This window comes from Epinephelus lanceolatus, chromosome 15 (assembly GCF_041903045.1).
Source record: "Epinephelus lanceolatus isolate andai-2023 chromosome 15, ASM4190304v1, whole genome shotgun sequence".
Lineage (NCBI taxonomy): Eukaryota > Metazoa > Chordata > Actinopteri > Perciformes > Serranidae > Epinephelus > Epinephelus lanceolatus.
This window is the reverse complement of record NC_135748.1, coordinates 3,148,274-3,220,362: the sequence shown is the minus strand read 5'-3', so window position 1 is coordinate 3,220,362 and position 72,089 is coordinate 3,148,274. Positions and strand designations below refer to the sequence as shown.

General features: G+C 40.9%; 1 long non-coding RNA gene across 1 annotated transcript; it reads left to right on the top strand.

Annotated features, from left to right (window-relative positions):
• The first annotated feature begins 38,585 nt into the window (after positions 1 to 38,585).
• On the top strand, positions 38,586 to 39,937 carry LOC144467059 (uncharacterized). Its single transcript, XR_013493433.1, has 2 exons — positions 38,586 to 38,828; positions 39,182 to 39,937. It is a non-coding gene; the product is annotated as an uncharacterized LOC144467059 (long non-coding RNA).
• The last annotated feature ends 32,152 nt before the right edge of the window (positions 39,938 to 72,089 follow it).

Sequence of the window (72,089 nt, the reverse complement as noted above, 5' to 3'; positions counted from 1 at the left end):
TTTTTTTTTTTTTCATTTTAGAGGCCAAACACATGGGGAATAACATTGCTTATAACAAATTCTCAGGTTAACTGAAATGTGGAAGAGAAAACAGAGGTAAACAGTAAAATGAAAAAGTTCTTTGTCATCATCTATCACAGACAGACCAGACTTCAGATTTGACCTACAGTGCTTATCACAATTGTGCTCCCAATGATTACTGATTTAGTGATTACTAAACTTTTGGGTACACTGAGGTTGTGTGTTTTATGTAATCTGGCTAAACTGTTGCTTTTTTTCCCAACTATAATTCATCAGCCACATCTTTTTTAAATTGCTTAGATGTATCTGAGGAAACTCAAACCTCATTCTCAAAACTCTAAGTTGCAATGACATGGTCAACATACACAAATGTGTGTGGGGTGTTATTTGCAGGAGCATAGCACTAAATTCTGGGCCCTATGCATAAGCAGTCTCTGTGGGCCCCCACCCTTCCTCCCTTGATCCATGTCTCTCTCACACATGGATGGATTACTGAACGGGCCTACCGGGCACAGGCCCATGGACCCAAAGTGTCTTGGGGCCCTCTGGCCTTCACTAGCAAAATGTCAAATGTCAAATTAATGTGTAGAGAAAAAGAAGAGACTCAAAATGACCACAAAGAGACACAAACTCACATAAAGATGCATAACGACTACAAAGAGATGCCAAACCACCACAAAGTCTGCGTGTCTTGCTTCTATGCATATCTGTGCCCAGGGGCCCAGTGTCTCATAATTCACCCATGTTCTCGTGTACCGTGTACCTTTGAAATTTTCTTTTACAAAGTCAGTTTGCTTTCTTTCCCTTGCTTTGCCTTTTTTTCCTTGTTTGGAATCCTAATTTCTAGTTCTTGGAAAAGGCATGACAGTGTCCCTCAGCTCTAGCAGCTTTTAGACACAAAGCCTGGTGCAGGGGCAGAATAAACCCTTTTGCACCTTTAAGGGGTGAGAGGGTCCTCAGAGAGCTTCTAACCAAATTATTCAGACAATTTTTTATTTAGTTATGGCACTAATTACTTAGAAATAAAAAAACATCAAACAAGTAATCAGTCCCAATTTTCCCCCACTATGGTGCCCCTGGTCATTTGCATCCAGCTCCATCATCCTCTGCAAAATACAGTTATACAGTGTAGGACACCATGACAAACAAAATGTACTATAAGAGCAGACCTATCAGACCTATACCCCACATTTCGTTACATGATCTGAAAGTGTTCTCATACACATTGAGAAGACAAACATTACTGTCTGGCGTTACCTGTACAGAGGCCTTACCTCTCACTATTCATTATAATTGGAACCCCTTACAACTGCATGCTTCCCCAGCATCTTGTCCACTGTTAGGAGACTCACAGGGGTGATCCTTTGCAAGAAGCCATTGTTTGCTCCCACCTGGTTTACCATTGCCATCTTCTATTTTGTGTGAAAACTCAGCCTCTGCCATCAGATTGGTAAAATTCAGGTAAAGGTGGAAAAGTATGAACTGATGGGATAGTCAATGAATTATGCAGTAAAATCTGAGATGTTACACCACACAGTGAGCAAGTTTCAGAGAAACAGTGCTGTAGTGTGTAAGTTATCTGGTGTATACTGTAGTACTTACACATAAGGTTTACCTGCTATCATTCCATATAAACACCATAGCAGACCTGCTGAAGCTGCACTCACTGACCTGTTTCAGCCCCACTTACAGTAAGTCTTGGTTCACTACATGGTCAACAATCGTGGCCTGCATCTCAATTCACATGTTTTCCCTTCACTAAGGCTGATTTATACTCCAGTTATGTATAAAGATAGATACGGATCATTCCTATTATTCAATGCAATTTAAACATGGTTTACTTCTACCAAAAGATGTAAAATTTACATTATTTAATTATTCCATCTCAATGAGGGCTTGTTGAAGTATAAGAAAATGTATTTGTCCACCTCAGGATATTAAGATCTAACAATTTTATTCAAATTCTTTGCATGTGACAGACACCAAATGTCCACCCAGGTACAGGATATTCTCATCTCTATCAATATATGCTTTGAATGCTCAGTTATTATAACATTTATATTTCCGAAGAGTTAAAATGTCCCTTACTTTATCCTTGAAATATTTTTTTAACAAGTATTCCAAAACAACCATTAATTTGAAAAAAAGTCTTGCTCAATTTTAAGGCACAATCTAATTTCAACACATTTCCTTTTGAATTAAAAGGAATTTCCATGGATTTAGGCCCAATTCTTTAGTAATTTCTTTTTGCCAATTCATAGCAATCAAGTCACCACTAAGACATGCTTCATATTTGACTATTATATTTAATTGTCATCAAAACAAAACAAAAAAAAAACAAAAAACAAGGGTGGACGTTACACCAGTGAACAACAACACATTTCATTAAAGACAAGAAAGATTCACATTAACATTTGACATATGACAATGGACATGATCAATTCTAAACATTACTTCACAACATTAATAACAGCTATTAATTATTAACATTATCATTTAAAGCCACCACACACATACACACAAACTTAACCATCAAATGTCTTCTAACCGTAGCTCTTTTTACATTGCCTGTTCCACGTAGGAATATCATGCTGTTATTCTGTGCTGTATGTAAGGTACAATCGTGTCATGGAGGGACAGAGTTGTCTTGCCTTTGATGATAGTAAGAGGGTAGTAACGGCGCAGAAACGGTTTCTGTATGGGACAGTGTCAGGACGAGATCATGGGCAGAATCTGTGTGACATTTTGATGGTGCATTATGCGTGTGACCCACCGTTGGAGATTAAATCAGTAGCCGTTACCAATTAGTGGCTAACTCAAAGAAGAAGAACAGCGGCTGAAAATGTCCACAAATACTGAAAACAATTAGGTCCAGAAGCTCCTCCCTCTGAGCAGATGATGAGATCAGCTGCCATATAACAGAGATGGTAAATGACTGCTATTGCCAGTTTCATACAATGCTGCAGACATGTATGTTATATGTCACACTAGAGGCCGACGCCTCGGTGTGTGTTACATGTCAGGCCTCTTTATCTTCTGCAATGCCTGCACACACTGGAGTGAGATGAGGGCGCTGTTGTTTGCCTCTGAGTAAAAACCCAAAGATGGCATGAGGAAGGGATGTAGTAGTGGCTCTATAGTACCATCTCTGTGTTAAAAGGGCTCCTGAGGGCCATGGCTGTAGAGTCTGGACTGGGAGGACGAATGGTCCAGGCTCTGGCACTACCCTTAAGCTTTTCATTCTCTGTGCTCTCTTCTCTCTTTCACTGAGGTTTGACACTTTCTTTTTTCTTTCCTTCTTCGGTGTCTTTTCTCCATCTATCCTCATTGTAAAGATATTGCTGCCTTCTTTCCGGGTCTGCATCCTGACATGCGCTATAGCACCGCTGTTTTTCTGCAGCAGACAGGGGTGCCATTCCCTGACAAATACAAGCACACCATTATAACAAATCTTTTACAAGTATACAAGTTAGTAATTCATAATAAATTAATAATAAATACCAGCACATGCTGGAAACACTTATTCAAGGGGGGCATTTTATTCTAAAATTAGCCATTACTACTCATATTGTGAATAAAAAAACATTTGGTGACAGCTGAGGAAGATTTTTAACATATTTAGATAGATAGATAGATAGATAGATAGATAGACAGTTGAATTTCCCTTCAGGGATGAATAAAGTTCTTTCTATTACCTCAAAAAACAACAAGCACTGTCTACACAACAGACATAAAATAAAATAAGTTAAAATAAGTGCATAAATAGAAAATTGAATTAATATTAAATTAAAATTGCCCATTCCACACTCTAGTCCAGCTGTGGCTAAGGTGATGTGTGTGAGTGTGTGTGTGTGTGTGTGTGTGTGTGTGTGTGTGTGGTTGTGACTGGATTCAGGAGTTGCTAAACAGTCTAATTGCCATGTGGATGAAGAATCTCCTGACACGCTCTGTTCTGCAATGCAGTGAGATGAGCCGACTGCTGCTGTTGCTCCTCTGTTGCTCCAGGAGGCTGTAGAGAGGGTGTCTGCTATTGTGTATTAAAGCTTTCAGTTTATTCAATGTGGCCACAGTTCTTAGTGGGTCCAGTCTCCTGCCGAGCACTGAGCCAGCTTTTTAACCAGGTTCAAACGCTTAGTGTTTTGTCTGTTAAGCTGCTTCCCCAGCACACTGCAGTGTAGAAGAGTGCACTGGCCACCACCATGTGATAGAACATGGTCAGCATCTCCACACACACATCAAAGGACCTCATTGTCGGCAGGAAGAACAGGTGGCTCTGCCTCCTCCTGTAGAGGGCGTTAGTGTTAGCGGATCAGTCCAGCATATCTTTCAAAAGGACGTAGGTGTTTATTTACCATATTTTCAAAATTTCATTGGTAATTACAATTGGTTTCCACTATGAATAAGCATAACAGGGTGGCATTTTATGCTTTTCCACATTAGACAAGCATTCTAAAACCGGCTGATTAAAGAGAGAAGCTTACTTTGCTTTTTGTAGAGGGTTTTCCCGCGAACAAAGTATGCTACTCCCTGTGTGTGTCATGTGATAGAAGAGTAGTAGTCAGGGAGCATGTTCATGTAGACTTGCATCAGAGTAACAGGGTGGGCAGTTGACTTAGGGACACAACATGTATATATATATATATATATATATATATATTAATTTCAAGCATTAAAAATGTATAAACAAAAAAAAATTGGTGAGGAATGTTATAATAAGGCTATACAAATATCATGAAAGATGTCTCATTTGTTTGATTTCAGTTATTTATAATTGTAATTGACTTTGAGCAAACATTTTTTATTTATTTATTTTATTTTGCACAAACATATCATTTAAAATGATAAAAACAATTATTATGATTGGGATATGCGAAGTAGAGGTATGAAACCTGCGAGGGCTTATATGAAAACCTCACCCATGAAGACATAAATCAAAGACTGCATTTGTTACAAAGGCAAAAAATAAGAAACAATTAAATGATAACAAGAATGAGTAGGAAAAGGAAGCAATCAACTGAGTGATTATACAGTGAATATAAGAAGGAAAAAGAAAAATATATACATGAATGAATAATGTAAGATAATAAAGATATATGCATAAATGAAAGAACAAAGTAGGCTAAGACAACAAATAAACAACATAACTATAGATGACTTATTAAGTTTGATGGTACATAGTTTGGCTGACGAGGTACCTTTTGAGAGCCTTTTGAAATGATGTTAAGTAAATATATTTTTTCAGATAGCCAGGTAGCTGATTCCAGAGACGGGGACCTTGATAACATATTGCAAATTGCCCAAGAGCGGTTCTAAAGAAAGCAGTGTGGAGATTGGAAGTGTTTCGTGTGAGTAGCTGTGGACTAGGTTGTTAGACACAAATATATTACAGAAACTTGGAGGTAAAAGATTCATTCTTTGCTGGAACACAAGTAAGCAGATCTGATACACATTTATATCATAAACATTCAAAATTGCAAAGTTTTGCAACAGAGGGCCTGAGCTCGCACATGGTTCAGAGTTTGTAATCATTCTAACAAATCGTTTCTGTAAAGTAACAAGGTGTTTGAGGTTTGTTCTGTAAGTGCTTGCCCATACAAGATTGCAATATGAAAGAAAAGGATATATTAAAGTATAATAGAGTGATATAAATCTTTCTGGGTAAGACATGTCTTATCCTGCTGATGACACCAATGTTCTTAGCAACTTTGTTACAGATAAATGATATATGTTTTTTCCAATTTAATTTTTCATCAATGTAGACACCTAAAAACTTGGCATATTGCACTCTACCAAGAAAATGATTGGATATATAGACATCTTAATCAAGGGGTATGTTTTTCTTATTCTTTGGTATGACTAACATGTATGAAGTTTTTTTAATATTGAGAGATAATTTATTTTTTTGGAACCAGAGATTAACTTTTTTGAGTTCAGCATTTGTTTGAATAATTAGGTCTTCATAATTTCGATTTAACATAAGCATGTTCGTATCATCAGCAAAAATGATAAAGAACATGTTTTTTTAAACTAGGTATAAATCATTTCCATAAATAATAAAATGCAAAGGTCCAAGAATAGAGCCTTGTGGTACACCACGTTAACTCCCTATAGCTAGATTCAGAACCATTCCAAGGAAACAAATTGTTTGTGGTTATTGAGATAGTCAAGGAACCATTGGAGCTCAATTCCCCTGATACCATACAGCTGCAATTTGTTAACCAGAAGACTATGATCAACGGTATCCAAAGCTTTGGACAGGTCTATAAAAACCCCTATAGCAAATTCATTATTATCCAATGCCCTTGAAAATCGATCAATTAGCTGAACCAGAGCTATCGCAGTAGAGTGTTTTTCTCTAAATCCATATTGATGAGAGTAGAGAAGGTAGTGTTCATTTAAATACTCAGTCTGTTGTACACAATTCTTTCAAGTACTTTGGCCAGACAGGGCAGAATAGATATTGGTCTATAATTTGAGAATTTAGAGATTTCATCAGATTTATATACTGGGATGACTCTGGTCCATTTGAATTGGTCAGGACAATGACCTATAGCAAGTGAGCAATTCAATATGTGAAGAAGAGGTTTCACTATAGCAGGCAAGCATTTCTTGAGAAGACTAGGCTTCAGTCCATCATGACCAGCTCCCTTAAGTTTGAGTTTGGACACAATGTCCTCAAGCTCAGCTGCCTCAATCACCCTAAAACTGAATTGTTTGGGAGGAGTCTGTATTTCAGGAAATGTCATAGAGCTGTAAGGTATACTGGCAGCAAGTGAGGGTCCAATGTTAACAAAAAGTCATTAAATCCATCAGCAATTTGTACAGGGTCAGTTACTAACTTACTTTCCAGACCCCCTTGAAATTTATTACATAATATTTTACATGATTAAGACTTGAATTAGATGATTATGATGATGAAACATGATTGGGGACCAGGGACGGACTGGGACACAAATTCAGCCTGGGACATTCAGGGGCAACGACCCACACATTGGCCCCCGCACCAGCCCACGCACCAGCCCACACACTACACAAATGCTGTCCTCAGAATCAACTGCATAAGAAAATCAGCAGTTATTGTTTAATTCCAGGCTATAAAATTAATGCAATAATGGATTGGCCACAAATGGCTATGTGCTTAATATTTAACTTAAAATAAGAGCATATGAATTTATCCTAATGCATCTAATTTTATGTACAGTATAATTGTCTGCCCTGCCCTGCTCAGCCCTGCTCTTGTATTACATAAGCCCAATTTATATCTTCATGGCTCACAGTCATGAACTAAGGAGGTATAAATTGGACAATAGGTCCTATAGTCAACTTTTAGTCAACTTATTACTACAAAAAACAACAACAAGAAAAAAAAACCCCACATAATACTACTAAAAAGGTTTTCCTCTGGCTAAAATGTAATGCATAGTAGGCTATTCCTTCACATTGCACCTGTCATATTTCTGGTCTCTCCTCCTCATCATGACTGGGGGTTAGTCTGTCCCTCAGCTTCACTGTCCTTGGGACTGGGAGCACCACCTAACGTTAATTGCATGCATCCACAGGAAAAAAGCAAGCACATATTTTCTTTCAGTACAGGTTTAAATTATAATGACTTAATGCAATACCTAGTAGCCTAGTTGGCCTCTTGAACCGGACACCTAGAGGAAATACGCAATTTGCCAAAGCCAACCTTGCACATAACACACACAAATGTTAGCTAACGTTAATGCACCTGTTATGGCAATGTCGGCTCCAATTCCATCTCCATCGTTAGCAACACCAGCAGCCTCTGCCTGTCGACCAATGCAGCAGCCAAAAAGGTTGGTTACCTTGGAGCACTTTGCTGCCTCTTCTTGTAAAGATTTAAGTTTTTTTATTCGAGTTTTTTCTGCGCCACCCTTTCTTTTTTTTTTTTACCGGCTTTATCCATGTTTTCTGTCTGATGGTCAAACTAGCTTGGTCTGCAATGAGTAATGACTGATGACTGCGGCTGAGCCAATCAGATTTCAAGAAAAACGAGGGCCTCTTTCGTATTGGAAGAGACCGCTCTTATCTCCTCCTTCAAGAATCAAAACATAAGATTGACACCTACGTTCCCTCTGAACATCTCACAGCAAACAAACAACATGGGAGAGACGCACATTGCAGTACTGACAGCTAGCAACTAGCTTGACATTCACTAGTCTTTTTTTTTTTTTTTTTTTTTCTTTGACCACCAGGCCGGCCCCACCAGCCCAAACACCGGCCCACTTGGTGACCGGCCCACTTGGTGACCAGCCCATTGGGATTTGTCCGGATTACTTGTGCTAATGATTATTTTAGATTTAATTAATCCTGCGTACATGGCATTCTGCTCTATGGTAGAAGTGGGCTAACAAAGTAAGACAAACTTTTAAAAGAAGTATTAGCCCAATTTTACACAAAATATACCATATTAAGGGTTAACAATTGTTGGTGTCTACCATACGTCTCGCCTCTAACCTCGTATTGCTCATCGATTGGCTCTACCGTTACTTTGGCAACGTGTGATTGGTCCTCCCCAGCGCCGCTCTCTCCACTGACTTTGTGGTTGCGCGTCACCGTACAGTTCACAGCATGCGCGTCGCCATTAGCGCTCCACACTGGAGCGCAGAGTGTGAACACGCGCCAGTGATCTGCGACTGTCTATGGTCCTGATATGTTGCGCGCACAGTGTACATTTCAAATTCGCATTCTACAAACAAACGTGCAGATTTCACAGCTGAAAAATGAAATGCCAGCAGGCCCAGCACCAACAACAGTCGTTGATGAATTGGATGAAAAGGAAGAAAATAGATGTGAGTCGGTTGGTTCAGTAAATAAGCTAAAAAAAAAAAACACCTGTTGATGTTAGGCTAACTGAATGGCGTTCCTTAGCAACTCTTTGCTAGACAAGCTAATACTAGCTGAGCGAAGTTTGGCAACTATTAGATCAATATTATATGCCAGAGAACATGAAATTCCACTTCACATGCTCCATCAGCAATCATAGATGTCATGTAGTCTTAAAAAGAATTTAACAAAGCAAAGAAAGTTCGCTCCTTGGTATAACTCTCAAACCCGTAAGTTAAAACAAATATCGCAAAAATTTGAAAGGAATTGGCGATTAACCAAACTGGAAGACTCTCGTTTAATCTGGGCAGACAGTTTGCTCTGGCATTGCGGAGGCCCCTCTTATACGTTTTGAGACTATTACTCAGCATTAACCCTCCCGGCGGGAGCGCCCGCGATCCCATTTGTATATTGATTTTTAATAGAAGAAAACAAGAATAACCCCAGGTTTCTTTTCAGCACTGTAGCCAGGCTGACTGAGAGTCAAAGCTCTATTAAGCCTTGTATTCCTTTAGCCCTTAGCAGTAATGATTTTATGAGCTTTTTTAATGACAAAATTCTAACTATTAGAGGCAAAATTTATGACCTCCTATCCTCAGATAGTACCTATCTAACCTCAAACACAGCTGTAAGACCTAATATATATTTAGACTGCTTCTCTTAGACCCCATCCCAACTAGGCTACTTAAGGAGATCTTACCTTTAGTTAACACTCATATATTAGATATGATCAATATATCCTTATTAACAGGCTATGTACCACAGTCTTTTAAGGTAGCTGTAATTAAACCTCTCCTAAAAAAGCCCACCCTGGATCCAGAGGTGTAAGCCAACTATAGACCAATATCTAATCTTCCCTTTCTTTCAAAGATCCTTGAGAAAGTAGTCGCAGACCAGCTGTGTGATTTTCTCCATGATAATAATTTATTTGAGGAATTTCAGTCAGGATTTAGAGTGCATCATAGCACTGAGACAGCACTAGTTAAAATTACAAATGACCTACTGATTGCTCCAGACAAAGGACTCGTCTCTGTACTTGTTTTATTAGATCTTAGTGCGGCTTTTGACACAATTGACCATCAAATTCTGCTACAGAGACTGGAACACTTAATTGGCCTAAAAGGTTCTGCACTAAGCTGGTTTAAATCTTATTTATCTGATCGTTTTCAGTTTTTTCACATTCATAATGAGTCATCCTTACGTACTAAAGCTAAAAGCCTGATTAAAAAGATGAGTCTTGAGCCTCTTTTTAAAAACATCAACAGTCTCTGCAGCTCTGAGGTTCTCCGGCAGGCTTTTCCACAATCGGGGGCCATAATAACTAAATGCCACCTCCCCGTGTGTTTTAGTCCTAACTTGTGGTATGGTTAAAAGGCCGGTGCCGGAGGACCTCAGGGTCCATGAGGGTTGATATAGTAAAAGCAGGTTAGATAAATAAGAAGGCCCAAGACCGTTAAGACATTTAAAAACTAATAAAAGAACCTTAAAATCGATCCTGAAGCGCACGGGGAGCCAGTGCAGCAATTTTAAAACTGGTGTAATGTGCTCCCGCCCTCTGATCCTCGTCAGCACTCGTGCAGCTGAATTCTATAATAATTGTAGATTTGAGATACTCTTTTTGGGAAGACCAGAGAGCAGGGCATTACAATAATCTAACCTACAGGAGATAAAAGCATGCATCAGCACCTCTATGCTGGCCTGAGAGAGAAACGGGCTGGATTACTGTAACTCTCTATCATCAGGTAGCTCTAGTAAGTCCTTAAAAACTCTCCAGCTAATTCAGAATGCAGCAGCACGTGTACTAACAGGAAATAAGAAACGTGATCATATTTCTCCTGTTTTAGTTTCTCTGCACTGGCTCCCTGTAAAATCCAGAATTGAATTTAAAATCCTACTGTTAACTTATAAAGCTTTAAATGGTCAAGCTCCGTCATATCTTAGAGAGCTCATAGTGCCATATTATCCCACCAGAACTCTGCACTCAGAGAATGCAGGGTTACTCGTGGTCCCTAACGTCTCCAAAAGTAGATCAGGAGCCAGAGCCTTCAGCTATCAGGCTCCTCTCCTGTGGAATCATCTTCCTGTTGCGGTCCGGGAGGCAGACACCGTTTCCACATTTAAGACTAGACTTAAGACTTTCCTCTTTGATAAAGCTCATAGTTAGGGCTGGCTCAGGCTTGCCTTGTACCAGCCCCTAGTTAGGCTGACTTAGGCCTAGTCTGCCGGAGGACCCCCTATAATACACCGGGCACCTTCTCTCCTTCTCTCTCTCTCTCTCGTGTCCTATTACTGCATCTTGCTAACTCGGCCATTCTGAATGTCACTAACTCGGCTTCTTCTCCGGAGCCTTTGTGCTCCACTGTCTCTCAGGTTAATTCGTATTGCAGTGGTGCCTGGATAGTGTGATGTGTGTGGTTGTGCTGCTGCCGTGGTCCTGCCAGATGCCTCCTGCTGCTGCTGTTATCATTAGTCATACTTCTACTGTTATTATACACATGATTATTGGTACATATGTATACTATCAGATATTAATATATTATTATTAATTATAATATTATTACTTTCATTAATGTTGTTGTAAGCTACTGTCATTACCGTCTGTCCTGCATCTCTGTCTCTGTCTCTCTCTGTCTCTCTCTCTTTCTGTCTCATTGTGTCATACGGATTACCGTTAATTTATTATGTTGATCTGTTCTGTACGACATCTATTGCACGTCTGTCCGTCCTGGAAGAGGGATCCCTCCTCAGTTGCTCTTCCTGAGGTTTCTACCCTTTTTTTCCCGTTAAAGGGGTTATTTGGGGGAGTTTTTCCTTATCCGCTGTGAGGGTCCAAAGGACAGAGGGATGTCGTATGCTGTAAAGCCTTGTGAGGCAAATTGTGATTTGTGATATTGGGCTTTATAAATAAAATTGATTGATGTAGTGATGACACAGTTCAAATTAATGTTTGTAGAAAGATGACACTGGTCACTGCACTGATCCACTGCTCCCAGTAAAAACACCAAAACTGATTTTTTTTTTTTTTTTATGTTTAACATGATGAAGCTGACTAACTTGTGTTGAAATTATGGCTGTTCTTTAGCCTATATACATTCAGATGTTTAATGAATTACACAATTGTAAAACATACAGTATGTTTTCTTCAGGCTACAACAATCAAAATCTATGACTGTTGCATCTCAAATTGTCCCACTGTTCACATGTCTTGCATCAATATATATATCAGAAGGAAATGGAAGAGAATCAGGAGATAGAGGAGAGACAGGAGCCTCACAGGTGAGATTGAATCGTGAAAGATATATGTTGATAGGGAGATTCAGCATTGTGACTAGGGGTAAGTAAAAAATATTGATTCATGCATAATATATGTTTTTACTCGATATCAATATCAATTCGGATCACTATTACCAACCTAACTGCAGACCACAGGCTGGTACTGAAGTTACGCCCCTTCGGAGTATACTGTAAAGGGCCATCCACACCAAGAACTATAACTATAAAAATAACTATAAATATACAGTTTTAAAAATCGTTCTAAACTCAAGTGGAAGGCAGCATCCACACTACAACTATAACGACAACGATAGCGGTGGACGATATCGTTCGGATCACTTTCAGAGCGATTTGATGAACGATAGAAACACTGACAGCCAATCAAAATCCATCCGAAATGACAGGTCGAGATGTTCATCACGTCACTATGTCACTCACAGACTCATTCAACATGGCGGACGACGGTGGAGAGAGGCTAATCACTGAAGTACAAAAAAATCCACCTCTCTATGATAAGAGTGATCGACTTTATAAAGATGCGACCAAGAAGAGGGACATCTGGGACGCAATTGGGCGCACCCTTGGCATAATTGGTGAGTGTTTTTGTTCACGGAGATAAGACATTTATGAATAGCCAACGCTAGCTGTTATGCTAACTAGCATTACCTCACGTAGCTAAACATGAATGACAACAACTGTCTCGCCTCCTTATGATTATTATCACCACCGTTCACGGACCAAAATTAGCACCATTTAACGTTACCAGCTGAATGCTGGTGAAATATGCAAGTGGCTGGTAGATTTGCTGCACTCAGCCCAAAAAACAGTGGCAATGTTAATCTATTGAGTGGCTGGTAAAGTTTTAATATTAACAAGCTTTTTTTGGCTGGTGGACAAAAATGTTAATTTTGCACCCTGTCTTCGTCTGATTATTATGGAAATAAGTAGCTATGTATGTAAGCGATTTGAATGTGTAAAAGTGTACATGTGTCCCCTGTACATGTTTTGTAATTATAATTTTTTACTTTTCAAGGTGACAGCGCCCGAAAGAAATGGACTCACATCAGAGACGCTTATCACCTTAGCTGAAAGAAAAGAGGCAAGAGTGGGGACGCAGCTAAATTTATAAAGCCGTACAAATACGCAGGCATGCTGGAATTCATGATCCCACACCTCCAGTACAGGGATTGAGTATATGATCAATAATCACGTTTGATGTTGTACAAATTATCAAGGAGTAAATTTATTCAGTAAGGACCTCACAGAACATAAAACAAGATGTATTTCTCACATTCAATTGTGCAATATAGCAAACCATGTGACTAAAATTAAGTTATCTTTATAGAACATCAGGTAACCTGCAAAATGAGGATGAGGAGGCAGATGAGGAACGATGTGAGGGACAGTCAGAGCAGATGCCGCAGCGGCTGAAAAGAGCAGATCCAGGGACATCTACACCCAACTCATCTTCAAAAACGAGTGCTGCAAGCGCTCAATCTAGTCTGGACACTGCTATATTAGAGTACTTTGAGGGTAGGAAACAGCAGCAGGAGGATGAGCTCGACACATTTTTTAAATCCATGGCTACCTCCATGCACAAGATGCCGGAGAACACCAGAGCCGTGCTGAAATGGAGACCATGTATCAGATGCACTCTTCTCAGGCATCTGTCTGGGACAGTAGCATGGACAGTTTTCACTAGGGTCCCAAAGAATGTGTGAAATAAAAAGGTTTGTACTTAGAAGATTTCATAAATGTTCTTATTGTTTCTATAACTGACTAAATGAAGAGCCAAAAAATTATTGTAAACAAGCCATTAAGACATTTTTATAATGTTAGTAAACATGAGTGATTAGAAACCTATTAATGTAGTAAAACAAAAAGTTTTAAATTTTTCTTTACGACAAAAGTAAATATGATGATGAGCTCCAAATCTTATTACGTTTCTCAATAACATGAACAATAACTACAATTCATTATATACAAGTATTCAGTGAATTTACTGAGCCACTCCAAAGCAGGCATTCTGCTGCCATGGCGCTGCTCCAGAGGTGGACATGAAATAGGCTTTGCAGGCCTCCCTAATCAAAAATGCCTCCTGGGATGGGTGATTCCCACACAGTGGTAGGTTCTCAACTGCTCCACTTGCTGTAGGAACTGCCACACTCTCTGCCTGGTGTTGACTAGTTGGGTTGGAGGTTTTAATGACATAGTTATGTAGAATGCAAGTGGCCTTGATCACCTTATCCACGTTCTGAGGCTGCAACCTGATCCTTCTTTGATATACTTCCCACTTGGCGGCAAGTATTCCAAACAAGTTCTCTACCACCCTCCTTGCTCTTGATAGCCTGTAGTAGTAGTGTTTCCAGGGAAGGGGCGCATTACGTTGCGTGGGAGAGGAAAGGCTTCATCCGCTACAATGACATGAGGGGCTGGCTGTGAGGAGCCAGGAAGTGGTTTTGGCTGAGGGATGGCCAGGGTGTTATTTTTTATGGCTTTGTCTAAGGCATTTTGTGCAAATATGCCGCCATCACTGCTGGAACCATGACCACCAACATCTATGATGGTGAAGCAGTACCTGTGGTCAACCAGGGCCATCAAAACAATGGAGAAACCACCTTTATAGTTAAAAAAGATGGATCCAGAGTTTGATGGTGCCTGGATGACCACGTGCTTCCCATCCAAGGCACCGATGCAGTTGGGGAACTGCCATCTTTGCTGGAATCCAGCTGCAGCTTCCAGCCAATCATTCTCTGTTGGAGCTGGCATGTAGAGAGGCTGCAACTTTGCCCACAAGGCATCACACACCTCGGGGATGATTTCTGCCACTGTGGACTTTCCAATGCAATAGTTAAGATATATTGTTTTAAATGAATCCCCTGTGGCTAGGTACCTAAAAATAATTTAAAAATAATGCCAATTAATATTAAACAAAATCTAACTTAATTGCATAAGTTAAAATCTTATGAAATGACAGTGGGGGTGCCATCAAGTAGCTTAATTTCAGGGACATTTTTATCCAGAATAATGCTGGAGGAGTGCTTATAATATTTTTTTCTAACCATAGCCGTTTTTTTTATTGATGTTTTTTTTTTTTGTTTCTTTTTTCAGGTTCTTCATAGGAACATCAGAGTCCACCTGCTCTTTCCAGATCCATGAAGAGAGGGGAAAAACTACATACACAGGGTTCCCAATCCTAGAGGAAGTTTTAGCAGTGTTAAAAGTGATATTTAAAATGAAATATAAATAAATTAAAATTACAAGATATTTTAACTGTTTCCTGTTTGTTTGTTTTCTCTCTTTATGGTTACTGAGTTGTACATTCAGGTCTGCAGTGACCACTGTGACTGATACATGCGCTCAAAAGGCCAAGACTGAACTGCCAAACGTATTACTGTAATTTGTTGAATACAGTGTGAAATTAACTTTTTTTTGTCCAACGAAATGTCTGTGTTCAAATGCTGGCAGCCACTCAATAGAGTACCATTGTTTTTTGTTGTTGTTGTTTTGGTGGGGGGGCTGGTGAGTGAAGCAAATTGACCAGCCACGTGCATATTTAACCAGCATTTAGCTGGTAAATGCTGCTAATTTTGGTTCCTGGATTGCAGTGGAGAAAAAAAGACCCAGTTTTCTGCACTCAGACACATGATGACAAGAGTTGCTGCCCACTTATGCCACAAGAGGGAGTATACCTTTAATTAAGCATATCTGTCAGTAGCTGAGTCAAGTCACATTAAATAGCACATAATGGAAAGGCTGGTCAAAAACGTTACAATGTATAGCAATGTTTGTGTATTTAGCAGAATACCAAGTAGAAGAAAATAACTCGATCTACTTTTTTCACGTTTGCAACACTGTGCCGTTTTTCCTTTCCAGAGGATCCACTCATTTGGATTAAAAACAGGTCAGCATCGCATGACGGTTTGTACAGTGTATGATTTTTGATGTTAAATAAAACTAAATTTTAAGCTGATTGATGGCATTTAGGAAACACTTTTTAGATGGTCTAACGTCACTCTAGTCGCTCGGTCTGACTATTGTGCTTTACAACATTAAACGCTCATAATATTAGATTGTAAATTACATGTAAAAACACATAGCCTATTTTATACCTGAGACACACTGCCAAACAGTCTTTGGCGCTGATGGGGTCTCTGAAGTTTGTTTTTTCCTTAGTGATGTCCTCTTTGATGATCGCCAGGATAGCATCAAATTGTTGTTGACTCATCCAAAAGTATGAATAAAATTTGTCTTCAAAAGACGCCAGCTCTCTCAACAGAGTGTGGGATTCTCCAAACTGATCTCTCTTTTGAATGATTTCGTGAACCCACACCCTTCTGGTTTTCTTTTTCTTTCTCGCAACATACAGCAATAACAGGTCATCAATATCCATTTTATCTATCACTCTGCTTCCCCGCCGACCGCACCGAGCAGTGTGTGTTTGGCGTAACCTAGCAACACAACGATATCGTTCATTTGTGTGGATGCTGCCACTGTTATCGTTATAGTTAACGTTACAGTTATCTTTCTTGGTGTGGACGGCCCTTTATTATTATTAGAATTAAGAATTAGAATTACTTATTATTACTGGAATTTCTCAACTGTGGGATCAATAAAGGTGTATCTTATCTTATCTTATTTTATTATTATAGTTTACCCTGGGCGCACTCTGTCAGTCATTTTTAAGGAGACACCAATAAAGACAGGAGTCCCAGATTTCCACTTGTGCTCTGCTGACCGTAAATCGCGCTCTGCCTAAGGTAAGATGATATTCAAAGTCAGAAATACAATGCATAAAAAGTGTTTCATGACTATCAGATTAATTATGTTCTATTATTCAACATAAGACTATATAATAGTGTGTCATGACTCATGCATGTGATTACTGTAAGAACTCTGTGAGTTTGTCAGTACGAGAAACCCCTTTCACTTCACATTCCTTTCTCAGCAGCACTGAGCAGCAGCACCTTTTTTTTTTGCTCACTTTTGCCAAATTCTTCATATGTATTTATTGTGGTTTATGTGGAGTGGTGTTGGATAACTTGTGGCAGTGGATTGACAACTCGAAAGGTGATGTATGGTGGATTTGGACCAGGCCTGTCTTCCTTGATAGCAGCCGAGCCAACAGCCTTAGCTGTAGCCACCACCTGGCTTGGGCTGTAGACACCCCCAGGACTCACCAGACCTCACCAGTAGCCTCCACCAGGCAGCGGCAGCAGCAGCAATCAACACCAGGCCTCCAACATCCACCAGGTCAGGCCTAGGCCCTGCTGCAGCCCATCCACCAGGCCAGGTCCAGGCCCTGCTGCAGCCCACCAGCAGACTGCCAGCCACCATCAAGCCACCTTCAGGCCAGGTCCAGGCTCCAGCCAGGCTCCATCTCCAGGCCAGGCCCAGGCTCAAGCAGCAGTCAGACCCAGGCTCACCAGCAGCAGACTGCTAGCCACCATCAAGCCACCTCCAGGCCAGGCCCAGGCTCCAGCCAGGCTCCATCTCCAGGCTAGGCCCAGGCCTAAAACCCTGCAGCAGCTCATCTAAAGCTACTGTAAGTTGAAACTTTGGCTTGAATCAATCTGACCCAAAATGCCTCCAAAAAAGAGTATGAATTCTAAAGACTCTACAGCCAACGATGAATCCATCACTGTCAGCATGGCAACAGAAATGTTAGAACAGTAAAAAACTGTTTTCAAAGACATGATGGAACTCCTGGAGAAGAACTTTAAAACATTTCTGCAGTTATTTATGGAGACGATTAACAAGCGAGTTGATGAGCTTGTGAAAGATGTCACAGAAAACAAATGAAGCCTGGAGTATACACAAACTCAGGTGGAGGATCAAAAAAAGGCCAGTGATGAGTTGGAAGCAATGCTCAGAGAAACACGCAAAGACTTAAACACTGTGTGTGAATCAGCACTATCACTGGAAAATTGACTATATTGAAGGGCAGTCAAAAAGAAACAACATTATTATTGATGGAGTACCTGAGTCTGAACTTGAGAGCTGGGATGACACTGAAAACAAGGTTCGCAAGATTCTGGTTGAAAATCTTTAAATGAATGAGGAACAGATTGAGCTGGAGCGAGCCCACTGTACAGGAGATCCTAAAGTTGGCAACTGACACATGCCGATTGTTGTCAAGTTTCTCAGATGAAAAGACAAGGAGGCTGTCATGGCAAGAGGAAACAAACTGAAAAATACCAACATCTACCTAAATGAGGACTACTCTGAAGCAATAGGGTCCATGTCATTGGTTCGACATCCCATTGGTTCGACATCCCATTAGTCCGACTGTCCGCGGTGCTGAACGGCTCATGGCGGGCGTATGGTGCGCTGCGACCGGCTTGAGGCGGAGCAAGGCAAGGCAAGTTTATTTGTAGAGCACAATTCGTACACAAAGTAATTCGAAGTGCTTTACAGAACAAGAAAATGCATTAAAATCACAATACAAAATAAAAACATAAATAATCATTATAAAATGAACTTTAAAAGAGAAGAGTGCAGATAAGATCCTTTCAGTCATATGCACAGTGAAATAGAGCTGTTTTGAGCCTAGATTTGAACATTGTCAGAGTAGAGGCCTGTCTCACATCTTCAGAAAGACTGTTCCAGATTTTAGCTGCATAAAACTGGAATCCTGATTCCCCATGTTTAGTCCTGACTCTGGGCACCAGCAGGAGGCTGGTCCCTGAGGTCCTCAGAGTCCGAGATGGTTCATATGGCACTAACATGTCAGAGATGTACTTTGGTGCTAGGCCGTGGAGAGACTTATACACAAGCAGAGCTGCTTTAAAGTCTATTCTCTGAGCCACAGGAAGCCAGTGTAGAGACCTGAGCACAGGACTAATGTGCTCGTACTTCCTGATTCTGGTCAGGACCCGAGCAGCAGCATTCTGGATGTACTGCAGCTGTCTTATGGCCCGTTTGGAGAGGCCAGTGAGCAGTACAGTAGTTACAGTAGTCTAACCTACTAGAGACAAATGCATGGATAAGTCTCTCCAAGTCAGGTTTAGACACTTATACCTTTGATTTTGGCAATGTTTTTTAGATGGTAAAAAGCTGCTGATGTTATTGACTTGATGTGGCTGTTAAAGTTCAAGTCTGAGTCCATTATTACCCCGAGATTTCTAACCTGATTTGAAGGTTTTAGAGAGAGAGACTGGAGGTGACTGCTGACACTTTCTCTTTGTTTCTGTGGACCAAATACGATGATTTCAGTCTTGTCTGAATTTAGCTGGAGAAAGTTGTTTTGCATCCACACACTGACCTGTTGGATGCAGTGACAGAGTGAATCCACTGGTCCATATTCACCTGCTGTCAGTGAGACATAGATCTGAGTGTCGTCTGCATAGTTGTGGTAGGACACATTATTACTTTGTATTAACTGGCCTAAAGGCAGCATGTAGAGATTGAACAGAAGGGGTTCCAGGATTGACCCTTGGGGCACCCCACAGGTCAAGGCCATGTGGTCTGAGACACAGTTACCAATTTCAACAAAGTACTTCCTGTCTTCTAGATAGGACTTCAACCAATTTAGGGCAGTGCCAGAGATGCCCACCCAGTCCTCTAGTCTCTGTGAAAGGATCTCATGATCGACAGTGTCAAAAGCAGCACTCAGATCTAGCAGGACTAAAACTGAGACTTTGCCTGCGTCAGTGTTCAGGCGGATGTCATTTGTCACCTTAATAAGAGCGGTCTCAGTGCTGTGATGGGGTCTAAAACCTGACTGGAAAACATCAAAGGAGTTGTTCATTAGGAGAAAGTCAGTAAGCTGTTGGTAAACAACTTTCTCAAGGACTTTGCCTAAAAACGGCAGATTTGAAATGGGCCGGTAGTTGTTCAGTACTGTGGCATCAAGACTGCTCTACTTTAGGAGAGGCTTTATGACCGCAGTTTTCAAGGCCTTTGGGAATGTTCCAGATTGTAGTGACATGTTAACTATGTGAGCGAGTGGTGGTAACAAACTGCTCAGCACAGACTTTAGAAATCTAGTGGGTAACACATCGAGACAGCATGTAGATGAACTCAGACTGGTGATGATCTCTTGGACAGTTTTGTCAGTTACAGGTGCAAAATGAGTCAGCTCTAAGTGTCTAGGTGGCTGCAGGGTTGTTATTGGTGTTGTGGAATTGATGGCATTTTTAATGGTCTGAACCTTGTCGCAAAAGAATACTGCAAACTCATTACACTTAGATGTGGAGATCAGTTCCAACGGCAGTTGAGCTGGAGGGTTTGTTAATCTGTTCACTGTTGCAAATAAGACACACGAGTTGTTACTGCAGTTTCCAATAATTTCAGAAAAGTACCTCTCCCTTGTTCTACGTAAGATCCGGTTGAACACGTACAACTTTTCTTTATAAATTTCATAATGAACATGAAGCTTTGACTTGAGCCATTTCCGCTCGGCCCTCCGGCACTCCCTTTTCTGTGCCCTGACCGAGTCATCATTCCTCCATGGCGCCTTCTGCTTATTTTTAACCATTTTAACCTTCACAGGGGCAATGGTGTCCAGAACATTCAAAACACTCGAAGTAACAGAGTTCAACAAATCATCAACATTAGAACATGAGGCATTTTCAAAGTTTATCATTTCCATGAACAGAGCACCTGTGCTGTTATTTATGTGTCTCCTCCGAACAACTGCAGGACCAGCCGGTGGTTTGGGAGAAACAGACAGGTCAAAGAAGACACAGAAATGATCAGACAGAGCAACATCAACCACACTGACGTTTGAAATATTTACCCCCTTTGTAATGAGCAGGTCCAGAGTGTGCTGCGCTCTGCTGTGGGTGGGCTCACACACATGCTGAGTCAGGCCAAAGGTTTCAAGGACAGCACTGAGCTCTTTAGCATTTCTGTCACAGACATTATCCACATGTACATTAAAATCACCTGTAATGACCAAACCATCAAAGTCTGTGCATACAACTGAAAGCATCCTGGTAAAATCATCAATAAAACTTTGACGGTGCTGGGGAGGCTTGTATATAACTACATAGAGTATGGACGGAGATTGTTTTAGCTCCATTTTAAAGGATACATACTCAAATGATGAAAACACCCCAAATGACAACCTGTGCATAACCATATGATCTCTAAATATTGCACAGACACCTCCACCCTTTTTGTTTTCTCGTGTTTCAGATTCAAATTTGTAGTTGGGTGGAGCTGATTCCGTTAGAACAGCATTACCTGTGTTTTTGTCAAGCCATGTTTCAGTTAAAAACATAAAATCAAGATTATACGAAGAGATCAAATTATTAATTAAAAATGATTTGTTAGACAAGGATCTGACATTAAGCACAGCAAGTTTCAGATTAGTTTCAGTAGGACTGGACATTATCTTCTTACAAGGGATATGGATTAAATTTCTCTGATTGGACAGTCTAACTGTCCTTCTGTAATCTGGTCTATGTGGTGTGGCTGTAGATATAGCACTAGGGGAGAATATTGTCTCACAGGGCCCCAGCTTGATATTACCTTTATCATGGCTGTAAGTCCTGGGACAGCAGAGGCCCTGTGCATCCTAGCTCTTCGGGATACCAGCTGTGGGGGCAGGCAGGGGAGGACGAGCAGGGGGAAGTTTGGGTGATGGACCGAGGGGGAGGAGCTGGGGGAGCTTTAGTTTGTGAAGCAGGAGAGTTGAAGCTCCTGTGTGACTTGAGGGGCACAGTTTTATACGGGGAAGAGTTCAGCATAGTTGGTGATAGAAGTCTTGACCTTGCTATATTAGGGGTGAGGGGAACAATCTTAATCCCTGATTTGATCAGGCTTTCAAGATGGTTGGGAAGGCCCATGGGGTAAGGTGGGGATGAAAAGGAGAGGGAGAGGGGCAAGTCTCTAGAGGGGGTAGATGTGGCAGGGGGGGCCCAGGGCTGGTCTGTGGGTAGAGGAGGTGATGGGGGTGCTGGGGGTGCTGCCGGGTCTAAAACTTCTGCTGGGGCCGTCACAGACGAGTCCAAGGCCTGTGATGAGGGCCCGGGGGGAGGTGAAACCGATGGCGGGCCTGAAACCTTCGCTGGGGCCGTCACAGACGAGTCCAAGGCCTGTGATGAGGGTCCGGGGGGAGGTGGAACCGATGGCGGGCCTGAATCCTTCACTGGGGGCAGTGGAGGCTGTTGTGGCTCACGGCTTATGAGTTTGTCACTTTCTTTTTCATTTTAACTCACACCATGATCTTTTCCTGACCCTAACCAAGTGGTTTTTGTGCCTAAACCTAACCAGACCTTAACCACAGGGCATCATGATGATTTCGGAACGGACTTCGGAACAATGTGTTTAATATGGTCGGAACAATGGGATGTCGAACCAATGGGCTGTCGAACCAATGGGCAGTTCCCGAAGCAATAAGGCTGAAACGAAAAGAACTCATCCCAAAGATGAAAGCTGAAAGAGCCAAAGGAAACTTCCGCTATGACAGACTCATTCTTCACGCTCCTTCCCAAAGGAATACTAAAGGTGAAAAGTCATGACGAGTCAAGACTTTGGGTTAGTAATCTCCGATGTTCACACAGGCACACACAGAAACATATAAAGAGGAAGGCATGTGAATTTTCTTAACACAACATTATGTTACTGTCAGTGATGCCGAAGAAAGGGCTCAAAAACATATGCAGCCTAAGAAATAGCGTGTAGGATATTGATAACCTGTTAACATCGGACAAAATTCATATTCTTGCCATTTCTGAAACGCATCATCAAATATATTATCTAAATGCATTTCAGAAATGGCGTTTCATATTCTCGCCATTTCTGAAACACATTTAGATAATATATTTGATGATGCTATAGTAGAAATACAGGGATACAGTATATACAGAAAAGATAGCTATAATAAAGGGGGAGGACTTGCAGTTTACATTCAGAACCACATTCCTGTTAAGGTCAGAGAGGATTTAATGTCATGTGATTTTAAAATGCTTTGGTTACAGGTTCACCTGCCCCATTTAAAACCCATTTTACCAGGATGCTGTTACAGGCCACCGAGTTGTAACAGTCAGTATCTTGACAGTCTGTGTGAAATGGTTGAACGAGCATGTGATAAAAAAAAATAGAGAAATATATGTCCTGGCTGATTTAGACTTAAATTTTCTTGCAACAAGCTGTCCTCTGAAACACAAAGTTCTTACTGTAATGTAACCAGAGCCTGTAATCTCATTCAAGTTATTGACCAACCGACCAGGATGCATACTAACAAAGTAGGAACTGTATCAGCTTCATGTATTGATCATATCTATACTAATTCTGTTGAACTTTCCTCTAAACCTGTAACTTTTCCCATTAGCTTTAGTGATCACAATTTGGTGGCCATGTCCAGGAAAACTAAAGTTCCAAAGGCAGGGCCAAAAATTGTCTATAAAAGATCATATAAGACTTTCTGTCCAGATTCGTATGTGGCTGATGTCAGTAAACAGACAGTTTCTAATAAGGCACTTAATGTTTTCAGAGAATTGTTGGTTCCCGTGATGGACAAGCATGCACCTCTCAAAAATAGTTAGAGCTATTAAGGCCCCTTGGGTGGATGATGAATTAAAAGCATTAATGTCTCAAAGAGCTGATGCAAAAGATGTGGCAAGTAGGTCTGGCTGTATGTCTGATTGGCAAATATATCGGAAACATAGGAACTATGTCACTAAACTAAACAAAAAGAAGAAGAAAAATGTATAATAAATCTAGGATTGATGACATAAAACATGATGGAAAGAAGCTCTGGAGCACTTTGAATGACATCATGGGAAGGAAGAGCAATTCTACTCCACCCTTCATTGAAGCAGAAGGGTCTTTTAGAATGAAACCTAGGGACATAGCCAATTATTTCAATAATCACTTTATCGGAAAAGTCTGTAATCTTAAAAAGGAACTGCCAGCAGCTCACAGTGAACCATCATATTCATGTATACAGGGCAAAAAAACAAAGAAAAATAAGAACTGCTCTTTTGAATTTTGTAAAGTGACAGTAGAAAAAGTACAAAAATTATTCTTATCCATTAAGACTGAGAAGCCGCCTAGAATCGACAACCTAGATGGAAAGTTGTTGAAGCTAGTAGCAGACCATATTGCCACCCCAATATGCCATATCTTTAATCCTAGTCTTCAGAATAATATGTTCCCACAATCTTGGAAAGAGGCTAAGGTAATCCCACTACCTAAGAACACTTGTGCTGCCTTTACTGGCTCTAACAGCCGACCAATCAGCTTGTTATCTATTATAAGTAAATTGTTGGAAAAAATTGTATTCAAACACATACAATGCTATTTTTCCAGGAACAACTTAACAAGCATTTACCAGCACACTTACAGGGGAAGGCACTCAACAGGTATAGCACTCACACAGATGACAAATGATTGGTTAAGTGACAATGATCAACAGAATATGGTTAGAGTAGTACTATTGGACTTCAGTGCTACCTTTGACATCATTGATCATAGCTTGCTGCTGGGGAAACTTAAATGTTATGGCTTTACTCAGTCGACCTTAGCATGGGCGGAGAGCTACCTAACTAATAGAATATAGAGGATCTTCTTTAATGGCAGCTTGTCACTCACAGGACATCTATCAAGCGGAAATCCACAGGGCTCATCACTTGGGCCTCTGCTCTTTTCCATATTCACAAATGATCTTCCACTTGCTTGCACTAAAGCCAGAATGGTTATGTATGCAAATGATTCAACACTTTACATGTCGGAATCTACAGTGGAGGAAATCACCTCGGTCCTTAACTAAGAGTTGCAAATTGGGGGTCAGCCCTATGTTCCCACAGCCCAATGGTCCCACAGCCCTGTGTTTCCACATTTCTAAGAATTTTTTTTTTCACTGAAAATTAGGCCCTATGTTCCCACAGCCCTATGCTCCCACATTTCTAAGATTTTTCTTAAAATTAGGCCCTATGTTCCCACAGTTCTAAGATTTTTTCTCAAAATTAGGCCCTATGTTCCCACACTTACCATATTTCTAAGATTTTTCTCAAAATTAAACCCAATGTTCCCACATTTCTAGGACAATTTCAAAATTAGGTCTTGTGTTCCTACATTTCCCTTCAATTTAAGCCCTATCCTCCCACAAGAGTTAGGGTTAGGGTTAGGGGGATAATAGGTGGGGTGTAATTGGCTACCAAATTGGGAGAAAGGGGGATAAAATCTGATACAAATTTATGAAAAAGGAGATGTGGGAACATAGAGCTGTGGGAACATAGGGCTGTGGGAACACAGGGCTGTGGGAACATAGGGCTGTGGGAATACAGGGCTGTGGGAACACAGGCACACTCCTGCAAATTGTATTTGACTGGATCACTAATAACAATCTTGTCTTTAATATTTTTAAGACCAAGAGCATTTTATTCAGGTCAAAATATTCTTTAAGCTCCAGTCCCCAGATGGATAAATCCTCAATAATGTTGCTGTTGAGCAAGTGCAGGGGACTAAACATTTGACACGGTAGACCATGACATTTTAATTGACAGGTTAGAGAAGTGGGCAGGAATTACTGACGTGGCCCTGAATTGTTTCAGGTCTTACGTTTTTAACAGATACTCTTCGGTATCTATAGCTGGCTCTGTTTCTTCCCCCACTAATGTCTCCTATGGTGTCCCCCAGGGGTCGATCCTGGGCCCTATTATCTTTTCCATTTACATGCTTCCTCTAGGTGACATCATCCGTAAATACAACGTCCATTTTCATTGTTATGCAGACGACACACAGTTGTACATCCCAATCAATCCCGGTGATCAGTCTAATATAGCAGCCCTCCACAACTGTATCACAGAAATAAAATACTGGATGTCAGACAATTTTCTCCAACTCAATCAGTCAAAATCCGATGTCATTGTTATAGGTCCATCCACAACAAGAAAACTAATTTTGGAAAGCCTTGACGATTTAACACCTCTTGTAAAACCCTCAGCCAGAAACCTCGGCATCATTTTTGACCAGGACTTGAACTTTGAACTTCATATAAAAAAAACTGGTCCAGACATGTTTTTATCATTTGAGAAACATAGCCAAAGTCAGGTCTTTTATCTCAGCCACAGATTTGGAGAAACTCATCCATGCTTTTATTTCTTCACGCCTCGACTATTGTAATAGCTTATATACCTGTCTCAGCCAGAAATCACTTCACCATCTACAGTTAGTACAAAATGATGCAGCTCGGCTTTTAACTAGGTCTAAAAAATGTGACCACATCACCCCTGTTTTAGCATCCCTGCACTGGCTGCCTGTTCATTTTAGGATTGATTCTTTTATTTGTTTTTAAGGCCAGACTTGGGCTAGCCCCTGCCTATATTTCAGACCTTTTATCCTCACACAAACCAGCTTGCAGTCTGAGATCCGCTGATAAGGCCCTGCTAGCTGTTCCAAGGTCTAGGCTGAAAACAAAAGGCGACAGGGCCTTTGCAATCAGGGCCCCTAGACTCTGGAATGGTTTGCCTGAGGAAATCAGGTTTTCAGAGTCTGTCCCTCGTTTTACATCGCTCCTCAAGACACACTTTTACAGGAAGGCTTTTATGAAGTAATGTTTAAGTTGATGTAATGTTTAATTTGTATGTATTTTGTGTTGATATTGAGTGTGTGCTGATATTTTATGCTGTAAAGCACTTTGTTATTTATATTGAAAAGTGCTATACAAATTAAGTTATTGTTATTATTATTATTAAACCCCTTGGTGTAACTTTAGACTGTAATTTGTCATGGTCAAAGCACATAGACTTACTGGTGCAAAAGATGGGGAGAAACATTTCCATAGTCAAGAGATGCTCTTCTTTTCTAACACCACCCTTGACAAAGCTAGTCCTGCAGACTCTGGCATTGTCACAATTAGATTACTGTGCAACGGTGTGGTCAGGAACAACAAAAACTAATCTAGGGAAGCTACAACATGCTCAGAACAGAGCAGCTTGGGTTGCCCTTGGTTGTACAATAAGAGCTAACATTAATGCCATGCATAACCAACTCGGCTGGTTGAACGTAGATGAGAGGCTAAAAACATCACTCCTCTCTTTTGTAAAAGACATTTTTCATTTTAGAATTCCTGACTGTCTGTATAAGCAGGTCACACTCAGCGCTGATACACATGCATACCCTACCAGACATGCTATTAGTGGTAACTATGCAATTCCAAAAGCTAAAACAAATTTCAGACAGCAGTATTTTACAGAGCTATTGTAGAATGGAACTCCCTTCCAGATCACATTTCGAAAACTCAGAGTAAGGCTAGTTTGAAAAAAACAGGCGAAACTACATCTCATGGCTGTTTGTACGAGGATTGTCACGATACCATAATTTCAGTAGTCGATACTAATGCCAGTGAATTTCCACGATTCTTGATACCCATTCGATACCACGATAAAAAAAAGAAAAAAAAGAAGAGAACTCATGTATTTCTGAATTCACTACTTTATTAAAAGTGTTTCAGACTTTAACTTTGGCCTTATTTACACCACCAGCGATCCATAAGCATAGCGGCAGCACATGTGTATTCACACCAAAACCAAAAAGCAGAGTCACACAGCGGCCGCTGCTGTCCCTTCAAAATACAAACCACACCCAAACAGCTGGTGGCGGTACTGCACCGTGTTTGCAAATCTCCAATAAACCCCAAAGTAGAAGAAGTGAGTTTGGACCCAAAGCCCAGGGTGGACGGGTTCGCGCACCACTGATTACTCCAACGCTTGGAGAATTAATATTTAGCACTACAAATGGGTAAGTACATTAAACATGTGCCTGTCAGGTCTCGCATGGTCAAGGAGGAGATGTCTACAGGGGCCGAGAGAGGTCACAACACACGCAAACTCGTGTTTTTTTTTTCAATACCGTGACCACTCGCTCATGACTCGCACAAAAAACGGTGTCTCTTCTGTTTTCGAGCTTGCTCACGAAAAGCAGCATGACTCAAGCAGCACGTAGCATGGATGCGGTGTGAATGCTCTAACCTGTTAACATGATTGCCGAAATGAAAACGCGAGTAAACAGCGACCGTTCGAGAGCGCTACATGAACGCATCGCTTGCAGTGTAAATGAGACCCTCTCCACACACGACTCCTACTACCTGACTTTTCGACAAGCCGAGGTGTTGCAGCTCCAGCAGCACTTGTAAAAGCCATTGTTTCTAGCAAAGACGATGGAGAACAGGCATTCTTCTTAGGCGCTCGTCCTTGGCACCGACTGATGCACATATACTGCCCCCGTCAGTTCCGACAGGAATTGGCAAGGCCCGCTGAGGGCAAAGTTGTATCCGGTACTTACGGTACCGAAAAAAAAACAGGTATCAACGTATTTTTTGCGTGTTGGCATTGACTTGGTACCAAAGTATCAGTTCTCATGACAACCCTAGTTCGTACAATTCTCTAGTGTACCTAACTTTTAAAATGTTTTTCTCCTTTGTTATGTAGTGGCACTTGTTTGGTTTTTTTTTATTGTATGAGGGTTTTCATTACTTGTCATATGTCATGTTTTGTGTACTGTATGTTGCTGGTGCATTCTAATTGTTGATATTTCTTGTGTGTAAATCTTTATTTTACTTTGTCATTGTTTATGTTTTGATCGTATATTCTTATTGTTATAAGTTTTGTGTGGACCCCAGGAAGAATAGCTGATGTATACTGCATCAGCTGATGGGGATCCTAATAAAATCATAAATCATAAATCACACTCACAGCAGTCATTTGCATCATTTGACCTGAGTTCAATCTATTGATTAGTGCATAGAATCTTCAAATAATATGTTGTTTATTATTCACTTTACTTCTGCTGAGTTGAGAGACTAACTTGAAGCTGTTGGTGACTTTTTTACAATTCTGAAGAGTCAAACTCAGATTTCGGATTCTGTTGAGTTGTGTTTATCAGTGGTTCTTTTTTTTTTTTAATTATCAACACATTCTTAACATAGTCATTTAGATTTTTAAGCTGCTATCTTTGAAATATTGAAAGTGCCACATAATGCTATGTTTTTAATGGACTTAGTCTTAAGTTACTCAAGAGAGTACAGTTTATAACACACATTTGGATGAGTTAAGTATTAACGTTATTTACAAAGGAAAGGAGGTGAAATGAACAGATGGATTTCATGATGAACCCATAGGTGCAGCCTGGAGATGCTGCTCTGGTACCTTTGTGAGTCACTATTAAGAGGACTCAGTGGACACCAGAAGCAGTTTACCAATAGATCTACTCTGGCATCACCTCCCAGGAGAGCTCCCTAAACCTCCTCTATGTTTATTTGTTATCAGAGCCTTCGCTGGACTAATTAGACAGGCCTTAACTTTGGTCTTGAGCCATATTCCCACCCCAGGGGCAGCAGGACAGGCTCCACTTACCCCCATCAGGCCTCCCCATCTCCCAGCCCACGCCATAACACGTGTTCTCCCAATAGCTTCTGGGAATTTGATGCCGTAAGGCAGCATGTAGGATGTTTTGTTCAGTCACGAGTTACCATCACACACACACACACACACACACACACACACACACACACACACACACACACACACACATACATCTGCCTGCACCTCCTCTCCCCTTGTCCCAAGATGCCATTTGTCATCAGAGACCCTGAAGTTTATTATGTAAACAAAAATTTGCCCTAATTAACAGGAGGGAAGTGTTGTCTTGGGAACAGGAAGGGAGGGGCAGACTGGAGCCAGGTGGCCTTTTGTCACTCCTGCAGCCTGCCAGCAATATTCCATTCAACTACATATATGATTTTTTACCTGCACTTTATAAATTAGTGACATACACTCCATAAAATATCAAATAGTATCAGCAGATGTCCACACACAAGAATCAGAAAATGGCTATGGGGTGGCAAGAGGGCAGTGATTATGATAAAGATAAGAAAAACAGAGAGAAGGAACAGGAGGGAGAAAGAAAAACAGACAATGGCTGGCGTCCCAGCGGGGAGAGGAGGAATACCCCCTTCATCGACAAGGGAGTGCAGAAATGCAATGATTACAGAAGGGTGGGGGGTGGGAGAACAGGTGTGCAGCAGTCCCCCTCCCGGGACCACCCCACCACCCCTGGGTCTTCAAAGGGAGGGAGGGATGGGGATGGAACGCGGGGATGCAGGAGGGACGGTAGAGAGGGGCAGAGCTTAGCTCATTAGAGAGAGTTTGCTTCTGCTAACTCATCTTCCCCTCGGGATGGGACTAATCATCACACAGGGACCAGCAGCCAGTTAGAGACGAGGTGGAGAAAGAGAGACTTATTTAGCATCCATTCCTCCTGTCTACATCCATGAAGCCACAGTGCATGTCTGATCATACCCAAATAAGAGACACAAGTGGCAAAACACTGTCCAATCTAAACACATTCAGCATCAATACAGAGATAATTCAACGCAGCTGGTGATATGATAATGATTCCAACTTTAACTCTCATCATTCATGTGTTGTGAGGGAGGTGAGAGAGCCCTTTACAGTATGTATTAGAATGCAGAGGAATGCATTGTAGTTCAGGCTTTGTGTCAGCTGTTGATGTTCCAAGATGCCGCAACCAATGCGGGATGTCAAGAAAAGCACGTAGTTAGGTTTAGAAAAACATTCATGGTTTGGCTCACCACTCATTCAGGAAGCAAAGAGCGGGCTCCTGGATGAAAGTCTAGGGTTTCATCCACCACCCCTCCCAGCAACATATAAGAACATCACGAAAGGTTTAGTCAAGCCACAGTACGGAGTGACACGTTCAAGATCTACTCAGTAAAAATGACTATTGGGCAAAGAAAAATTGTAACGTTCTCATGATGTGTTTAATGTAATCTTGTAAAATGTAGCTTTTGGGTAGAAACTTGAATAAATACAGTTGTTTGAAGGAGAGACTTGATGTTTTCACAGCACTTTGAAATAGAACTTAGAGAGGGAATTATGATGTATCATATATAGTAAAAAGGCTTTTTATGCTGCAAAGTCACTAGTAATTAAAACTGTCATAAAAATGTATAGGTGGAACAAAATACACTATTTTTCTCTGAAAAAGATTAAAAGAAGTTTATAGTTTATAGAAGTATATAGTGTAGAATTTAAATATTTAATTTTAGATACATAACAACATGTACATTAGAAACACATACCTTTGTATTACAGTTATTGACTACATGAATACATTCCTTTCCCTGTGTGGTGCCTCTGTTTGTTGTGTTCACACTGTGAGGAGCTCAGATAATAGTCTGTGGTCATATTCTGTGTTTTGACTGATTGTCTGCAGTGTGAAACACTCTTGTACAGGAGATTTGTATTCTCAAATAGCCTTTTCCTAGTTAAATAAATCTTAATGAGAGGCTTTGATTGCAGCTATGCAGCAGTCTGCAGATACAGTGTTTGACCAAGAAAAATAAATGGTGCAATCATGGGCTTTTTGCTGCTTTTCATACTATTCCATTGTTTTGACAAGTTAAGATAGCTACCTCATGAGTGCTAATTAGTGAGCATTAATGAAAACTAACAAGAAAAACAAAGAAGCGACTTCAGAGCATCAGATGCAACCAATCCAAGTATTCAAAGAGTTTAGCCATGCAAGTTCATCTAAAGGCTGCCAGAAAGTGAGGCTTTGAGTTACTGTGTTCAAATCTTTATACATTTAGTGCTTACAAGTTAAAACTATTGTCAGCCTTCATCCACATCCATCCAACATCTCCTCATCTCACTTTTCAATCACAAATACGAGTGAATTTAACAGTAATAACATGATAGGATAAAAGATTTCTACAGCCAAAGACACAAAATAAATTATAATGGCAACACAAAGCTGGACTTTCTCTTTGCAACAACTGTTGGTGAGAATCCGCCATTACATTAACACCTTTATGATTATGGAGAAAACATTCAACATTCATTCCTTTATTCTGACCATTATTTATAAGTTTTAGGATTTAACTGGTCTTCAAAGACCTCAACGACATGGACTTTTTGGGAGGTGAGCCCCTCACCTGGTATGGGGACACCGGGGCCCCCTCCTGGAGCCAGACCTGGGGGGAGACCTCGCCAGCGAGCATCTGGTGGCCTTAGGCCACGGAGCCAGGTCCAGCTCAGCCCGAAGAGATTACATGGAGCCGTTGCCCACCACCCGCAGGGACAGAAATCGGGGGCAGGTGCACTGTGTGCAGGGTGGCAGGATGGGGCGGGGCCCCTGGCGTGCTGACCCCTGGCGTCACGGACTGGCTTTGGGAAAGTGGAATGTCACCTCTCTGGTGGGGAAGGAGCCGGAGCTGGTGCGGGAGGTGGAGCGGTACCAACTAGATAAAGTTGGGCTCACCTCCATGCACAGCACTGGTTTTGGAACCAAACTCCTGGAGAGGGGCTGGTGGGGTTGCTCAAGGTGAGAGGCACCAGGTGGGTGTGGGGATACTCACAAGCTGAGCCCTGCTGGTTGGGGTTCTCCACAGAGAACAAGAGGGTCATCTCAATGCGACTGCGGGTCGCAAAGAGAAGGTCTCTGACTGTTGTTTGTGCGTATGCACCGAACAGCAGTGCGGAGTCTCTTGGCAACCTCCCTTCAAGGGGTTCCGGCTGGGGACTCCATAGTTCTCCTGGGGGACTTCAACGCTCACGTGGGGAATGACAGAGAAACCTGGAGGGGGGTGATTGGGAGGAAAGGCCTGCCTGATCTGAACCCGAGTGGTGTTTTGTTATTGGGCTTCTATGCAAGTCATGGACAAATACCATGTTCGAGCACAGGGAGGTTCATAAGTGTACCTGGTACCAGAACACTCTAGGCCAAAGATCAATGACTGTGGTTGTATCATCAGATCTGTGGCTTTGAGTCTTGGACACTTGGGTGAAGAGAGGAACAGAGCTGTCAACTGATCACCACCTGGTGGTGAGTTGGATCAGATGGCTGGGGAGGCTACTGGACAGACCTGGTAAACCCAAACGTGTAGTAAAGGTGAACTGGGAACGTCGGGCTGAGGTCCCTGTCCATGAGGTCTTCAACTCCCACCTCAGAATTTCTCATGCATCCCAGGGGAGGTTGGGGACATGGAGTCTGAGTGGTCCATATTCAAATGCACCATTGTTGAGGCGGCTGCTTGGAGCTGTGGTCAGAAGGTTGTCAGTGCCTGTTGTGGCGACAACCGAAGAACCCGCTGGTGGACACCAGCGGTAAGGGAGGCCGTAAGGCTGAAGAAGGGGGCCTTTCGGGTCTGGCTGGCCCAGGGGTCTCCTGAAGCAGCGGACAGGCACCGGTTGGCCAGAAGGGCTGCAGTTATGGGCATTGCTGAAGCAAATACCTGGGTGTGGGAGGAGTTTGGGGAGGCTATGGACGACTTTCGGTTGGCCTCAAGGAAGTTCTGGCAGACCGTTAGCTGAGTCAGGAAGGGAAAGCAGGGCTTGTCTCAGGCTGTGCTCAGCAGAGAGGGAGAACTGCTGACCCGAACTGGGGACATCGTCGGACGGTGGAAGGAGCACTTTGAGGACCTCCTGAACCCGGCCATCACATCCACCATGAACGAGGCAGAGCCTGAAGACTCAGGGGAACTCTCGCCCATATCCCTGGCAGAGGTTGCTGAAGTAGTTAAAAAGCTCCCCAGTGGCAAGGCAGCGGGTGTGGATGAGATTTGCCCTGAGATGCTTAAGGCTCTGGACACGGTTGGGCTGTCTTGGCTGACACGCCTTTTCACTGCTGCATGGAGGTCGGGTATGGTGCCTGCAGAGTGGCAGACCGGGGTGGTGGTCCCCATCTTCAAAAAAGGGGACTGGAGGATGTGCTCCAACTATAGGGGCATCACACTGCTCAGCCTCCTGGGTAAAGTTTACTCCACGGTGCTGGAAAGGAGGCTCCAACTGATTGTGGAACCTCAGATTCAGGAGGAGCAATGCGGATTCCATTCTGGCCATGGAACAGTGGACCAGCTGTTTACCCTTGCGAGGCTGCTGGAGGGGTTGTGGGAGTTTGCCCATCCAGTCTACTTGTGCTTTCTGGACTTGGAGAAGGCTTATGACTGCATTCCTCCCTCGGGGGGTCGTGTGGGGGGTACTGCGGGAGTACTGGGTGCCAGGCTCACTCCTATGAGCCATCCGGTTCCTGTTTGACCAAAGTGAGTGCTGTATCTGCATACTTGGTGTAAAGTCAAACATGTTCTCAGTGGGTGTTGGGCTCCACGAAGGTGAGGTGTTTTGCAGCCGCGTGTGAAGCAGTTGGGATGAGAGTCAGCACTTCCAAGTCTGAGGCCATGGTTCTCTGCCGTAAACCGGTGGATTATCCTCTCCGAGTTGGGGGAGAGTTACTGCCTCGAGCAAGGGAGTTCAAGTATCTCGGGATCTTGTTCATTAGTGAGGGTAGAATGGAGCATGAGATGGATCTGCGGGTCGGTGCGGCTTCTGCAGTGATGCAGGCGCTGCGCCAGTCTGTCGTGGTGAAGAGGGAGCTGAGCCGGAAGGTTAGGTTAGGTAGGGTGAGGAGCGCAGACATCCGGAAGGAGCTCGGAGTATAGCCGCTGCTCCTTCGCATCAAAAGCGGTCAGTTGAGGTGGTCCGGGCATCTGACTAGGATGCCTCCTGGGCGCCTCCCCGCTGGAGGTGTCCTGGGCACGTCCCACTGGTAGGAGGCCCCGGGGTAGACCCAGAACACGCTGGAGGGATTACATATCTCGTCTGGCCTGGGAACACCTTGGGGTCCCCCAGGAGGAGCTGGAAATCGTTGCTGGGGAGAGGGGTGCTTTGCTCGGCCCCAGATAAGCGTATGAAAATGGATGGATGTATTTAACTGCAAAATACCCTCACCCCCATCTCCACCCCCCATATCATCTGCAAAGTGGTACAATCCAGCAAAGACATGGGAGAGCCAGTCTTGCAGCTGGAGCAATTTCAAGGATAATTTCCATTCCCCAAAGATTAATTTGAATTTGATATCTAGGAGTCACATGGGTACGCTGAGCAAGATGGCGGCGCAGTAGATGAGCTCCACTCACCCACCAATATTTACGATATTTTACTGCATGACAACCCACAAACTTTTAGCAAAATAGGTATAGGTCGTGGACCCCAGAGAAGACTGAGTTTTTTGGACCCCAATGGCGACCACGTCGAAGTATTTTCTACCAGGAAACCCCCCCTGCCGACTGAAGAAAAAGTAACTTCAATTTCGCCGGCGCAGCTAGAAAAGCAATCTGCCGAAAAAGCTGTAAGCCTGGAGAATATGTTTGCCGAAATCTCCAAGATGAGCACTATGCTGCGAGGAGTGGCAGCTGACATACTAACCATTAAAGAAACAACAAATGAATTAAAAAACACGGTGAACGGCATACAAGAAAGACTGGAGGAGGCGGAAGGGCGGATTTCCCACCTGGAGGACACCACTGAGCGGCTTGTGAGCAACGGAGAACACAGTTAAAGGAGGATGGAAGTTTTATGGGATCGTATTCAAATGCTTGAAAACCACAGCAAGAGAAATAACATGAGGTAACTGGGGCTGAAAGAAACCTACGGGACGAACGGCACAATGGAGGGCTGCGTGAAGAAAATACTGAGCGACTGGCTTGGAGTTGATGTCGGAGGTGAATTTGAAATAGAGAGGGCACACCGAGCACTCGCCCCGATCCCCAACGAGGACCAGCCGCCCAGACCGGTGCTGATCAGATTCTTATGGCAGTCAGCAAGGGAGAAAGTTTTGAAAGCTGTCAGAGAAAAACGAGGGCTTGAGTGGGAAGGACTGAGACTCTCCGTGTTTCCAGACATGTCGAGGGAATTGGCAGTGAAGAGGAAAACCTTTACAGCCGCAAAGAAAACACTACAGCAGCTTAATGTGAGATAGACGCTGGCCCACCTGGCAAATCTGCGATTTACTTGGAAGGGGAAAAACCGGAGCTTCACGAGAGCCAAGGAGGCAGAAAAATTCATCAAAATGAACTGCAATGCAGATGGGTAAGCACGAGTGCTCTATCTAAAAGCAGAAGTATTGCACAATGAAGGGTAACAAGGACAATGAGAAATAGACTGATTTAAAAGTGGACAATGTGTAACATACATTAGTGGGGGTTTGAGTTTGATACTGTACCTTCTGAGCGGAAAGCCAGAGAGAGTTGGCTAGAGGTGTAATACCCCACGGACCAAAACGTCCGTTATTTTTCTTTCTTGTTTTGTTTTTCTTTTGTTTTAGCATGGCTGGAGAAAAGCCAGGGGCCTCAACTAACATTTTGTGGGGCTTGTTTAAGTTTAGCTTTATGTATTGTACTTATTATAAAAGTGTTAAAGTTTACACCACTGTTCACAAGCTGGTTTGCATAGAGTTGCTTTTGGTGATGACAGACAAAACTAGCAGCAAGACAAGTGAGATGTTAAAATTACATGAAGCACTAATAAGGGACATAGCAATATTGATTTAAACAGAATTTCACAAGGTATTTTTTCTTTCATACGTAGAATATGGCTAGGAATTATGTCACATGCATAAGCTGGAACATTAATGGCTGCAGAAATCCTGCAAAAAGAGGGAAGGTATTGACTTATCTGAAGCATAATAAGGCTGACATCGCTTTCATACAAGAAACACACTTTGTAAAAGAAGAAGCAGTCAAACTGAAACGTGGTTGAGTTGGACATATTTTTCATAGTTCTTTCTCTAGTAAACGGAACAGGGTAATTGTACTGGTGAACAAAAACTTGAGTTTTATTTTACTAAAGGAGATTAAAGATGATGAGGGCAGAATGGTATGCATACAGGCGCTGATAAATGGGGCTAAGATGACACTTTGCAACACCGAACAAGGGAGACCCAAATTTTTTCCACGAAGTAAGTAAGACACTGGGTGGAATGGAGGGTCAGATAATACTGGCAGGAGACTTTAATCAAGTTTCAGACCCCTTTTTAGATAGGAGCAAATTTAGTGGCCCAATAACGTCTAAGGATAGAGCTGCAATACATATGATCAGTGAGGATATGGGATTGGTGGACATACGGTGACTGATAAATCACAGTGAAAGGGAATATACTTTTTTCTCACACTGCCACCGATCCTATTCCAGGATTGATATGTTTTTGATATCAAACACTATAATAAAATAAGTTGTAAATTGTAAAATTAATGCAATGGCTCTCTCAGATCATGCAGCAGTAGAGCTAAGTATTGACATAAATACTGACACTGAGAAAAAAGGTAGATGGAGAATGAATACATCGTTATTACAGGATGAATCCTTCAACCTGCTGTTGAAGGGCGACCTTATATCTTTTTTTGAAATTAATGCTGGCAGTGCAAGCTCAAAAGCAATGGAATGGGAAACATCAAAAGCGTACATTAGGGGGAAAATGATAGCACATTCGTCTAAAAAGAAAAAAAGAGGATATGAAGAGAGTAAAGGAATTGGAAACTGAAATTAGAAATCAGGAAATAGAACTATCAAAAAATTTCTCAGATAAACTATATCGAGATATATGTAAGCTTAAGTTTCAACTGCAAGAAATTTATAACAAAAAGTGGAATATGCTTTATTTAGACTGGGGACAAATTTCTATGAAGGGGGAGAGAAGACAGGCAAGTTACTTGCCAGGCAACTGAAGCAACAAAATTCCTATAATACCAGCAATTAAGAAAGGTGATAAAATAGATTCTTCGACAAAGGAAATAAATGAGGTCTTACAACAGTTCTACAAAGAATTATATACATCAGACATCAATCCCAAACAAGAAGAATTGACAGAATTTTTCTCTAATATTAATCTGCCTAGATTGGCACCTGATCAAGTGGAATTATTAGACAGTTTAATAACAGAGAATGAAATCAGCAATGCGGTTTCATGTATGAAATCAGGGAAGTCACCGGGCCTCGACGGATTCCCTGTGGAATGTTAAAAGCAGTATATAGATATCCTGGCACCAATATTGAAAGAGGTATACAGTGAAGCAGGGACTGTATTACCTCCAGGATTCAGTACAAGGATGGAAACCACGTCATGGACTATCTCACGTTACCTGCTGAGTGCCACTGGGCCTCTATATTTTATAGAACAACCAACCAACTACTCAGCGATGGCTGTCAGAGCCTGAAAACAATATGGGAGAAAGACTTGGGATGCCTGATGAGTGACGAGGAATGGCTGAGAATTATATCTAATAATGGGAAATACATTAGGGAAGCTAAAGGGAAATTTACACAATACAGAATAGCACACAGGTATTACTAGACACCACACAGACTCAGCAGAGCAGGTATAACAAATAATTACCTGTGTTGGAAATGTCAGAAAGACATAGGTACTCTGTTACACTGCATCAGGGAGTGCCCTGTCATTCAACCTTTCTGGAAGACAGTTGTGGACAATTTGAGCAACTGGCTGGGAAGTGACATACCATCATCTCCCAGAGGATGCCTATTTGGGGACAGAAGCCAACTACACATGTAACCCACAGTAAAATATGAATAAATGCAAACAATTCATTAAAATGCATAAGTAAGTTAAAACAGTTAAAATGTCACATTTGATTGAATAAGAGTCACTAAAAAATGGTGTGATAATTTCATGGGAATGTTTAAAAATAGCCCTATATAAAATGCTTTAACGGTACTGTCCCTTTAAGAGATTCATGGTCCTTTGCCCTATGACCCTGGTGTGACACAGCATACGTGCAGAACGGACCTGAGAGCAGATGAGAATAGCAGAAAAACGAACAAATGAATGTTTTTCCAGAGAGTGGTTAAAGACCTGAAAAATAATAACTACATGGTTGGTGATTCACAAGAGCCATATCTAATCAAACCACAACGGTTTTGGTGAGTTTGAACTTACTTTATTGTCATACCATTTTCACGTTGCAACTGTGTGGTGAAAGCTATTAACACAAGCTGTTTAGCTGCTAATATTTTCGGTTTATTAAGGGAACCAATTGAAAGTGCATGTTGTGTTGTCAATTGAAAAGAGGGTTATATTATGTTGGGAGGAGAAGTTAAGTTTTTTATGTCTAAAAGACGGAGATGCGAGATGAAAGATGCTGCTCCCGTCATCGCCATTTTCGGTCTCGTTAAACAACTAGCACTAACGTTACAATGCACAGTAATTGTAAAACTTTATTGATTTGAATTATATTGACAAAACTGATTTATTTTTCTTATGACCTGTTGTACAGGTCAGGTTTTTTTTGTGTTATTCTGTTGAAGTTTGAACTTAAAGAGGAGTTTCTTCTGTGGAGTGTGTGTGTGCGTGGAGACTACACCCACGCCCAGGACACAAGATGGCAAGCCAGACCCGCAGACTTTGTTTCTAAAGACAAGAGTTCATCTTCATCGTGCAAGTGAGAGGATCCGTTGTGCGAGGATGGACTTTTGGTAAACTCTCTACCAGAGCGGTAGGAGTACTGGATTACATTTTTTTCTTCTTTTCAAACTGAACTCTTAACTGATCTGGAGTACATGGAAACTGAACTCTGAACTGAAGTACACAGAAACTGAACTTTGAACTCTGAATTGAAGTGTTGCATTTTGTATTTTGTTCTTCATAATTGTCATTGTTGTGATTAGAGGTATAAGTGTTACACTTCATTTTGATTTAGACATGTGTAATTATTCTCTTACCTGTGAGAAGAGGTAAAAAAGAGTTAACTCCGGAAGATAATTGAACCAAAATAAATTAACCTTTAAATAAGATAGTTACAGACTGGTCTAACATAACTAAACTATCTAAACTAAACTAAATAAACCATCTAACTAGGGTGGGTTGCCTGAACTAAATTATCTCTAACCTAGGAGAGAACTGAGGTGAGGAAAAGAGGTGTAAGTGAATGAAACTTATTTTTGGTACCTGCAGGTTATTGACTGATTCAGATGTTATCTGCGAATGTTTTTATTTTTGTTTACTTCCAGTAAAGTGCTGGCTTTTGCATTTAAATCACCTGGTCTCTGGCTCAATTGTATTTGTTACCCCACTCCATTAGAACCTAGAACTGGTCCAGTAGTGTAAATAGTGTGTATCGGTGATATATATGCTACACACAACAAATCAAGTGGAGAATTCTCTGTAATCATGGCAGGGATTACAACAGCTGTCAGGACAATACTTAAACTATGGAAAACACCCAAACCCCCTGAACTGAAAGAATGGGTAAACATAGTGATAAAAACAGCTTCATACAAACTTATGCTCAACAGGATGAACAATAGAAACAAGAATAAGGCACCAATCTGGGACTTGTTCTGGACTCACATCACACTGCCTGATGAGCCTGCAGCATGAATACCTTCCTCTGAGTGGATCCAACATTATAATCTGCTGTATGGGTATTCTTCCTCGTTTTTTAACTGTCAACATGTCCTTTATACGAGTGGTTTTATTTATACTGAATTTTTATTTTATTTTTGTTTTTCTATACCACTGATGGTAGTAGTATAGTGTAGTGTGTATAACAAGAAATGTCTCACAGTGTAAAATGTTGTACTGTCAAACACCAAAGATAAAAGAAATAAAAACTTGAATTACAAGAAAAGATTTTGATATCTAAAGTCAGAACCTTATCAGTTTTGATACAGTTTTGATGATGGCCTGTTACACATACACATACTGATAATTGGATCTAGACTCATTTTCCCCCTCCTGCATTAATTAAAGCAGAAGATCCCAACCTGCCTAAGCTAATGTTGGTACAAGCCAGAACAGAGGGTGACGTGATGGTTGACAGGGTAATGTGATTTGTCATTGTAGGGTGGAGAGCTGACATTTTCAGAGTTGAGAATGCAAATCGTCGCTGTCCGATAAAAAGCATGTATCTCCACTTTTGACGTTTTTGACATTCCACAGTGTACGGCATGTCCGCATTCCTCCCTAGCAACTGATGTGTTGGGTATCTACATGACCAATGGAAAAACGCTTTACGACATCATCTATTTAAAACGTATCTCCATTGGATGTCAGAAGTGTCAATCAAAACAGCACGTATCTCCCACGTCCGGTCTTACTGCCCCGCCCACTGTTGGGGAATAGCGTCTGTGGAAGTGAAACACCAGTATCATTCACTGTTAAAGGAATACTCAGACGATTTGGGAGTTATGCCCTTCTTCTATCATTTTCATATTGAGACAACATGATCAATATCTTTTTTATGTCTGTATGTCCAGTGGCTGGGTCTCAGCGGTTAACATCGCGGCTTAGCTTAGTGAATACAATTGAAGTCTATAGGGGGTCAGTAGCCTACTCGTAAAAGTGAACAAATAAACGTTACAGAAACCCTGAAGCTGGTGTTTCTGCACGTGCATTTAAAATCAACGTTCAAACATTTATTCGAAAAACGAGAGTCCCTTTTAGTCGTTTTAGAAGAAGTTTGATACACGGAACTATAGTGGGTTTACGCCCTGCGCGGAGGGATACACCGGTGAGCAACAGCTGCAGCTGGCTCTGGGACAGGTACGCTAGGTCACTCGGTAAAAGCAAACAAAGAGACGAAAATGTGCATTATAAAGCGATATTACTCACTCGACTGAAAGCTGTCCATCAGCTCCTGCAGGCCTGGGGCGTTTTTTACAGTTTATCTTAAGGAACATGAAAAAATGTTTCAATCACGCCAGGATTAGTGATTGCTGCAAAGTTTTCACTCCTTGTGATGCACTCTCTGCTGCGGTTTTCCTGATGATGATGATGATGATGATATATCTCTAGCCTCCCCAACGATGGTAGCACCGAATCCCATTCTGTGCAGCAAAATGATTCCACCTCCGTAGGCATAGGTTGGCAAGCCCCGCAGCTATACCACCACAATCCTCCCCTGACCTCTGTCTCCCCTCGGCCCCTTGCTGTTGCGCCGCTTCAGAGGATTCAGCCTGTCTTCTTGCCGGCTCAGCATCCAACACCTGGAGTTCCTCATCTGTATACTCCGATTCAAACAGGTATGGCTCTGGATCTGTGTCCGCTACATGAAACTCTTCAAAATGGTGTTCAAAGCCGTCCATTGCAGCTACTATAGTCCAGAGATATCGTAGGGCTAAATAAGGGTCAATGACAAATAAAGCTTCTAAAAAGGTATTTTTAAAAAGTATTTTCAATATAGATGTAGTGCATATTTTTGAGTCCAGAACAATGTGTTTGAACAAGTCTTATTTATTGAATAAATTTTCTAACAGTTTTAACTCATTTTTTAACAGTATTTTTAACTTCATGACAAAAAAAAATGTCAGGTGGCGCAACCAAATATTTATAATATATATATATATATATATATATATATATATATATATACACACATATATATATATATTTTAAAGATTTAAAGATTTGGCAACTATCCCTTAGGGTGTCTACACTAGGTAACACATTATTATTTTATCATTGTGGGGTTTTTTTTTACAATAATTTAAGATTTTGCATTCTGCAGGTCAGGTGTTAAGTATCATTAACATCCAATTTTACATTTAAAGTCAGGAAAAAAAAAAATTCATATATTCAGTATAATAACTACACACATTACATTTAGAAACCATTTGGTCACTTTAACCTATCATTTATTGGTTTAAATTGGTTGCACCACCTGACGAATATTGGTTGTACCACCTGACAACATTAGTTATGACATGAAATATGCTGAAAAAAATGCATTTTCATTTAAAATAATAATGTGTTTTAGTCATCAGTCTCTATTTAAGTTTTCTTAAATAGAGACATAAACCTAACTCTAACCCTAACCCATCAAAAACACTTCACATAAGGTTACATTTGATACAACACTACAACACTATAACACTATTCTAAATGGCAACAGTGAAGTATCTTTTAACAAAATCGGAACATTTTCAAATGTTGGGTCAACATTGGTAAACAATATCTCATCTCAGTTTTGTGTATTAAAGTATTCCCAGTCTGAATGCATTAGCCGTGTGTGCCGTGAATTGAGAGGTTCTGGCTCTGCAATCACTTTGCGCACTTCAGCTGCGTAGAAAAAAATGATGTCAGCACAATGTGGCCAAGTGAATGCATTTTTTCCTCCCAGTTGCTGCATGCAGCTCACCTCAATCTCTTCCCCAACTACTTGAAGGACCTGCCCCACAAATGGCTGACCTTCATAATTCACCATGATAAACTTTCCATTTAGATCACTGCTCTCATGGGCGCTCTCATGGGTACTGGCCTGAGCACTGGCCCGGGCACTGGCCTGGGCACTGGCTGTTTGGAGGTTGACCATTATGGGATTGTGGCATTGGCAGATATTTGGTCTGCTACAGAAGCAGGAGATCTCTCTGTGCATGACTTTCCCTGGTTCAGTGGAGATTAATTGGTGCATCGCCAAAGTTCCCTTTACAGGAGGCACAACCTCAGGGACCGCTTCATCAAGTCTTCTGATGTCCTCCTCAGTCACCCAGAAGAACTTGACATCAGATTTCCTTTCTGTTAGGAGGTTGTAAAAATCTTCTGGGGTCTGGACATCTTCACCCCTTTGGACAGCAGAGTCAGCAGTGCACCGCCAACTCCATCGGGGGCGCCTTTTCCATGGGACTTCTCTGAGAAGTTCCATGTCACCTGCCGGAAGCCTGAGAGGAAGGGAATGGTGCTGAGCAAATAAAAATTCTTTTTCAAGAGTTTGACATTCTCATGGTCTAAGCACGCACATGTACTCCTGTCTGATAATTTTGGCTGCGTTACAAAAAATGGACAATATCGAACAAACTGTCTGTAAGAGCCTTTTGCACTTCAGAATTATACTGCAGGTGGAGTTCAGTGAGGGGTTTAACTAATACACGTCTCTGTTGTTTGTTTTTGTTTTTTGTGACTGTGTTCCCTGGCAGTAAGCGACTGTTCTCATCTCGACAGAGGAAGTCTACAACTCTTTCTTTTCTCTGGATGGCCACTGGACTTGATCTGTTTCCTTCAGTAGATTTAGCCTTTTGCTTTTTAGGCTTCATTTTCTTTAATCTTTCTATTCGTTTTCTTAACTTTTCAGACTCTCTTTTGGCAGCTTCCACTTCTCGTTTCATTTTTTGCATTTTCCTGCGCAACTTTGCTTTCTCTCTTTTCCATCTACTGCATGCTTTTCTTTGTGGTGTTGAAGATGCCTTAGGTGTATCTACACTGACAATATCATCCTTGTTGGGAGGGTTAGGTTCAAGGTTAGGTTCATCCTTGTTGGGAGGGTTAGGTTCAAGCTCTGCTGAGGGTTCTATTGACTCGGGTGTGAAATTCAAGATTTCCTTCATGGCCCTTTCCCTGTCCCTGTGCTTTCTCTGATCTTGCCTCCACTGTTGCCTCATTTTTTCCTTTTCTTGCTTAGACAGTTGGCTGATAGGGGGCTTCACAATTTTTCCCTTTCTTTTCCTCTTCTGATAACTATAAAACACAAGAACTGATAAACTGACAAATTCCCATTTAAGAATCTGAAAGTTCTAATATAATTATAATAATAACTGTAAAATGAACTGTTGTGTTGTGTCTAGATGTATTACCTCTCTTTTCTTTTTGCAAGATATGCTTCCCTTGCAGCTGGATCATTGTTAATGCGCGCCCTGTGTCATGCTGATTTTTCTTTAGTTGATAGTGGCATCTATAATGTACAAATTATCATGTGAAATGTTTTAAAGTGTGTAATATCTTTAAATTTAAAACTAGTAAACATTTTAGAAGTGTCATGGATAATCTTAGAGCTTTGAATAGCATTATATAGTGACATTCCTTGCAGTTCTGCCACCTGACTAACTGGTTGCACTACCTGACTATTGCAACTAATCTCAAATTAAACAGGCTTCTGTTTGGATGCTAGCATTAGCTTCTACCCTTGTCATGAAGTTCAAACAGACCACTTCTTTAAAAAATAAAGAGTTTTATGATAAAATAACATTTTTCTAGTTTTACATTGGTTGTACCACCTGACATGGGAAGCATACCAGCCTACATATGAGTTGAAAGTAGTTATTTTTATCAGTATTTGACAGAGATCTACAAACCTTTTAGCTTTGTCCCAAGATCACTTGGGGTCCCCTGGCTGATGCAACATCCTGTTTACAGCTATTGTCTCTTCACTTCAAAATAAAAGTCCAATGTTTATGGTTGCACCACCCTGACATTTAGGAAATGTAAATTGCTGGACAAAAGTTTTGCAGTCATTTTAACAGCTTTAAAACTATTGATATTAGAAAAAAACATTATCCAAAAGACTTCAAACATAAAATAATGCCAGAATATTTTATTTTGAATTTATCATTATTTAAAGTAACATTTTTAATAGTTTTCTTAGTCTGCTCACTTGCTCGGACAGTTGCACCACCTGACATCTTAGAGGTTTTGTTTTGTTTACAGGCTACGTCTGTGCCTGTACCTGCTCACCGGTGTATCCCTCCATGGATCACAGCGCAGGACGTAAACACACTATACTTCCATGTATCAAACTTATTCTAAAACGACTAAAAAGGACTCTTGTTTTTCAAATAAATGTTTAAACATGTTTATTTTAAATGCACATGCAGAAATACCAGCTTCAGGGTTTCTGTAATGTTTATTTGTTCACTTTTACCGAGCAGGCTACTGACCCCCTATAGACTTCAATTGTATTCACTAAGCTAAGCCGCAATGCTAACCACTGAGACTCAGCCAGTGGACGTACAGACACAAAAAAGATATCGATCATGTTGTCTCACTATGAAAATGATAGAGAAAGGGCATAACTCCCAAATCGTCAAAGTATTCCTTTAAGGTAAAGTATGACCATAAACTTAATGTTTGACAACTGTCTGACAAACTGCCATCAACCTCCACTATTGATGCCTCTATATCAGACGATTTGTCCGTAACGTTAAACAGATGCTTTATACCGTTAATAACTGTCAGTTATTACAGCAGCCGACGCTAGCCTAAGTAGCCTAGCTTTGCTATCCTAGCATCGCCTTGGATCACGACAGTGTTATTAACTTGTACATTAGATTTCTGACCGAGATGTATTCATCAACATCTTATGTGTCTGATGTATGCACTGTTTTCTTTCAGGATAGATATGTCTCTCTATTTAGAGGAGCTTTGTGCAATCGCTTAAGTGAGGTATGATAGGGCAACTGGGGCAGAGGCAGAGACAAGTGTCAGCACAAGTGAAGGTTTGTGGAGGGAAAAATAGGGTTAAGTCAGCCACTGCAAACTTTTTGCAACACCGAGTTACGCCATTCAGTGTACTAAAGCTGTTTCTCTTTATTTAAGAATCACTCGAGCATGACAGGGATGACTCTCCTGAGTATGTCCAAGAAGAATCTGAAAATGAAGGTATTATCAAAATACACTGCCTGGCCAAAAAAAAAGTCACCACCAAAAAAAAAGGTCATACACTCTAATATTTCGTTGGACCGCCTTTAGCTTTGATTACGGCACGCATTCGCTGTGGCATTGTTTCGATAAGCTTCTGCAATGTCACAAGATTTATTTCCATCCAGTGTTGCATTAATTTTTCACCAAGATCTTGCATTGATGATGGTAGAGTCTGACCGCTGCGCAAAGCCTTCTCCAGCACATCCCAAAGATGCTCTACATTCACTGAATGTAGACTCTGTATATAGAGGCAAACCCCGGAGATCTTGCCTCCAGAAGAAGAGCGGGGGAGCCCTGGTTTCCGGTTGTAGGCTGTTTGTTGTCCACATGATATTGACCAATCACATTTGAGCCGGCTGCAGTTGTTGCCAGGTTAAACGGTCCGTGCGGTGAACTACCATGGCGGAACATAAATGGCATCACTGCAAACTCTGAATCCATCGCAGTGGTTCAGCATATTTACTTATATATAAATGGAAGTCGGAAACGGAAATTCGCCTCCTCAAAATGGAATGCCAAAAAATTGGGGGTCTGCCCCCAGAGGCTGTATCGCCGTCTGCCGGAAGTCAGACGCCAAATACAGCCGATGGGTTCTGAGAATGCTTATTTTGTAATAAATCAGCAGTGCAGAAATATTTTTTATTATGGAGAAAATACGGGATAACAGACAAAGCACATGCCATATGTAAACAGTCATGTTACCAGATAGAATATGACGCATCTGCCTAGTCAGGCATCTGACTCCACTAATTTTTCACTGCAGCAACATTAGCTGCTCTGTTTGAACAATGTTTGGCTGAAATTCAGCCATGCTGTTCTTTTGGGAGATGCAGTGACTTATCCAATGGTGTGTAAAAAAAATTAAAGTAGACCTATTGTGCTTTTGGGGTTTTTCCCTCTTAAGCGTTTTGTAAAGCATTTTCATGCATCTACATGATCTGCAAAGTAAAAAAGCCCAAAGTCCAGGCTAAAGAGAGCTCTCTCTCCTCACAGACACACAGCTCCTTAGCTGCCTGAAACGCCTTGTTTGCAATCTGGCCTTTACTTTGGTAACTTGGTTGCGTCACCATGTAACACATGGCCACTGAGCCGCGCCCTGCTGTTGAGGAGACACTGCTTTTTTCAGTGCAACCGCAAATTACCTTTTTTGGACTGCCAGAGGACGAAGAGATGAAGAATAAGTAGTTGGACTTCATTTTCAACATTATTCCTAAACAATATAACCCAGACATTTTATTATTTCACTCCATTTTCCTGAGGACTGCTCCACAAACTGGCAACAGTTACTCCTAAAAGATGGGGCAGATTCAGTTTCACAATCTGTAAGTATGCTTTATGCATTGTTATGTTATTTAAAAACAAAGAAGCTTCCACTGAGTGTTTAAGTGTGGAGTGGATCGTTGTAGGAGCTTTAATTAGGCTGTACACCCAGTGCTTAGCTGTAGGCCTCGGCCTTGAAGGTTGCCAAATGGACCTGACACAAACCGTCCCAGTAATTTGTAAATAATTTTATTCTTATGACCAACATAAAATCATTAGATAAAAAATATGAAATAGTTATGGTAACACAATTTTTTACTATACATTTACTATACGATTTATACAAGAAAGGTGGATTCACGGAAGCACTTAAATTAAAAACACAAAGAAATCAATATTTAAATACAATATTTTACAGACTGTAGATGACCTGATGAGGCTTGTCTTTATGGAGGTGTTTGAAACCCCAGTGCCATTTACTGAGGAGATGCAGAAAATCTCCACCCCAAAGACCCTGCCATCCCAGTATGAGAGACTGTCAAAGGAGGAAGCGGTTGTCTTACACTTCTCTCACTTCAGCCAAGGGGCAGCTGGAGGCAAACGCAGTGACCAGCCAGGTCAGTAAACTCCTGGTGTAACACAGTGTACAACACAGGACAGGATGGTGACTGAATGGAAAGAATTGGACACTATTAGTGTTGCAGATAAAACGCTGCTGTGTATATATTCATGTATCAATCTCTTGCATATTATTAGGGACCTCAGCCAAAGGCAGAGGACCCTATTGTTTTTGGTACGTTTATTATTATTATTAGGGACCTCGGCTGAAGGGCGAGGACCCTATTGTTTTTGGTGTGTTTATTAGGGACCTCGGCCTATAGACGAATTCGGCGAGCGATTTGTGTATGCCGCCATCTTGCGGCAGCGCCATTGCTGCGGTGACGTGTCAGTCATCAATTCATGATGCTGTCATTGTGAACTGACTCTCTACAATGACAGCATCATGAATAGCTGGATTGATGATGTTAGACAGTGGCCTCCGGTAACTGATGAAAGTATCTTAAAAGAGTACCGATATTAATATAGAAATTAATCATTTGTTTGAGCGATAAGCAGGAAAGATTAGAGTAATAGGGAGATAATAGACTGTATCATTAAACACTGTGTAATATAACGTTAGCATGCGTTACGTGTGCTGACGTTAGCAAGCTAACAGCGTGACATTTAATCATTATGGACAGGCTACGTGACCATCACATCATATTGAAGGCGATCAATATTGATCGTCTGAAAGGCGGTGTAAAATTTGCCCGACCCATCCGGAGGTCAGGTAATTTTGACCCTCAATCAGAGACCGTGTTGTTGTTTTTTTTAGTCACGTAGCCTGTCCATAATGATTAAATGTCACGCTGCTAGCTTGCTAATGTCAGCACACGTAACGTATGCTAACGTTATATTACAAAAGTGTTTAATGATACAATTTAATTATATATAATTTTTACGTAGGAAAATTTGTCCTGGTCACAGAAATGTTGACATGGAATCTCTCACACATACATGTTTTTGCTGAGTGGCTCCAAAGCAAAGGGAGTGCCGATTTTTTTCTCATTCACTCCCATGTAAACTGAGAGGAGAAATTTTTGGAAAACAGCTGAGGTGCAACACATTTATAACTTGTGCGTGATCACATTTTTTACTCCACAAATATAAAAAATGACATATGCGTTTAGAACGAGAGTATCTCTCCGCTGATATCTTCAGACTGACGATTGGACCCACGGTTTGGGAATAGGAAGGACTAGTTCGAGAAATTTTAAACCCATATTAAACAGCCTTTGCTGATTTGCTCTCTCATGAGCTCTCTGTGTGCCCCTCAGGTGCAGGCAAGTCATTAATCGCTGCACACACAGACACACACACACAGCCCTCTGTGTGTGCGTGTCTCACAGTCTTTATAGGACAGATTACAGCAGCAGAATCTCCATTTGAAACAGCATCTACATATTATATATCAGTGTTTTTCATCTCCCACATACTACTACAGCCTTTATTACTTTTAATACTGTTGCTACTTTTGTGATTATGACTGTTAAATACATATTTTAACGTACTGTAATATAAAGTCCCTCTATTGCCAAAAATGACCTTGCGTACCCTTGACATTGCTTGTTTTCTCGACATTTCGACTCTTACGAATAATTTGCACTGTCTGCGTGAGCTGGAAGCCGAAACAGCCACGAGTGCGAGGTCCCGCCCAACGCTGCTCGCAGTTTTATTTAGGGACCGAGGCCAAGGGCAAAGGACCCTTCTGTTTCTGGTACGTTTATTATTAGGGACCGAGGCCGTAGGCAGAGGACTCCTCACAGAGGAGTTGTTTTTGCTGTGTTTATTATTCTTTATTCTTTCTCCCGCTGCCTCTTTGAGCTGGAATTTGACCCCCTAAACATGCTCAAAAACTCACCAAAATTGGCACACGTCAGGACTGCCGATTAAATTGATAAAATGAAAAAAATAACCCCTAAAGTGCCAAAATTTGCTCTCTAGCGCCACCTAGGTGCACTAAAATGGCCACTGTGGCCCGTAGGAATGTCGTAGAAAGATCAAACCAAAACTGGCTTGTTCGTCTCATCGAGACCTACAAATCACGCGCTGACACCCCTGACCTAAACCCAACAGGAAGTGAGCTATTTGCCCTTTCAAAGTAAGATTTCGTCTCAAAAATGCTCTTTTTCAAACTTTTTCAAAAAACATCTTCTCCCACACTGTTTATTGTATCGGCTTCAAACACACACACCTTACAGGCCACCTCCTGTTGAACAGATCTTCTGTATAACTTTGTCATTACTCGAATGGTTTGGATTTTATAGCCTCTTCAAGGTAACGTTCCACAATACCTCCTGACGAACTCTGCACCACCTAGACACACTAAAATGGCTGCTGCAGCCCGTAGGAATGTTGTTGAAAGATTAAACCAAAACTGGCTTGTTCGTCTCATCAAGACCTACAAATCATACGCTGTCACCCCTGACCTAAATCCAATAGGAAGTGAGCTAGTGCCTCTGAAAATAACGAGCAAATGTGGAGAAATTGTCAGCTTTGAGCTAGACATCTCAAACTTGCAACAAAGATCGCATTTTTTGACTCCACAAACATAAAAACCTATATGTCTGCATTCGGGACGAGTGTATCTCTCTGCTGGTATGCTCAGATTGACGATTGGACCCACAGTTTGGGAATAAAAGGGAGGAGCAGGATGAAAGCTGAAGTGTTTGGGGCACCATTATCTGTTCAGATTCAACTAAATGCTTCAAAACTCATTGGACGATGCTTCACAGTGCAGATGGACATTGACCTGAAGCATATTGCAAAAGCAACCAAAGACATTTTTAAGGCAAAGAAGTGGAATGTTCTGCAATGGCCAAGTCATATCATCTGACCTGAATCCAATTGAGCATGCGTTTCTCTTGCTGAAGCCAAAACTGAGGGCAAAACACCCAAAACACAAGCAGGAAGTGCAGACCGCTGCAGTAAAGGGCTGGCAGAGCATCACCAGGGAAGAAACCCAGCATCTGATGATGCCTATGTGTCCAACACTTCAGGCAGTCATTGACTGTAAATGATTTGCAACCAAGTATTGAAACTGACTGTTTAATTGATGATTATGTTAGTTTGTCCAAATACTTATGAGCCCTTAAAGTTGGGGGACTGTGTGAAGAAATGGTTGTAATTCCTACACGGTTCATACTACATTTTTGAAAAAAGCCTTAAATGAAAGCTGAGAGTCTGCACTTTAAGCAGGTATTAATTGTTTCATTTAAAACCCATTGTGGTGGTGTACAGAGCCAAAATGATGACAACTGTATCATTGTCCAAATAATTATGGACCTGACTGTATGTTGTGTTTGTTTTAAGCACATTGAGCTGTGCTTGTCATACGAAATGTGCTATACGAATAAATTTGACTTGACTTGACTTGACTTGTCTTTAAAACAATGCCTTTTAAAGATTACTTACAAGGTGCCACGTGTGTAATCACAGTACATCGCCAAGCTGTAACCATGGTAACAACAATAGCGTAACAGGGACAAACTTTGTGCTTTAGTAACTGCATCAGGCTCAGGTCGTGTTGGGACCAGTACAGTCTGTGGTTCAGACATAAAAACAGAATGTGTTACTACTCCTTGGAGTTAGAGTTAACCACTTTAATGTTGGGAGTGTCCAGAGCCAAGTACGCAAATCAGTGTAGTCATGCTCATAAAATAGAGGACAATGGACTTAAAAATAAGACTGGGGTTGTTGTTCAGTCAGATATGCATGACACAAATGTCTGATGAATGTGGTTGAATTGCCTGCTGTGTAGAAAAGCCATGACTGACATGACTCAAGGTAAAATTTAGTAAACTTCAGTTATATGATGACATTGACATTTAGCACCAAACATCTCTGAAACAAACTACAGCCTCACAGGGCTGCCATTGTGGCTGTGTTGGGATTCAGAGGACCACAGATGATTTGTCAAATTTGTTAAAATCTAAACTGGATATATGAAGGCTTTTTTTCTCTGCATGCTCTTTGTTCCTCAAACAAAGGCAGCTATTTGACACTTATCTCCACAGGATGCCTCATGGTCACACCCAGTGAGACCAGTTGTCAAATTTGAGTGGACAGGACTTTTACAGTGACATGCCCCACTGTGATGTCATCATGCAAACTTCAGGAAAGTTGTGCTCTCTCAGACAAGTCCTCTCTTGCTCTTGGGCCTTTGGCCAGCCCAGACAGATTTCTCTTCGTCCTGAGCTGTGGACCAGCCCAGAGGTGGCCTCTTTCCTCCTGGGCCCAGACAGGCCTCCTCTTTCTCCTGGGCTGCCAATTGCTCACAGACTCTCTTAACCTGAACCAGAGAAGTTAGAGGTGCAAGCACAAGGTTGACTCAAATGGTCCTTGCAAAGTTAGCACCCCAGCGTCTAACTCTGCAAGGACCCCAAACGACCGGCGTCCTCAGATCTGTACCTTTGGAACAAGGACACAACAAAGACTGTTTCTGGAACCACAGCTATGGTTGGGTACCGTTCATAATTGAATCGATATGTTACCGGTACCGGTATCTGGAATTCGGTACCGGTACCAAACAGTACCTTATTTCGGTACTTTTTAACCCTATGGGCCCTAGGCCTTTTTGGGGTATTTTTACTGCCTTTACTTTTAAGCTCATATCACAGTCATTATAAAGGCTACATACACATGCTGTATCTTGTTTTTTTTTTCAGGACAACCTGGGCTAACCAGATTTGCCATCATTCCATGTCCTTCTATGTGCCTGTATTTTATATTAATTTTTATATCAATGAAAAAAACCAATCTGTGTGCCTAAATTCTTACATTTTTACATGTATCTCAGCATAGCAAGTTGGAAAAAGACAAATTCTACCATATATGAAGAGGGGAGACTCTCTGGAATCTGGTAATATAAGAACCATGATGGTGGGACATTCTGTCACTTCACAGCTGTCCAAAACATGTGGTTTGTGCCAGGCGGACATGATTGCCAGTATTTTTTCATTTTTGCAAGAAATTCCATTGACTCATTCACAAGTCAAAAATGTGTTTTATCTGAAAGAAACGTGCAATATTTACATCTAAGATCATAGAAAAATAGTCAACCAAGTGCAATGATGTCCTCCAAGATAATATTTATTTTTCAGTTTAAGTTATATATTGGGGAGACATTTTGGGCATTGGGGGGGAACACATGTCCCCCTCAATGTATATGGTGACTACGGCCCTGTCAGCATGCATAATTAGGCTACAGTTGTCTGGGTGTGCAAAGGTGAAGTATGCTGGTCTTGTCATACAAAGTTTGATCGAGTGTCAACTGGACAATATGGAGATATTTGCATCTTGAAAGCCGGACTACAAATGTGGATAGACAGGGAGAAACACGCAAGCCTAAGACGTGGTAAGATATGATATTCCTCACTATATGAAGTGACTGACAACAAGATCTGTATAATGGATTGTAAAGAAATTCGTCAAGTTTTTATTTTGTAGACAATTGATCTGTATTTAGAACGTGATGGGATGACAGCACAATGATGTGTGTGGTCCTGCGCTTTCATGTGATATGCGTGGCATTGAGCCTGCGTTCGCGAGTAATCCTTCCAAGAGTAATGTGTGTGCAAAGCTGCATGAAAGCTCTGTTATACATCAATTTATTATAATTTTTCGCTGTGAAAACATTGGATTACCGACAAGTGCTTGGCCTTGTCAGAAAGCTACAATTCTGCTGTTTCCGCTGATATGCGTGGCTGCTCGCTATTACGCACGGTCGCGGAGAAAATCCACAGAGAAGAACGGGTGTGAATTTGAACGCACTATGCGTGGTTCGGGCCCATAGTCTAAACTTCTCAGTTTCAACATTTTATTGAGAACATTTAGGAACAGTGCTGCGTTAACTTTTGTCTGCACATTGATTTTGTCACCATTGTTGCTGAGTCTGAGGTGCGAGTCATGCGCCGAGTTTCGGTACCCAACCCTAACCACAGCTCTCTCCGGCCTTCCTCTGCCGGCTAACAAAAGCAGCACACCACAAAGTGAATCTTTCTTCCATCCATTCAAGGATCAGTAATATAACAACTGGGCATAGTTTTATCTCAGATGTACAGGCTAAGCAAGACTGTTTAACTTGTAAAGGTTTAATGCTGTTTCTTGAGTCATTGTTGTGATTGTTTGCATTTAGGTCATTGATTAGTTGGCTTCGCCAAAGCTAGGTGTTTAGTTTGCGAGGGGTGTTCACAGACAACGTCTTGCATGCACCTAAACATCCTCTGCATTGATCCAGACCCTATGCAACACATATCACATTCACATAGATTCATTTACAGGCTTTCAACAGAGCTACACCCAAAGAGGCAACTCAAAAGTCCCGCATCTTTTCCCTTGTCTCTGTCCTGACCACATGGTCACACACATACACATACACACACACACACACACACACACACCCAAACATATACTCACCAAGCTTGTATATATTTAATTAGTTAGAATTTGTGTGTTTTGGTTTTGCTTTGCTTACTTTATGAGCAAATATATTTTTTTGAATCATACCTGCTGTCTGTTTAATGTTGCACAAGGGTGAATGAATAGTCAACCTCTGCTACGTCAAGATCTCCAAAATCCTTCAGGCTTTACTGTTAAATTTCGTTATGGTTATTCAATTGATTATTAATAAAAATCCCAAATTGATAGTTTAGTGAACTTTAAAGACTGATATCTTTAACTGCCTATCATTTTTCCCTTTTCAGGAATGGTGCCCCATGAGGTGATTTAATGTAAATTAAGTAACATTATTTAACATAATTAATTATTTCAGACAGCCAATTTGATACTTTAATTTGTGATCTATTTTGAGGTCAGGCCCATGTTCAGGCTTAAGTCCCAACAAATGGTGCCGCCATGTAAAACATAGAACTGGTGCCTCGATCACAACAAATAGTATCCCCCTCTTTTACAGTATCACCAGTAGATTCCCTACTATTATAACTGACAACATTAATGGTGCCCCTTGGTGAGGCCTAATATTGTAGTTTACTACATAAATGGTGCCCCTTGGTGAGGTCTAATATTAGTATTGTTCCATACAGATGTAAATTCTTATTCTTAGTGCTTTGTAAAATTAAAGAAAGATTAATTAGCTTTTAATTTATTAACCCATTTCCTAGTTGAACTTAAACAGATCATACTTAATGTGTTTGCAAATAGTTTCCCTGTTCATTGACAGGTCATTAGTTGTAGTTATTTCTGTTTTGTTTTAATGCCTGTATGTCTTATATAAAGCTCTTTGAAATGCCTTGTTGTTGAGAGGAGCCATACAAATAAACTTGCCTCAATATTTCAGGTGGGTTCAGTTTCACTTTTATCTTCAAAAAAGTGGTTTAGATAATCTGGATAAACTGTTGGCTTGTTTAAAACTTGCCCAATTATCCTTTACTTGCTGCATAGTTGTAGAGATGTCGCCAAGTTCCCAGATCTTAGCAAGAACTTTGGTCAGGACAGTATAATCAGAATGGATAGAACCGATGACCAGGGGTCCGTTTCACAAAGCAGGTTTAGTGAAAACTCAGAATCTGTTAACCGTGAAATGAGGGAAACTCTGAGTTTTCCGTTTCAAAAAGGGAGGTAACTCAAACCAGAGAAAGAGGGGTAACTCTAGCCTGTTTCAGAGAGAGAGGTCACTTAAGCTCTCGGTCAGTTACCGTAGTAACAGACTCTATGAACCTAACCTGGTCAAGACCAGGTTTTTCTCAATAAATCCTGAGTTTCTCTCTGTCTCCGCCCTCTTTCAGAGCCACACACTCCATTTGATTTCCTCATTCATTCAGTCAGCAGGCAAGTTTTGGCGTAGCCTAGTTCTGCCGTCTGTCATTTTAAAAAATCATTAAAGAAATCAGAGTCAGTATATTAGTCCATTAGACTTTTTTCACTAACATGGCATGTCCTCTTGATAACGATCCCGTGGATGAAGGTGCAGCATTACTGCGCAGAGAATTAAATATTCGTCGGGAGATGGTTATCAGACCGCGCATAGATGTTTTAGCATTTCCACACAATTATCTTTTTGAGCTGTACCGTTTCACGTCACAGTCCATCATCTACGTACACAACCTAATCCGTCCTTACATTTGCAACATTACCAATCATAGTCATGCTCTCACACCCCAGCAGATATTGTGTGTTGCACTGCGTTTCTTTGCAAATGGAAGTTTTTTGTACGATGTCGGAGACGCTGAGCACTTGAGTAAGGCAACTGTGTGCAGGGCAGTCAGAAAAGTGTGCTCGTTTTACGGGCATCTGCCTTCTTTCTGTTGGCTGAGTAGAAGTCTGTGTTAGTTTAAATAGGCTTAATTATTTAACAGAACATAATATAGATGAGAAGACATTTATGTGTGTGAAAACAGCATTATGTTGAGGATAAAACAACTGCACAGTCAAACAGCCACTTAATATTTACTTTAAAACATGATCAAAATGAGGTGCCCCCATGAGATTATGCCGAGGTCTTACCTGTTTGAACAATGTTTTTATATTTCATTCTAAACTGCTGCCAAGTACGCTTCTCCCCCGCGGGATTGCACCTAAATGAAATAAATTAATAGGCTACCATTCAAGCAGTTTTCCCCTGTAATATTATTGTGATTGCAAAGGACTACATCTAAACTTATGCATTCTCCCACGCCATCTCCCTCTCTTTTGCAGCTGCAGCGGTGTTGCACTCCTTTTTGAAAACGTGTTCAAACTCGCCGTATGAGGGCATTAAGATTTCTAATTCTAATGGGGTGAAAAACGCAGCCCTCCCCGTCCCCGTTGCCATGGTGACTCGTTGAATCGGGGCTCCATTGATGCTGGCTTTTTATAGCTGTGGCGCAAGCGCTTAACTCCAGGTGAAACTACTCCGAGTTGATTAAACTGATTCAAATCAGCTGTTCTGGAACCGGAAACTCAGAGTTTCCTATCTCAGAGTAGATCAACTCAGAGTTCAGGATTAGACTCAGAGTTTGTTGAACCTGCTTTGTGAAACGGACCCCAGAGCTACAAATGTTAAACCCAAGTTGTTATACATAGTAGCTATACTTGTCAGGTGTTTGCTGTCAGTATGTCAAGCTCCACAGAACTCTTCTTTAACACATCACGTACATGTCAGAAAGGTTCTGTTGTTTTTTTTAACCAGCATGCACTGTGTCCATTAAACATTCCCATTAAGTACATACTAGTGATAACAAGATTCTGTTTGAACATGTGACTTATTGTTAGAAAAAAATGGCCAATTTAGGGAGTATTTTTGGGACTTTTTTGACCATTGTACCCCTAGAAGCTTCTGATAGGCCGTCAGTGACTCTCTGAGATGCATTCTAATCTACTTTGACATACAAATCATGACATTTTATGTATTTCTGATGCTGAGAATTATGGAAATAAGAGTTCCTCACCCAGCAGCGACGATGTGTCTATGATAGGTGCAGATACAATGTTCCAAGCTAATTCCCCCCTCTTTGACTTTCTATAAAAAGCAGTCATTTTGCAGCTGATTTCAGGGCCAGTGATGGGGGCTCGGGTCAATGTGCTCCCTTGGCATCCAGGGTTAATTTCCTTTGGTAATACTACAGTATTTTCCCACTACTTAAGGTCCCATTACCACTAAGAGGGTCCTGGAGGCTGAAATCTCTCCTCCAGTCATTAGACTGGCCCCCAGCAGCTCAAGTCTAATCAAACTACCTCTTGGAGCTGTTGGGTAAAAGCTCGATTACTGTTCTGTCCTACCCTGCCATTGGTTAACATGTACGGATACTTAACATGATGTTAATATAATGTTTTGGTTTGATTTGGTAGGGACTTTTATGTCTGTTAAGGTATCCACAGCTTGTGTATTTCATAGATTTAATTTGAAGGATTCCACACATAAAAACAACCTTTCATATGTGGTCGCACTCGATGTTTAATGTTCTTTTAAATAGCTATTATGTCACATAGAGAAATAATTGTGTAGAACAGTTTTCACACCTGAAAACATACCTTTGTGTGGGATGGCCAACTTAAATATACCATGTGGACTCCTTCAAACTCTGCTTCAGTATGTCTTCCACTTTTTTTCTTTTTGAATGAATATCATCACCTAGGGCACTAAATATGCTTGAACCACCACTGCAGATTGTCATATAGAGAAAGAGCCTTCTGGTTGAATGGCGCTGTCCAGGATTTAGCCATGTTTTGGCAAATCAAAAGATAGTGCAGTTCCTGATATCCTATTGGAAACTGATGTTGGCACAGAGGTCGTCCAGTTTATTTCCAATGTCTGTGCAATGGCTAGCAGTATGCTAGTTCAGCTGTGCCCATCTTTTTCATCTTTCCTTAAAATTAACTGATGTTTACATTTGAAAACCTCATCCCGGCTAGCTAGCTAGCAGAAAAGCAAAAGGAGAGTCTACAAACTGCCTCCCAGCTAAATGAACCTATACGGGGTTCCTATGCAAGTATGGAAAGTATGGAAATAAATTTGATCAATTTCCAGGTATTAAAAAGTATGGAAAATGAAAAATAAAGTATGGAAAAATATTTATGTTTGCAGACTATTACCACTGTTCTAAAATACTGTTTTCTAAAATAGAAAATTAGGTATTTCCAAAAATAATTTAATCAATGTAATTTTATGTGTGAGAGCAAATGTCTCAGAAAACATACTACCCCTTTTACCTGACTGACAAGTGGTATGTCCAGTCCGCTGCCCGATGACCCTCCTCCAGTCCCCCAGGTATCAAGTTTCACTCCAACACTGCACCTTCAACAAGAAGATGAGTTTCACGTGGTTCACAATGGGTAGATGCATGTTTTTGGATGGATGGCTTGACAATACCATATACTATAAATACTGGTTGGCCAAGGATTCCCAATTCACACACAGAGCTAGATGCAAGCTTTGTGTGAAATCGTTTGACATCGCCAACATGGGGGAGGAGGCGATTCTGAGCCACATGAAAGGAAAAAACACAGACGTCTCGTTACTGCATCGCTTGCACCCAGAGTCCCAACCTTTTTGCCTCAGCCCAGACATTGGGCCTCATTCACAAACAGTGCGTACGCACAAATCTGTGCTTCAACTGTGCGCGTACAATCGTTTGACGCACAAATCCGGGATTCATCAATATTTTCTTACCCGAATTTGTTCTTACTCTGCGAACAAATTTAGAACTGCCTCAGACCATGCGTACGCACAAATGAGGATGGCCGAACTGACTTAGAAAATGCAAACACATACCTTTTAAGTACATGCAGAGTCTATAAAACCACATTCATTAAAAAGAGATTTAATTAACATTTTTTTAAAATCATTAATTTACTAATATATTGGCCAAATGTATTAAATAACCGTGAAATTGATACACGTTCACCCCCATCATTGTGACAATTAAAATATTAACAACAACATGAACACAAAAAATCACTCCATCAATGTGCAGATGATCTGTAATGCCGACTGCCATATCCTTAACACTGTGGCCCGCTGGCCAGGAGGCACCCACGATTCATTTATTTTGCAAAACAGTACAGTGGGAATGCGTTTGGAGGCAGGGGCTGTGAGAAGTGGATGGCTTGTTGGTGAGCATCTTTTGTTCTAGTCTTTTATTTCAATTGTTTGGGTGACCAGGGATATGGTCTTAAAACATGGCTGATGACACCATATGCATAGCATAGTATAGTATGCTAATCACAAATTGCGAGCATGCGCCTGTCAATTTAGAATGATTCTGATTCACACACATACACAAGGTGGTGAGAACAAATTGGCCGGTGCGCAGGTGTCATGAATCCCACGGTGATTTTGCATATGCACTTATTTTGTGCGCAAAGTAAGAACATTTCCACGCACATATTAGTGAATGAGGCCAATTGAACTTACCTGAGTTTTTATTTGTATGCCATTATGGTACTTGGCTACAATCGCCTATTAAGAATAATTAAATATGATGTGAAATATGATACACTGATATATTTACTCAGATGTTGCATATTCTCTGGAAAAAAAAACAAAAACGCTGAGAAGTCTGGAAATTAGGGTATGGAAAAGTATGGAATTTTGAAATTCCAAATGTGTAGGAACCCTGCCTATAGCTTTGCACCGAACTCAGTTATTGTGTAACTTTGACATGATAAACTACAAGGATGTGGTTGCAGTCAAAGGTCAACCATCAATTGTTGCTGGTTAACAGACACCTACCAGTCCACTTTATCCACCCTTTTATCTGTTATAATCAGCCTCCCTCCCTTCTTTCTTTTTTCTATATGTATCCCCCTCAATTTATCAACCCTTCTTTATCAATCTCCATCCATCAATCCATCCATCCATCCATCCCTAAAGCTTGCCTGCTTTCAACTCTTCCTACTTCCATCTCTCCACCTGTCTCTCCCTCCATTCCTCCCTCCCTCTATCTCTCTCTTCCCTCCCCTCCTGTTCTCTGACTTTCAGAGAACAGAAGCCAGCTTAGAGGGGGGAGAGGCAAGAAATCAATAAGGCATGATTTATTGATCACTAAAAATGATGGCGCTCATTAGCCCCCCAAAGGGACCTCAGCATTAAGCAGATGACAAAATGTCACCCATCCTCGCTCCACCCCACCTGGCCACCCCACAAAAAAAAAATTATTCCTGGCCACCACCAAGCAGCCCTCTCTCCTCTTCTCTGCCAGCAGCTGATCAGAAATCTGGGATGAAGGACAGAAAGATGCAAGCCTGACAGTTGGATGGAGGTAAGATGGACAAATTGCAGCCATTCTCTTTTGTCAAATGTCAAATTTTCAGTTTGCCTTGTTGTTTCCCTTCTGGCACATTAGACAATTTATCCAAGGAGTTCAAGATCTGGGTAGTGACAAAAAAAAAAAAAAAAAAAAAATGTGTGTGGACAATATGTGGACAATCCCAAGTAGGGCCCATTTTTTAGCCTAGTTACTACCCACATGGGCCCCACAAACAAATGTTGGCTTGGTGTTGGCATGATGATGGTGGTAGAGGATAAGCCAAGGGGTCACCAAAAGCATTAATAATTATCAGCAAATGTTACTGAATTGTAGCCCTCAGCTTCCTGAAATGATGTCACAGCCTAGGGTTAGTCAAATGAAAACTGGCAGATCAGCCATCTCTATTTTTGTCCTTTTGGAGACTTAAAAGCCAAAAGCTCAGCAGATCATTAGCAAAAAAAGAAGAAAAAACAAACCAAAAAAAAAAAAAAAACAGCTCCTAAGCACCAAGGCATCGTCCACATATTCAAAAACCAATGTGTGTATGTGTGTGCATATGTGTGTGTGTGTGTGTGTACTGGTTAGTGTTTTATTGAACGGGGAGGACAGCAGATGAGAGATCTGTGAATGGGAGCTGGTTGAGCTACTTCAGATGTGTTTTTAATTAATTCAAGACACTGCAGTGGAACTTTGCTTCAATAAACCAGGAAGTTAGCAGCATCTACCTCCATACAAAGAGGCCCATCTTTACACCTTATGTTCCCATAAATGATTTTTGAATCCCCCTTTGGAATTACGCATGCACTAACAGTCTAACAAAATAGAACTTTTTTTCTGCTGCAGAAAAGGAAATTGATTTGACGCTGTCCCATTGATATTATAACTGCAAACAAACATTACAGCCAAGTCCTCACCCTTCATTTACTGCTTCTACATCCATTTAAATATTTCATGCTGCGATGATTGTGGCTTCAAGGCTTACTGAAAACAAACTGGAAGTCTGTGGGATTTTTGTATTTGTTAAGGAGGGTCAACTGGTTTTCATAACATTATGATCAAACTACTGAATATATTTGCTTTGAGATAGTCATGGTGTTGGATGTAGGTAATGTAAGAGTTGTAAATACTTGACTACACATTGGACCCGTAATCAGCTTAGACGTGCCATGCAACATCGAGCTGTGCCAGAGATGGACACAGGTACAAAAGCTGGGCTGCTCGCCCTCAAGCAGGTCGTGGTGACGTCTCGCCAACCGCAGTCAACCCCCTCAAACAAGCCATGTCTGCTGCAAGACTCTACTCACCTTTGTCTGGAGGAGACCTGTGGTCAGCTCTTAGTGCTTTTGTAGCTTTTAACTGAATCTCTGTGGTTTGGAGTTTAGTTTCTCTCCTGCATCCTGTTTTTTATTTTTCAATAACAAAATAATGGGGGACTTTTATTGTGAAGAATCTATTGGAAATGAAATGTGTTAATAATTGAATTAGCGGAACACTGTTTGCGGCTTTTCTTCAATAAAGGCAAGTCTAATAATATCGCAAGGAGAAAACGTAAAAGCAGAAACAGTTAAAGTGAGAAGTTCAATGAGGAGCTGCAGGCTCTTACTGCACCTCTGCAAACAGCTCACCTCCAGCAGGTAAACTTCTTTTACCTGCCCTGCTGTGAAGACATGCAACAAAAATAACAGGTGACTTTAGCCGTGGATCACCCTGCTCCTTTTAAACGTCATCAGTCAAGACAAGCCATCATAAGTTAAAGACACACCGTCAAGCCGGTAGCCCTGTTGTAATGGAAATGCAAATCCCTGCCATCCTGGGTTGATAACCCAAACCAAGCCAAGCCAAGCCAAGCCAAGCCAGCCCATGACTGTCAAAAAGGGTATAAGATGTGACCAGGGACCAACTTCACTCTTCAATCCATCAGCACCAACAACATCACTCCTCTTTTGTTTTACTATGCTTACACCTGTTCACAGAGGAGTGTTCTGTGCTATCGATCAGCATCATGGAACAAGTGATAGAGGTTGTAAAACTTGACAAGAGAAGCCAGAAAATTTTGACACACTGGTCTCTTTGTTGAGATGCTGTCTTCCACTATGACATACTAGACATGCTGAAATTAGCAATTTTCATTTTTGACATTTCACTTAATTCACACAGTCACACACTCACAAAGAAAGCAACAAGCTACCATGGAAGGTGATCGTTTGATCATCAGGAGCAATTTGGAGTTAAGTTTGACGTCCAATACATGGGAGGCATAGCCAGTCTGTATGCAAGATCAGGATCCACTTTCATACTCAAATTTCACAAAAAGTGAAATGAAATGTTGAACAGGAGAGTTGAGAGAGTCTTTTTTAAAGTCAACTGTTTTCGTAAATGGTATTTCCCATTCACCAGTGGCTTTTGTGCTGTTAGCTTACCAGAACTGTGGCTCTGAATAGCCTGTGCTCACTCCCAATTCGTCAGATACCAACGCAGAGAAGCACCTTTAGTGGTAGTATTATATGCACTATTTCTGACGCTGCCAGCAACAACCAAGCTTGTCAAATACCAGTGCTTTGGCTGTGGATGTCAGTGTCAGACACCGACGTACTGATACAGTCTTCATAGCAGTATGATACGCACCTGGCGGCAGCTACTTCTGACTATGCTGGCAACTATTGAAGTACAAACAGTGAGAAAGGCCACATAGAGTAGGGAGAAGGAGAGGTAGATAGGTCAGACAAACAATGAACTTTCACTCGGGAGACAACGATTTGTGTGATGTGTGAAACCAGAAGTCAATAGAGTTCATTTAGTAAGAATATAGTGTGCTATTATGTGTAGCATTCTACACTAGTAACGTATGTCACATGACTTCTTTCATATGACTTTCATATGACATTATGTTAGTAACAGCTGTATTTATTTTAGGCCAAACCATGATGTTTTTTCTCTAAACCTAACCATGGACTTTTGTTGCCTACATTTAAGGGAATAACTGTAAAAACAAGGTGATTAAGGTACGTTGTAATTTGATTTTGAAAACGTAAATGTATTTTAAAAAGACACAATACATGTAACAAGCACCAATTGACATCTGTGCAACAACACAGGAAACAACACAGGAAGCCTCCTTAGTGCGTCACATTTTCCATTCCATTCCATGTTCTGAACCATGGGTTTAAGCTAATTTAGGCTGGCATGTATTTGGTAATGTTAATAAGCCTTCACATATCCTGTCATAACAGGGCATTTCTTTCTTATCTATCGCAGTAGATTTCACATATGGGCCAACCAGTAACTGCGTTGCTAAAGTGTATTGTGAGTCTCTTGACATTTAGAGCTGACAAATAGTAACTCAGCTACTGTGGAGCAACATGTATACAGTACATGTCTGTGACTATCTAGTGTTTTGAAGCTACACGCACATAGAACAGATGTTAGCCTAGCTCCAAACAGCTGCTCACAGAGCAACCCTTTTTAAAAGGGCATAAATGTGCATTTATTCGCTGCCATATACCTCCACCAGCCTCCATGCCTGTCAAGCAAGCTGTAACCTCCAAGGTTGAAAAATGAAGCCAATGCAGAAGTGCCAAAAATTGCAGTTCATCGAATGGCCACTTGAGACTGGCTCCAGAAGCCAGTGAACCCCCATAGACCTCATGTTGAAATGCCCAACTTTACAGCAGAAATATACATGTTTTCAGGCTGGTACAAATAACAGGTTCGATCTCTGTAGCTAATTTCAACATCCATGACAACTGAGCAGGAGGTGATTATTTTATTTATTTATTTATTTTGAATAACTCACCCATTTGCATTTATAATAAAGGCTCAAAGTTACGCATATTTAGGGGGGCAGATCGAGTGACAGGCTGTCTGCCAATAGTGACCTCGGCTTCTCAGTCAGATTTACCCCTTGTTTCTCTGCAGCTCCACCCTCTCATCCAAATATGGTTACTTCTGTCCAGCTGAAATGCAGAACTCAATGCTCAAAACAACATTGCTCCACAATGGATGATGTCATGGTAGCCATGTTCATTATTTTTCCAGTGTATGCTCTGAAGCAGAGACTGGAAGAGCCAGCTTTTAACACTAGGACCGTCAGGATTACAGCGCCCTTCCAAGCGCCGTAACATATGTAACTTCATTGTTTATGCTGTCCGTGTGCTCAGAAGCACACCAAAAATGCATTTGACTAATTTCTGAGAAGTTATGATAAAATAAAAAAAATATTACAGACTATAGAATAGGACTGACAACCTCTCCAATGTCTCATGTCAATCAATTCACACTATTTTTCAGCTTTTTATAATGCCTTTTTTTTTTTTTTTTTGTTGCTGCTGCTGTGCCTTGTCTCCAGTGGAAAGTGGTGATTTGCTAAATACATTCTACAATAATAAATTAGCTTAAATTTTGGTCTATAATATTGTTGGCTATATTACGCATTTTAATAAAAAAAAATTAAGAATAAAAGAAATAAACACCGAAATAATTAGTGGAAACTTTTTTTTTATTGATACTCCTCCTCTCTGACATACTAACACACACACATACACATTGAACACGCGATTGAATGAATGAATGAACATTGGAAGCGGTTCAGCCGCAGTCCCGCCGGCTGGCGCGGTCACTGTTGAGATTACATTTGTTTTTTATTATTGACAAAATGTTTTTTTTATTGACCGTATGAATGGTTTTGTTTTCAAATAAATATTTGGAAACGAAAATGTATGCTTTGGTGTACTTTTACAGAGTTTTGCAATATGTATAGCCTACCTGTATGTATCAAAATGTACTAATTTTCAGCAGCGGTCGGTGTGACTGCTGCCGCGGTCGGAGGTATAAACGCTCAGAAGTCATTTTTGTAACTTATACGCTTCAGAAAACATACAAGACACATTTTTAGGAAAAGTCATAGAAAGAGAAGCTTGTAGGTTTTATCTAAACAGAGTTATTTGCATTATAAAAACCCAAATGGTCTGTCAGACCGTCTTGGCAGTTCTAGTGTTAATGGCTAGTTAGTTTTGACTGCCGGCATTGAAGGCATGCACATCACGTTCAATGCTAGTTACACGAAGCAGCAATGGTCAGTTGGGGTCACCTGGTGGCTAACATTCTGATATCTCTCATAGATGGTCAGTTGAGTTAAGATCAAGTGACTCTGAATAAAATAGCATATGATGTACATCATTTACAACTCATTAAACCCTTCAGAGAGCCCTTGTGCCTTTTATAAAGGCATCAGCATTCATTGTACTTCTTTCATTTATTCAGTTTTTTCCTCTAATTTTTTCATCCACCTGTATATATCATCTTTGCAGGCTGAGTACTTCATGCACTCTCATAAACTGTAATGAACAATTTGGTAATATTTCTACAATCTGGTCAAATAGTACTGATAAAGGACTATGTCCAAATAACACAAGTTGTAGTTGTCCTTCATCATGAGCTTTGATGAGTTTCATTCCACCACCCCACTGCTTAGGCAATCCCTCATGTCTGTGTGTGTGTGTGTGCGTGTGTGTGTGTGTGTGTGTGTCATTGGGAGGAAGGGAGGGGCTCAGGCAGGGCCCCAGGAGGGGGTGACTGGACGCTTCATCACCCGATGGCCAACCTCTCACAATGATACATGAAGCCCGGCAGGATGCAGAGCATGGGCCTCTGAGGCCAAAAAACGCCACAGATAAACACACACGCATACACACACACACACACACCCCTAAGGCATAATGGGCACTTCATTCAGTATCACATCCCCTATTATTAGGGCTTGGACTGTGGGCAGAAGCGCTTGCTAAGGGAACAGGTAAGACACATGTTGAACACAGCAAAGAAGTTCAAAGAGAAACTACATTCATTAAGATTAATATGAAATGAAACAAGATTGGGTTGAAACCTATTATGGCTGGATCGTGTATGGTCAGTGTGCTAAATTGTGGGCAAATTGTTACACAGATAGTCAGTGGTGGTTTCTATAATGTGAATTCCTGGGTATTAAAAGTGCATTTACAATATTCTGTCCTAGTAATATTTGTTCTGAAAATGTACAGAAGTAGTATATCACATGACATGGTTAAGCTACATTTGAGTGAAATAATGGAAGACTGCTTTAAATGAATGAATGAATGTAACAAGATTATCATCTTTTTTTTTCTCAACAATGTTGGTGTTCTGGATCACTCATCTCAAATGTTAGTATGTTAGTAGTCCTCTGTATCACGTCTGTATATCTTCAGTTTTGTAGTATGTAGTTTTTCTTTGTATTGACGTACAGAGTCTTTAATGGAGCTATCAATGGAAGAAAAATCTATGCCAGTCAGACAGCGACTTCAAGCTGGGAGAAGCGGTCACATAAAGACAGGCCATCGTCCGTGGACACGCAACATGTCCAAGACACGGTAATCAACATCTCTTCTACAGAGCTGACCAATGATCAAATGGACCTTTTATCCAAGGGACTTTCTTTTGTCCTGAAAAGAGGTGTTAATGTCTTTGGTTTAAAAGTTGATTTATTTAAATGTTTTCGACAAATCAAATTGAAAAGTTTTTTTTCACATAATAATGAGACTGTTAGTAGTACTCCTTCTCTTTTCAGACCTAAGAGCAGGCTTTGTCCTAATGTATCTAATGCTTCTATTAATATATTTTGTCACATAGTGGAACATGACATTATGAAAACCACCTCTCAGCCTTTCTCAGAACTTAACTGATAAAGAAGGAATGGCTTTGATGGAACTAATGAACTCTAAAGATTTGGTTATTAAACCTGCTGATAAAGGTGGGGCTATTTGTGTTCAAGATGCAGATAAATATATTGCTGAAATTCTCTCCCAATTATCAAATGACAAATTTTATAAAAAATTAAAATCTGACCCGACCGATTTTTTTAAAAAAAAATTGTGTTCTCCTATTTGGTAGAATCTAAACATAAGGGTTGGATTTCTGATTATGAATTTAACTTTTTATATAACCAACATCCTATTCAACCTGTATTTTATACCCTTCCTAAACTACATAAAACATTAGTGGATCCCCAGGTCGTCCTATTGTAGCCCAGACTGGCTCCTTACTGGCTCCTTTGTCAGAATTTATAGATTTTTTTATATTAAACCTTTTGCACAGGCCTTACCATCCTACATTAAGGATTCCACTGATTTTATAAACATAATTTCAGATCTTAAAGACATTCCTGATGATGCTATCTTACTAACCCTTGATGTTGCTAGCTTGTACACTAATATACCCCATGATGGCGGTCTTGAGGCCATTAAATTCTTTTTACAGAACAGAGATCATACAGCTAACCCTCCTAATCAATTTATTATTGATCTGGTAGACTTTGTTATGAAATATAATTATTTCTGTTTCAATAATGATTTCTATTTACAAATATCTGGTTCTAGCATGGGCTCTATTTGTGCCCCGAACTATGCTAATTTATTCATGGGTTACTTTGAAAAAGCTTTTATTTTCAATCCAGAAATGAATAGCTATCTGAATAAGATACTGAAATGGTACCTATACACTGATGATATTTTTGTATTTACCAGGGTAGCTTTGATGAATTGAATGGGCTCCTTACACCTTTGAATAGCTTTGATGTTAATTTAAACTTCATGCTGGATTACAGCAAAGAAAAGGTACACTTTCTAGATATGTGGGTTTTCAAGAGCGCTGGTTCTTTGTCTACTACTTTATATTAGAAAAGAGACAGATAAAAACACTCTTTTACTAGCCAGCAGCTCCCACCCCACACCACTGAGAGGTCTTCCTAAAAGTCAGTAAGGAGGATCTGTTATTCTACTGCAGACTTTATGGAAAAAGCGATTGATATAAAATCTAGATTTGTTCAACGCGGATATCCTGAGTCTTGGGTTGACCAAGCCTACAACACAGCACTCCAGAAAACCCGTACAACTATTATCTACCAGCAATAGAAACCAGAAAAAGTTTTCTGTTACTTGTATGACCACTTATTCTCCCAATTCACATGTCATCAGGTCAGTTTTTAAAAAACACTGGCATATTCTACAGACAGATCCTGACCTTTCCTCTATTTTTAAAGAACCCCCTTTATTTGTTTTTAAACAGGATCATAATTTGAGAGATTTTTTGGTACATGCTAATTTTACATACAAGAACAGTCCTGAGCAACCTATACGGACTCTACTCAGTCCACTCCCAAATGGAAATTACTGTTGTGGAAATTGTGCACAATGTAACAATACCTCTAAAGTGACACACTTTTGTCATCCATATACAGGTAAAAAATTCCCTATAAAAAGTGTCATCACCTGCTCCTCTACTCACGTTGTTTATTTATTGGGTTGTCCGTGTGGATTATCTTATGTTGGTAAAACTACCAGAAAACTAAAACAACGCATTAGTCAATCAATCAATCAATCAATCAATTTTATTTATAAAGCCCAATATCACAAATCACAATTTGCCTCACAGGGCTTTACAGCATACAACATCCCTCTGTCCTTTGGACCCTCACAGCGGATAAGGAAAACCCCCTCCCCCCAAAAAAAACAAAACCCTTTAACAGGATAAAAAAACGGTAGAAACCTCAGGAAGAGCAACTGAGGAGGGATCCCTCTTCCAGGACGGACACACGTGCAATAGATGTCGTACAGCACAGATCAACATAATAAATTAACAGTAATCCGTATGACACAATGAGACAGAAAGAGAGAGAGACAGAGAGAGAGACAGAGACAGAGAGAGATGCAGGACAGACGGTAATGACAGTAGCTTACAACAACATTAATGAAAGTAATAATATTATAATTAATAATAATATATTAATATCTGATAGTATACATGTATGACAATAATCATATGTGTATAATAACAGTAGAAGTATGACTAATGATAACAGCAGCAGCAGGAGGCATCTGGCAGGAACATGGCAGCAGCACAACCACACACATCACACTATCCAGGCACCACTGCAATATGAGTTAATCTGAGAGGCAGTGGAGCACAAAGGCTCCGGAGAAGAAGCCGAGTTAGTGACATCCAGAATGCATCCAGAATGGTTAGCAAGATGCAGTAATAGGACACGAGAGAGAGAGAGAGAGAGAGAGGCAAGGCAAGCCTGAGCCAGCTCTAACTATAAGCTTTATCAAAGAGGAAAGTCTTAAGTCTAGTCTTAAATGTAGAGATGGTGTCTGCCTCCTGGACCGCAACAGGAAGATGATTCCACAGGAGAGGAGCCTGATCGCTGAAGGCTCTGGCTCCTGATCTACTTTTGGAGACTTTAGGGACCACGAGTAACCCTGCATTCTCCGAGTGCAGAGTTCTGGTGGGAAAATATGGCACTATGAGCTCTCTAAGATATGATGGAGCTTGACCATTTAGCAGTAACAGTAGGATTTTAAATTCAGTTCTGGATTTTACAGGGAGCCAGTGCAGAGAAGCTAAAACAGGAGAAATATGATCTCGTTTCTTAGTTCCTGTTAGTACATGTGCTGCTGCATTCTGAATTAGCTGGAGAGTTTTTAAGGACTTACTAGAGCTACTTGATAATAGAGAGTTACAGTAATCCAGCCTTGAGGTAACAAAAGTGTGGACCAATTTTTCTGCATCTTTTCGTGTCAGGATAGGCCTAATTTTCGCAATATTACGCAGATGAAAAAATGCAGTCCGTGAGGTTTGTTTTAAATGAGAATTAAAAGACAAATCTTGATCAAATGAAACTCCGAGGTTTCTTACTATAGTGCTAGAGACCAGAGCAATGCCATCTAGAGAAACTGTATCATCAGAGAAGAGTCTCTGAGTTGTTTGGGGCCAAGAACAATAACTTCAGTTTTGTCTGAATTTAACATCAGGAAGGTTTTTCATGTCTTTAAGGCAGTTATGAAGTTTAGTTAATTGATTACTTTCTTCTGGCTTCATAAATAAATACAACTGTGTATCATCCGCATAACAATGGAAATTTACAGAGTGATTTCTAATGATGTTACCTAAAGGAAGCATATATAGAGTAAATAGGGTTGGTCCGAGCACAGAACCTTGTGGAACTCCAAAACAAACTTTAGTACGTAAGGATGATTCATTCTGAACATTAACAAACTGAAAACGGTCAGATAAATAAGATTTAAACCACCTTAGCGCAGAACCTTTTAGGCCAATTAAGTGTTCCAGTCTCTGTAGCAGAATTTGATGGTCAATTGTGTCAAATGGCACACTAAGATCTAATAAAAAAAGTACAGAGACGAGTCCTTTGTCTGAAGCAATCAGAAGGTCATTTGTAATTTTAACTAGTGCTGTCTCAGTGCTATGATGCACTCTAAATCCTGACTGAAATTCCTCAAATAAATTATTATCATGGAGAAAATCACACAGCTGGTCTGCGACTACTTTCTCAAGGATCTTTGAAAGAAAGGGAAGATTAGATATTGGTCTATAGTTGGTTAACACCTCTGGATCCAGGGTGGGCTTTTTTAGCAGAGGTTTAATTACAGCTGCCTTAAAAGACTGTGGTACATAGCCTGTTAATAAGGATATATTGATCATGTCTAATATATGAGTGTTAACTAAAGGTAAGACCTCCTTAAGTAGCCTAGTTGGGATGGGGTCTAAGAGACATGTTGATGATTTAGATGAAGAAATCACTGCAGTCAATTCTTAAAGAGAAATTGGGGAGAAGCAATCTAAATATATATTAGGTCTTACAGCTGTGTTTGAGGGCAGATACTCAATACTATCTGAGGACAGGAGGTCATGAATTTTGCCTCTAATAGTTAGAATTTTGTCATTGTGGGTTCATGTACACCCTGACTAAAGCCAATGGAGTCTAATAATGAGATAAATGTGGTAGCCAGGGAGTCATTATCAACGTCGACATGAATGTTAAAATCACCTGCAATAATAACTTTATCTGATTTAAGAACTAAACTGGATTAAAACTCTGAGAATTCAGAAACAAATTCAGAATATGGGCCAGGAGCACGGCACACTATAACAAATAAAAGTGGCTGCGAGGTTTTCCAGGTCGGATGTAAAAGACTAAGAACGGGGCTTTCAAATGAATTATAATTTAGTTTAAGTTTAGGGCTGATTAACCGACTAGAGTTAAAAATGGCTGCAACTCCCCCTCCTCCTTGGCCGCTGCCTCGATGAATGTGGGTATTATTATGACTGGGAGGAGTGGATTCATTTAGACTAACATATTCATCTGGACACAGCCAGGTTTCGGTGAGACTGAGTGAATCAATATGATTATCTGAAATTAAT